At 44.3% G+C, this 60,948-nt stretch overlaps 4 protein-coding genes across 4 annotated transcripts; 3 read left to right on the top strand and 1 right to left on the bottom strand.

The window, feature by feature from the left end:
• Positions 1-2,683: 2,683 nt before the first annotated feature.
• KIAA2013 (KIAA2013 ortholog) lies at positions 2,684-7,920 on the bottom strand. Its single transcript, XM_005143725.3, has 2 exons — positions 6,897-7,920; positions 2,684-5,886 (listed from the first exon to the last, which is right to left on the bottom strand). The coding sequence occupies exons 1-2, from the start codon at positions 7,873-7,875 to the stop codon at positions 5,027-5,029; spliced, it is 1,839 nt and encodes a 612-aa protein (XP_005143782.3). The 5' UTR covers positions 7,876-7,920; the 3' UTR covers positions 2,684-5,026.
• A 1,249-nt stretch (positions 7,921-9,169) lies between these two features.
• On the top strand, positions 9,170-28,519 carry PLOD1 (procollagen-lysine,2-oxoglutarate 5-dioxygenase 1). Its single transcript, XM_005143678.3, has 20 exons — positions 9,170-9,371; positions 10,262-10,700; positions 15,090-15,181; positions 15,629-15,765; positions 16,976-17,139; positions 17,630-17,742; positions 19,417-19,480; positions 20,566-20,663; positions 20,998-21,099; positions 21,205-21,336; positions 22,096-22,217; positions 22,404-22,508; positions 22,943-23,068; positions 23,897-24,038; positions 24,548-24,661; positions 24,946-25,011; positions 25,387-25,491; positions 25,817-25,963; positions 26,255-26,380; positions 26,650-28,519. Exons 2-20 carry the CDS (start codon positions 10,619-10,621, stop codon positions 26,803-26,805), a joined length of 2,193 nt encoding a protein of 730 aa, XP_005143735.2. The 5' UTR covers positions 9,170-9,371; positions 10,262-10,618; the 3' UTR covers positions 26,806-28,519.
• A 189-nt stretch (positions 28,520-28,708) lies between these two features.
• Positions 28,709-41,920, top strand: MFN2 (mitofusin 2). Its single transcript, XM_005143679.4, has 19 exons — positions 28,709-28,773; positions 29,086-29,238; positions 29,496-29,674; positions 30,320-30,455; positions 30,801-30,963; positions 31,491-31,615; positions 31,936-32,044; positions 32,137-32,244; positions 32,620-32,773; positions 33,348-33,415; positions 33,588-33,709; positions 34,047-34,173; positions 34,792-34,896; positions 35,612-35,714; positions 36,404-36,624; positions 36,756-36,905; positions 37,827-38,023; positions 38,386-38,520; positions 39,173-41,920. The coding sequence occupies exons 3-19, from the start codon at positions 29,500-29,502 to the stop codon at positions 39,240-39,242; spliced, it is 2,268 nt and encodes a 755-aa protein (XP_005143736.1). The 5' UTR covers positions 28,709-28,773; positions 29,086-29,238; positions 29,496-29,499; the 3' UTR covers positions 39,243-41,920.
• Positions 41,921-42,106: 186 nt separating this feature from the next.
• Positions 42,107-49,831, top strand: MIIP (migration and invasion inhibitory protein). The gene is given in 11 exon segments (XM_034068411.1): positions 42,107-42,235; positions 44,532-44,707; positions 45,266-45,754; positions 46,350-46,452; positions 46,907-47,018; positions 47,221-47,353; positions 47,687-47,892; positions 48,254-48,350; positions 49,182-49,289; positions 49,594-49,604; positions 49,606-49,831. Coding segments are annotated over 11 exon segments (1,626 nt in total). The 5' UTR covers positions 42,107-42,174; the 3' UTR covers positions 49,736-49,831.
• The last annotated feature ends 11,117 nt before the right edge of the window (positions 49,832-60,948 follow it).

Raw genomic sequence — 60,948 nt, 5'->3', positions numbered from 1 at the left:
ATTAAAAGTGTAATTTCCCCGTTGTTTCTGATCATAGGTGTCATGATTATTACCTTCTTGGTATCTATCATCCAGTTCTCTTTGGGTTCTAGAAACATATAGAACAAGTGAAAAATCAGATCGTGAGCCCCGGGAATTTGTTAATGTTGCATCCAAGATGCAGGATTTAAATAGCTTAAATAATTCTTTAAATTTTAAATGTTAAAATTTCAAATAATAAAAAATAATAAATTTAAATAATAAATTTTAATTTTAATTCTTTAAATAAGAATGTTGAATCTCAGTGATTTTTTTAAAATTTATATTGAAAAATAATTGACTGACCTGAGCAGGATGTGCTGCCTTCTAGGGTGCAATTGCAGGATCCAGCAGAGACTTGAGTGAAGACAGAATGCTTGAGATAACAATTGCAGCCAAGAATAGAGCAATGCTGATGCCACCATGCCCTTCACCTGCACCAGCACCTTGGCTGTAAAAAGGGCCACCGGAGACCCCTGGGAGGAAGGTGAAACACAGGTAATGGCAGTCAGTGTGAATAGCTCCTCCTTGGGTGATTTTTAGGTTTTCAGTGCCATCAGGCCTGTGTGTGTCTGAAACCAAGCCCTAGGAGTGATGTTCTCTGCACTCACCGTACACATGGAGGTGACTCCATCCCTGCCAGTGCAAACCATGATGGGTTTCACTGTGCTTCCCCAGTAGCTAGGCTTGGAGCAAACCAGGCAGGAGCAGACATTTAGATCTTTACAGAGCTGCTGCCACAAAATGAAGCGTCCCAATTCATTAGTGGACATTTGAGATCAATTACTTGATAGCAACACTTCCTATTGTGTCTCTTTCTTCCTTTTTTATTTCTACTATGGATATTTTCTATTCTCCATCATGGTTCCATCCACCTGCCCTTCACCTGAAAAACTGTGCCTATTTATAAACTAAACATCTCTATAGCATAAACCAAGCCACACATTAGAATGGAAGCAAATCTCACAATGCCTGTTTTGTAACTGGAGTTGCATTGTACATACAGACCAAACTAGAGACTTTGAAGAAGCTGAAATTAATCTACTGTCTAATGTCAGTATTAATAAGCAGCAAACCCCCTGGTTTTCATAGCTGCCATTCCACAGTAGGTACTGATTTGGATGGAAGACGCCTGCAGCACACATGTGGAAGACAGAAATATATAATGCGTTGCTGCTTTGTCTGCTTCTCAAGAACATATTATCCTACCCAAACAATAGCACTTGAGAAAGCTGCATTCTGAATTTCAAATGGAATCAGCCAAAGTCTGTTCTGGCATCTTGTATTTATTATCTGACAAAAGCATAAATCAGGATGAGCTGAGTGCAGAATTGAGATTCTGAGTTCTTTTTCTTCATGAATTAGTTGGCTTTCTTCTTCATGTTTGAATTTACAAGCTAACCATAGTACACTTTTAACTTCCATGCCACGATCACCTTCACTGAATATCATCTAAAAATGAAGTATAAATTTTGGATGTTCAGTTACTATTTCAGCCTTTCCCGTTTTATGGATGTGCTTGTAAACATGGAATTTTGTTTAGATTTTAAACATTTCTGCAATTTCACAAATATAACCTTCTGCTCTCTTGCACACTGTACATACAGAAACCCTATTCTTTGGTTTTCCCCTTTTTCTTTGCCAAGGAAATCTGACACAGTTATTATCTGGGGAACACTCATAAGAATCATAAAGTATTTAATGTAAAACACTGAAAGCTTTTGGCCTTTTTCATTCCACTCCTGCTTTATGTAACAGTTGCTTATCCATCTTTTCCAGGCCTCGTCTAAACAGGCTAAAGGATCTTTCTTGGACTCAGTGGGCATCGTACTGTTGGCAGTTCTGAGTGAACATCAAAAGCCTCAGCCTCCAGCTGATACTGTGGTGGCTTGGAAACTGCACCCTGAAGCTCTTATCATTTTCATGCCAGATGTTTCACAGAGACTAAGCAGCTCATGAAACTTCAGTAAGAAAGAGCAGGAACTTCTGGTATGTTCTGTTAAAACTTAATAGTTAAGAACTCTCTCAATACACAGTGTACTTAGTGTACAATTTATAATGTAATCCATTGCCTCGTATCTTCAGTCTGTTCTTTTGTATGGAAGTAACTATGCTAAACCAATTTAAGTGGAATGGTGTGCAGGTAAGTAACAGACACTGAAATCTACTTTCCTGAGGGAGGCTTTTCAGCTGAAACTACACAGCAACCTATTTACAAGTTCAAAGTTAAATCCTGCTGTAGCTTTTCACTGGGAGCACCAGATGTGCCAAATTCATTCCTTGCTGGATGGACATTAAATCTGCTGCTTGATTGTTCCCTGGGTTCATTTCTGTGTTCCTAAAACTACAGCCTGGCCTTCATGCCTCAGGATAGAACAAGGCTATATAGAGCCAGAGAAATAGAGATTAGCACCCTCCTGTGTCTTTCTGTCTTATTGTGCTTTCCATATTGTCAGTCCCCACCCTAAATTCATTTAAGTATTATTTTCCACACTGTATTTGCTTTTGATCCAAGCACTTTTGTCACCAGTACTGGCCCCAGATGTAACATAAGGCTCTGTTTGTTTTAACTGGGTGGAAGGAAAGGGAGAAGCGAACAGAGACTGGAAAAATACCCCAACAACAACAAACCAACCAAAAAGAAAACCCAACCACAGTTCAGTGATCAGATTAGACTGACAGATCTTTATTTAGAAACAACAGCTTTGGTATTTTAAAACCAAAAGACCTTTAAATCAGTAGAAAGTGGGATGTGGTGTCCCCCCTCCCCGCAACCAAAACAAACCAATGCACAAAGAGCCTCAGTATGCTTAGAACAGGAAACCTGCAGATCAAGATTTCCAAGTGTAAAGCCAGAAAACAATTTCATTCAATTGGTTTTGCACTCTACAGTCAAAAAGGCTGAAAAACCTGTTACCAGTACTTGGATATCAATGGTTCAGTTGACTGACTCGTTACTGAAGTGGATTTTATTAACATCCTCCCACCTCCCCAGCAATAAGTTAAGAAATGTATATCAGAAAGGAAGCTGCACTGAAGTTTTCTAGTTGTTAACTCTGTGAATGGAATCATCATTCTTTATTTTCCTGTAAAATTAAGAAACAAATCAAGAGTTCAAAGGACTCAATGTATCTTCAAGTATTTTCACCAGCTGGGTTTCTCTTGGGGAAGGGAACAAGCTTACAAGGAAAAAGAAACATCTGTTACACAAGCTTCTGGGATGAACTCTTGAATAACCACACCTTCCAAGTCTCAGGCTCCTCTCTTAACAAGGCACAAAGGGATTGTTGCTTTCAAAAGGTCCTTGTTCTCAGCTGCAAAATTGTCGGGTGTCTGTGCAAATGGAGGCGGAAAGCAGGACTAAGTTCATTTGGACACTGGGATGTTCCCATTCAATTACTAACAGGGTGTTATTTGAACACCCCATTCATCTTGCTTACTGCTGCAGAGAGCTGAGCTTCAGCTGAAGCCTTCCCCTTCACCCCTGCTTCTGGAATCAAGATGGACATCATCTTCATTTTAAGAAGGTCCACTTAAGATGAGGCAACAGCTGTGTCTGCTGTACACTGCAAAGCAGTGTCAAGAAGGAAGAGGTGTTACATCAGCCCTGGTGTGTAGCTGAGAAGCTTCCCGGCATTTCAGAGAATAGTGTCAGGGACAGTTACCTGCAGTAATGGTTAACAAGTCACTTTGTAAAGGCAGAAGGCAAGTCTGTGTATGACAAAGGCAACCAGATAGACAGCAGTGACAAAAAGACATAAATTCAAGGACACATTTTGGGATGCGTGGCAGGGCACAGCTGAATACACAATAATTGGAATTACTTCCTGACCACTTCCTTCCTCTTGCATTAAGGTTTTGATCACAATCACAGGCTTGTACATGCAGTTGTACTTGATACACATATCTACCCTACCTCTTCCTAGGTTTGTCTAGCCACAAGCCTCTTCTCAATCTTTCTATGCGTGATACGTATTCAGACATGCCTGGAGTCTGGCCTGATCTCTAGTGCTCAATGTGACAAAGCCAGTTAGCTGAGAGGAAAACAGACAGCTCACTTTAAAACACCCTTTTATGTACCGACAGTCAAGTTTAGTTCAGTACCTTCTGTCCAACTTCAGCTATCAAAACTGGATCTGCTTTTAGAATTTGGAAAAAACAGGGCAATTTAAAGCAAGACCTTTTCTCTGACAGCTCTAGTTAATTTTTTGGAGCAGAATTCACCATCTATTGTCTATTTTGTACTAAGTTTTTACTAGCAACTATGTTTTCTAAGGCAACTCAAACCAAGAATTTCCAATTCTTTACACCAAAAGGAGATGCAGTAGAGCTTGAAGTCAGAACCTCAAACTCACAGTAAAAAGCACTCAGTACTCTTCTTAACACAGCTACGTATTTCATCTGAATGGGAGAAACACTAACTCAGCACCTTCCCAAAATGATGGTGGTAAATGCAGTTTGATGGCGGACTTCACAGTGTCTATGAATCTGTGAACATTTACCACGAGTCCCAACAGGTCAGCACTTTCACCCAAGAACACCAGCTTGTGTCTTCTATGTTCTTGTATGACACTTCACACGTTCAAACTAGGCAGAAAAGCCTGCACATCTCCCACACAGTAGTAAAGACAAGTATAGCAGCTCTCTCACAAGCACTCCTGTACTGCATAATAAAAAACATCACCTCATGACACAGCTGCAACTGTTGGCTTAAAAACAAGCAATGTCCTACACTGATGTATGGAAAAAGGACAAAAAAAGCTGTGTCTGTCTTGATCTGCAGCCTTACCAATGTTTAAGAAGGACAAGCAGGATATCTTTCCTAATGTTTGTGAGCTCTACTGCTCTAATCCCTGCCCTAATCTTACTTCTTGCAAGAAGAGGTCACAGATCACTTGTTGCAATAGAGACTGAAAATCCTCACAGTCCAAGACAGAACCTCCCTAGGCACAGCTGACAGAAAATCAGGTGGACAACACTCAGTGGACAGCAGCCAAAAGCAGCAGCCTTATACCTTACTCCTGAAGAGTGGCTTGGCTCCTGGCCCGCAATATTCATTGTAGATGAGTTTGAACAGAAACAAGTGAAACAGTGTGATTAAGGAGGCCACACTGAACCAGAAAAGGAAGGGTAAGCCTGGGTATTGCTTGGCCATGTGTTCCTCGTGAGCCAGAATAGCTTTTAGATGGAGTGTGTGTCTCAGGTCCTGCAAGTGGATCAGATCTGTTGATATATAAAGCAGTGGTGTGATGGGTTGAGTCACCATGACGGGGAATGTGTGGCCTCGTGCCTCTGAGGTCAGCTCCACAGGCTCATTCATACAGCCTGCCTCACACGCATACAGTTTCACTGGCTTGTCCTGGAATTTCACAGACACGTGCAAGAAGGGCTTTCCTTCAGCATCCAACAGAACAGCTAGATTAATCAAGTCCTTATTGTAATGGATCCCACGTAAGGAATAGCTGTTATGGAGTACATCGGGGTCAGCCTGAAACTGAAGATGGTTTTCTGTGAACTGCAGACCCCCAAAACTAAGCACCATTCCCTGCATAAGTCCATGGACACCAGCTGCTACAAGACCCTTGCATCCTCGTTTCTGGAGAGTGAGTTTCCACAGGTCTGAGAGCTGCAAGACCTGGGTGACGCTGGTCAGCTTTGCTGGCCACAGGTTCTCTGCGTGCATGGTCGCATGGCCACTGAAGCAGTGGTCAGCATAGTTCAAGCTGGCTTCCATTTTCTCTCTGTCCTCACCACTGATGAGTGGATCCAGCAGAGGAGCTGGCATGCTTGACAGCATGTAGTAGAGGGTCATGTTAACAGTCTCACTGGATGGTGTATGTGCATCTGTGATCTTTCTCATTTCAACCCCTGTAATAAAAGAAAACAGCCACAAATCAGAGGATCACACATGAGTATGACATTAACTAGGAGAAAAATCAAACATACACCTTGTTCAACACACACGGGTTCTTTATAATCATAGAATAGTTTGGGTTGGAAAAGCCCTTAAGATCACCCAGTTCCAACCCCCCTGCCATGGGCAGGAACACCTCACACTAAACCATGGCACCCAAGGCTCTGTCCAGCCTGGCCTTGAACACTGCCAAGGATGGAGCATTCACAACCTCCCTGGGCAACCCATTCCAGTGCCTCAGCACCTGCACAGTAAAGAACTTCTTTCTTATATCCAATCTAAACTTCCCCTGTTTAAGTTTTAACCCGTTACCTCTTGTCCTATCACTACAGTCCCTCACATCTAAGAAATAATGTCTAAGAAACCTTTGTCTATGGAACACTGAAGTGAAATGTTTCCTTTTATTTTCCTAAGATGCTTTCTCTGCTGCTTGGAGTTTGAAGGCCAAGCTCCCACTAAAGGCAAAGCCAGTTTGATAAACAAATGCCTTATGGAGGTGTCACCATAACTCCGCAAGAATGACCTGTCAAAGGAACATCTATCTTTATACCAACTATAAACCAGCAAGTCCTATGTTAGTTGGGCAGCTATTCTATTATGCAAGGCCACTACAATCTTACTAAAAAGCATCATTGTAGAACACTCAATTTGAATGAAGAAATCTGTCTTTTATACTGTCACTATTTCCAACCAACATGCTGTGCACATCAATAAAGTTCCTGAAGATGTGAAAGCCAAGTTAGGATTAGAAATGTTCTTCTCTAACTTCCTTTATGATGTAAGGAATGCTTTTTGTAAAGTATGGGTTCCAAATTAACAGTGCTATTTTATTATCCCACAACATGCACCAAGAGAAACCTGTCAGGAAGAGCAGAGCCTCTGGCGATCATACAGTAACCAGTCTCTGAGCTTTCAGCTGCCGTCTGAAGCAACCTCTAAAGAAGTCAAACATCGCTTTCCTTACCTGAAATGAACAGGTCAGACCAAGTCTGTTGGTGCTCCTGGAAAAGATCTTCCACCCCCATCTGCATCACCTCCAGCATCTCTTTCTTGGCTGACTCCTTCAGCTTGCTGAAGGTCTCCTCCAGCCTGGAGACCTCGATGGGCTCTGAGGTGTACACCACCGAGAGCACCGTTTCATCAAAGTGGGATTTGGGCGCAACCTGCACCCGGCTCACCAGCTTCTTGGCAGCCACCACCATAAGCACCACCTTGGGGCTCCCGGGCAGCAGCAGGCGACCGGAGGAGAGCAGGAACTGCCGCTCCTCCGCCTTCTCCAGGCTGGTGGCGAAGCGGCTGCCCAGCGAGGGGGCAGAAGCCGGGGCCGAGGCCTCGAAGGCAGCCACCCTCTCGGTGGGGTTGGCAATGCGGATGCGCTGCAGGTAGAGGTGCGGCCGGCTCCGGTGGGCCACCACCTCCTCCCACACCGTCACGCAGTCCCCGGCTCCAGCCCCGGGCCCCGTCTGCACGCAGCGCACCCTCCGCACGGCACCGTCCCGCAGCGCCGCCAGCGCCGCCCTCGCTTCGCCGCGCCCGCCCAGCGCCCTCAGCCGCACCAGCGCCGGGTACTCGGTGGCGAGCGCGGGGCCGGAGCCGGACCCCGCCGCCGACACCCAGAGGCGGCCGGCGGCCACGTCCAGCAGCAGGAAGCCGTTACCCGCCAGCGCCAGGCCCGGCCCCGGCCCGTCGTCCCCCAGCGCTTCCTCCGGCAGCGGGAGGGCATCTCCGCGCTCGGCCTGCGCCCGCCAGGAGCCCGTGGCCGCCTGCAGGCACAGAGCGGCGGCACCGTGGGGCTCGGCCCCCCGCCCGGCTCCCCGCCGCGCCCGCGCCGCGCCCAGGTACCAGTAGGCGACGAGCAGCAGGGCCAGGAGCAGCAGCAGCCGCCGCGCCCAGCTGCTGGACAGCAGCCCCGGCAGCCCCTTCAGCCGCTGCTGCAGCCACATGGGCGGCGGCGGAGCGGAGCGGGGGCCCCGGCCCGAGGCCTCGGTGCTGCCCCCGCCGCCACTCCCGGACCCGGCCCCGATCGCGGCGCAGCGACCCTCACGCCGCCATCGCCGCCGCCCGGAAGCACCGCGCCGTGCGGCGGTTCCGCCGCGGTTTGCGGCGCTTTGCGACAGAAGCCGTCGCACCGCCCCCTCAGAAGGCGCTTGGCAGAGGGCCCCGGCGCGGAGCTGAGCCCCATCCTATAGGTCTGGGGCCCATGCCATAGCTCCGCACCCCTTCCCATGGCTCCCGGGCCCCTTCCATGGCTCCGAGCCCCCTCCCATGGTTCTGGGCCCACTGCCCGGCGCTGTCTGTAATTCCAGTGGCGATTTACTCCCGTGATCACAGCAGGGCCCAGTGTGGGAAAACGAGTTGTATTCTGTCCAACCCCTTCTTTGGCTGTGCAGTAAATAGAAGTTGATGATGTGACTTGGATGTGCACAGCACGCAGCCAGAAGCTTGGTACCCCCGTGCAGCTCTCAACAGACAGGAGCAAGCTATAGGGACGCACAGCGAGTTCCAAGGAAGTGTGACATTCCTGAGCAGAGCCAGTGAACCAGCTGAGTGCAGGGGCTCAGAGGAGACACCCCCTGAAGTAATTCCTGCAAATGAGCTGTTTGATGTGTGAGGGGGCACTGGAACCTGTGAGAACACTGGGTCAGACCCCATCCCTTGCATGGTTCGGGAGGGCTGGAGTCTCTTCAGAAGATCTCATGTGCTCCGAGGCTGCGTTCAAACCCGAGCTCTGATCCTTTCCGGTTTTGAGGAAGTTGCTGCTTTGCTTGCAGCACGTGTTGCACGTACTCATTGGAACATCTGCACTGGCAGCTGCCTCTGCTTAAAAAGACAGGCAGCCAATTCCAGCTGGAGAGCACAAAGCAGTACAAACATAGAAACAGCGGAAGAAAATGGGCTTGCTGGCTTGGCATGGCTGCAGAATGCAAACAGAGCTGTCAGACTCGGACAGGCGGAGTGCAGCGGTATAAACAATGATGCATTCATGATTTCTGGTGTGCAAACCACCCTTTCATTTTAGAATGGAGACATTTAACGTCATTAAAATGAGAAACCTGTCATTTTTACAATTCTAGATTGATGCCAGCCTGAGATTTGAGGGGCTGAATGCTTTTGATGGGGCTCCTGGCTTAAAGTGTTGAGCAGGGGCTTTGTCTGGGCCTGCAGAGTACTGGAAGAATGTTAATTAAATCTCTTTTTTCTTTAGGGAGAATGGCAACTTTGCAAAAGGAAGTTTCCTGTATCATTGTCTTAGGGAGAACTGATATTTCCTTGGATTATTGCCTGTAGTACATCGTTAGATCATGAGGACTATTCTGTTTGCCTGGTAATTATGAGGGAATTCCTGCTTTGGACAAGGGAATGGAAACAAAAGTGGTTTGAATACACTCAAGGATTTTCTCAGTGAACAGAACAACAGTAATGGTATTACTGGTACCAGGTAAGAGTTAGCTCAGTGTGTGTGCCACACCATCGCCCAACACAAGTCCTTTTTCCATGCCCAGTGCTCTCTTTTCATACCTTCCTGTTGTGTGCTGCATGGCCTGAGCTCAGGCATGGCTGAGGACACAGTGATGGTTTCAGTAGCACACCACAACATTGCTTTCCATCTACGTGATGTCTCACAGAACACTGTATGACATTTATACAACCTCTGTTATTCTGGAGGTCTTTGCAGACAAGCAAATATTATTGTTCACACCTTACAAGAGACAACATAAATAATATTGCTTTCAATAATGGAAGCAAAGTTTGGTTTAATTACACACAGTGCCTAGCAAAATGGCACTGTTGCTTTCAGGTGTTTGCTCCAGTAGAAATAACACATTGCTCAAGGCCTCAGGTGAGGTATGTGCCAGTGGTAGCTCCTCATCTGGTGTTCTGCAGACTCACTGATCCTAAAGCCAGTTTTCTGTGTTTAATTTTATGGTAAGTTTATTTTGCCTATTCTCAAAGTTAGGTAGAATAAACTAGAAAAAGATGCACGGCTAAGTCAGCAGGGCTAGAACAAGAAAACCCAGCACAGGGAGTGATAGCCTTAAAGACGTCTGTATGGCCACTTAGTATGGGAAAGCCCAGAGCAGGTTTTGCATTTGCCAGGGAAGTACATGAGGAGAGATAACAGCTGGCAAGAAAGTATTTAATCAGAGCTCCCAGATTCCACAGCTGCACATAATCCATTTAGCTGGTTTGCCTTTTTTCACAGTTGATCGTGTCAACCAGCTGCAGCACTCACTGGAGCTGGCTGAAAAGTGCCCCCTTTCCTCCTACACAGGCTTCGTTTGCTTCATCACAGAATCATGCTAACAATGCTGCTTTCCTCCTCCGCAGACCCACGGCCGGTGCCCCCCGGCAACAAGGCTGGACCCTGACCCAAGGTGAAGCTGCTGCAGCTCCAGCATCAACCCCCACGAACTTCGCGTCTCTGCAGGAGGAACCGTTCGCTCCGCACAAGCCCCGGGGCTCCCCTCTCCCAACCCGGCCCCTGCCGCTTCCCCGCCTTTCCCGGGAGGAGGAGCCCCCGCCTCCCTCTTCCTCCGCCCGTCCCCGCCGGGCGGGTCTGGTGCGTGGCACAGGCTCAGCAGCCCCGGAGCTTTCTAGAGCTGCCTTCCGCCGGGTCTGTCCCGCAGGCAGCGCCTCCGATCGGTACCGGCTCCCGGGCTGCAATCCGGCCGGGAATTCGGCTCCATGGAACCTCCGGCAGTGCTGCTGCTGTGGATGGTGCTGGCGTTGCTCGGGGCGGGGCACGGCGGTGCCTCCCCGCAGGAAGGTAAGGGGGGATTCGCTCCGGGACCGAGGGTGGGGACCTTCAGCTCGGGTGCCGGCACCGGCTTCTGCTTCCCGGTCCAGCTCGGAGGCATTGTCCGGCCTGAAGCGAACTCCTGCCGTGGGGTTTTAGCTCCTTGAGTGGCAACTGAAGCTGCTGCCGAGTTCTGAGGCAGGGCACGGCGTGGGTGCCTTCTGCACATGCTTCCTTAGCGCCTCAGTTACGCACAGCTCTGACTTATGTGAGAGCAGCCTTGGACACCATCTCATCCCAGTAAAGTACTTGCAGTCCCCTGGGCTGCATCCCACTTGGGTCAGCCCTTCTGCTCTTGAACTTCCACAGTTCAAGAATTGGGTAACAGAGAGCATTTGATCCTGGTCTGGCCACACTGTCACCTGGGATCCAGGATGCTTCTGAAGTAACACAGAAGTCTATTTCCATGTAAACAGTGGGTAGATGCTCTGAAGGGTAGCTAGGAGAGCAGTGGAGGATTAGGGCAGCTGCAGGATGTCAGCCAGGCTGACAAAGGTACATGTGCTGTTGCTCTGCCAAAAAGTTTGGATCATTATCTGTCTTCATTAGAGTGACAATTAAAAGGAGATTTCATCTTGTTACCTAGAATATTTGCCTTCACAATATGTGATTCAGGTATAGTTACGTTTATTATGTATGTTATAATAATATAGTTGATGTGTATCTGTGGAGTGTTGGGAGTTCTTTAACTATAGTGGCTTAAGCAAAACCGTATCAGTATTTAGGATCACAAACAAATACAAGTAAGAAATTAATCTCTGTGCTATCCTGCCTTCTTTACACACCCCAAGTCTTCCATGTTTTTAGTAAGGCTTTAGAGCAAACTAGAAATAAAAACTGGGTGCTGGGAAAGGAGCATGAGGCCTGTTGGTTAGGAAGAGGGATTTGGAATTAACTGCTTTCTGGCATGGCTTAAAGAAGAAATGCCTTACCTTTTCTGTGCCTCAGCTTCCCCAGAGTAATGTGACAATGATGGTATTCTCTCTCTTACGTTCTTTTAGATCTCTGCAAAAGCTCTGAGCATAGTTATTTGTAGTTCACTGACTCTTAAAAAAAACCAACCTTCAGTAAATGCAAATTTAATACAGAGATTATATTGTCCACTGCTAAATTATGCAGCATTTTTTCTATTTGATCCCTGTATTAATGGTATTTTCTTGGACTCTGTCTGAACAGGAAGTGGCACAGTTTCCCAAAGCACAGCCTAGGGATAAATTCATTCCTTGTCCTAAAATGCAGCTGTGATTTCCCTGTGGAGTCAGAGCAGGATTAAATAACTCTAAAATCTTTTGTTACTGAGCTCATTTTGTCACAGATTTTCACTTACTATAAAAGCTCTGATACTGATATTGGAGTCCCTGTTCCAGTGCTTTGTCCCTACAGGATCCCTTTCATCTATAGTACTCAAAACCCCTCACAAAAGTGATAAATACCCTCTATTATCATTCTACAGATGGAAAAGATTATCATTCTACAGAGGGATAGCAAGATTGGCTTCTTTTTGCATAGCAGAGCTAGCAGTACAGCCCAGCTCCCCTGCTTCCTAGTCCAATGTTTGCTTTGTTAACCACACTGTGTTCCTATTCTGCAGCCTTGCCAGTTATACGATTTCTAATTGTCAGCCCAAGGAGTCTCTGAGCTCAGCTTAACAAAACCATTTCAACATCTGGAAAGTAACAGGGAGGCATAAAAGTGCTTTTGGAAGTTTTAAAATGCCTGCATGTGATACTGTAACTAAAAGGTGTTACTGCTCTGGCTCTGAAATACCTGTCAGCTGTACCAGCATTCAGCAGCATCTTTGAGAAAGAGAAAAAAGGGTTAAAGGAGAAGGAGTGGAGGCAGCATAGCTCAGCAGGAGCTTCTAGTACTGGACTGAAGGAATGTCTCTTGGGATGGAAAGCTCTCGCTACTGCAGAGGTTTCTCAAAACAGAAACCGAGCTTAAGATCTCTTGGAGTCTTACCCCCGTAGACCAGTAATGAAAAGGGAATCTGTAACTTGGAATTCTGCTGAGGGGGATCGTTGTCTCTGTGCTGGCTTTTCAGGCTCCAGTGAGTTTACGTGCTGCACAGTAAAACTGTCTTAGAAACAAGACACCGCTTCCTGTTCATCCATGTGAGTCTTTAGCTCTCACCTCTCCTCCCACAAACCTCTGGCAGTCATATCATAAACAGTTGTTTGCTTACTTGGGGTGATGGCATGAAAATGAATTAGGGACCTATTTAATTTGAGGTGTCTAAGAATTCGGGCTGAAATAATTGTATAGCCAGGCTCTTTTTCTTTCTTGCCTTCTTTTATCATTATCATATGCTTTCTCTTCTCTTTTCAGGTACTAGAATTTGATATCTAGACAGACACATTCCTTTCCAGCAAGTCCACATTTGCCCCCCTCTTCATTGGCAGTAATGAGCTTCAGCTTCTCAGAAACCATGAGCTCTGAGCTGTGTAATAGAGCTGTCATGGTTTTGTGCATGCTGCTCTATGGCTAGAAACTTTAATGGCTTTAACATATTGCCTGAGGATATATATGTTTTACTTATTTGTTTACACCCTCTGACTGGACAGGATGCAAGGAACTGGAGTGTGCTGGAGGAGCTGCACTGTGAATGCGCTTCATACCTCTGAGAATCTGCCTTTAAAAACTGCAGGATTCATATTCTTTCACTTATCTTTTCTCTGTGTAAGTGTCTGACAAAATACACCTGTAGCTAACCTGTTGACTGTTCCCAATCTCCTCTCTTTTTCTGATGCAGGTGATGGATTTTAGGAATTTCCTTGGGAATATCCTCTTTCTTCCTAACTTGGAGTCTTACACTTATTTTTCACTTTTGCTGCCTTTGCCAGGTCTGCCTAGATCCTTCCTTTCTGAGATCAGGCAGAATATCAGTTTGGGTACACTAGGAAGATGCATCTGGTACATCCATTGAAAAAAAATCATTGTTCCAAAAGAAGTCTGCTCAAGCCAAGAAAATGTACTCTCAGTTTTCCAGGTATTTTCTGATGTTAAAATCAGATGGCCAGGATTTGCATTTTGGCTCTGTTGCCAGAGCCTATACAAATTTCTACTTAAGCAAAACTGTTAAGATGACGTTTAGCATTTAATCATTACAATGATTACAATCAATGATTACAATTATACAGTCAGAGCTTCCACATAAAAAACATATTCCAGTGGTACTATAGAGAAACTTTTGAAAGAGAACTTCGGGACTTAGCACTGTCATTTTTAAGGAACGGGAAATGAAAAGCAAGTTCATATAAATGGAAGTTATGGCGGAATTAAATTCACATTTGTGTATGTATGGAAATGCCCCAGTATGTATGGAAAACATCTCAGAAATGCAGTAGAAAATTGGAGCAGCCATGGAGAGGGAGTAGTACCATTCAGCCTAATTTTGGTCTTCCCCGCACGCAGTCAATGCGGAGTGACAAGAGAGCATCTCTGGGGGGAACAGGGAGCCAATTGCACTAAATGGGAGACTTCTAAATGGGCATTTTGTAGTATGTGTATATTTTATCTTCAGGTTTAATTCTTCATGCTCTTTATGTGACAGAAGAGAATTGTAGCTTTCAATAGGAGGAAAAAACCGCACTTAGTACATTGTATTTTCTAGCTCATAACTCAGGCAATGAAATTGTATCTCTACATAATCTCTCATTTTAGCCCCAGGACCAAGTTCTAGCCTCTACTGCAAAGGAGCAGTCTTGCTTGTGCTGCAGTTAGTTTTGGGTTCTTCAATCAAACACTGCAATTTAAAAGCACCTTTGCCACATTCTGTCTCCTGTGGCAGTTCCTCCAGTAAAACATTGGCTACATCCATTCTTTCTTTTGTCCTTCAAATCTTTGAATTGGTTGCAAGAAAGGCCAGGCAGCAGATAAGTAGGATTTGAAGCTGGTTTTCTTCCTGAGGTGGAGGCTTTGGGCAGTGAGAACACCTATAGGGCTTAATATTGTACAGTATAGAGATAATCAGGTGAGGTGTAAGCAGCATGTTTGCTTCTCAGCAGGATATGGGAGCTCTACAGCTTGACTACTTCCCTTGCCTGATTTCAAATGAACGTCTGTCAATGTCATATAGAACAGATGCTGCCTCTGTCCTACAGCAGTGACTCTTTGTGCAAAGGTGAAGACTCCTGGATTCTATTGCTGGATTCATGATCACCATAAAGAATGTACTGGGAAAGTCACTTTGCTTCTCAGTGGTTGGATTTTGACTTCCCTTTGTCACATCTGTCAAGTACCTCTAAGATTGATCCCTACTTTGGTTCACTATTGACAGTAAAGCCTCTTCATCAGGTACAGAACAGCTGGCTGTGAAAACAAGTTGAATGTGTCTCTTATGCTTTCTCCTATATGCAGAAAACCTGCTGGTTCTTACTGTTGCCACCAAGCAGACCGAGGGATTCCAGCGTTTCAGAAGATCAGCCCAATTCTTCAACTACAAAGTCCAGGTGATGGCATCAGCCTTGGTGGTTGGTCAGAGGGAATTTTGAAGTATGGAATGAATAAGACTCGACCACGAAGTGATTAAATAGGAGCTACAAAGTACTGTGACTGGGGCATTTCTGCCCAGTCTTTTATTCTGTCCTGAGTGAGATCCATAACTCCTGCTCAGGGGAGCCCCGTGACACTTTTCCATTGCAATGCCAAAACACACAGTACAGTTTGTTCTTCTGTCCCTGTCGCTGAGAGCACTTTCTTATTGTGCTACATGTTGCTCTGTACATCCCAGAGAATGGTTCAAAGGCTAGTGAATATACCTGGTTCATGTGTTCTGATCTTGGAAGGCTTTTTCTTGGGATCTCCACTGGAAGTTGTCAGGATTAGTCACTTTGTGGGTTCCAGTCCTTTCCTGTGAGTCTTGCTGTTTGTTAGACCATATGCTTGTCATTCTTTAGGTGCTGGGGCTGGATGAGGAGTGGAAGGGTGGAGATGACAAGAAGCCAGCAGGAGGTGGGCAGAAGGTCCGTCTCTTGAAGTCAGCTTTGAAGCAGTATGTGGATAAGGAAGATTTGATCATCCTTTTCATAGAGAGGTAATGGGTTGGAAAGTATTTGCCATGAACTGAATCCTAAGGCTGTTTGGACAGGTTCTTACTAAGGAGAAATTTACTGTGAAGTAAATTGCTTTTGGAAGGTGTGCCCAGACCTCTGGGTTTTTCCCCCCCCTGAATTCTCTGCAGTTGCCTGAGAGCTGCATCCGTGGCAGCTGGGAAGGTTTGATCAGAATAGGCTGATTCCAACTCTGGCATAGAGTTGATAGCATTATACCTGTTTCTGCCATGGTGGAATTTGGCTGCCTTCATCTGCAAAGAAAGAACAGACAATTTCTGTGAATCCAGGCAGGCCTTTCTTACCAGAACTATTTGTTTTATAAGGTAAGGCAGGCAGCAACACAATCCTGGGAGCCAGGAGTTAGTCTGCCAGAGAAATGTGAAGAGGGAAAAGGACAGTTTGGAGTCTCAGTGTTTTTTCATATGCCCAGCAACAGGGAGGGCTGGGATCTGTGTATCTCTTTCTAGCTCCCATTGCAGTGAGATATCTTTTGCAGGTCTGAATACCTATGTGTACTTAGAGAGGTTGGGATTATTAATCTCTGGAATGAGTAACTTTTTCACTCACCGAAGTGAGTTTCAAGTATGCAGCTCCTCTTGCAGAAAACACAAGTCTCATTCTGGGAGCATTGCCTGGGAATTAGTCAATTCTAACCAGTACTGAAGAGATGGCAACTGGAGTGCAGCATCCAGTGATTGATGTCCAGCATAGGTTCCTCCTGAAGACTTGCAGGAAGCTCAGTGGGGAGTGGCAGGATGCCTGGAGGTGTAAAAACACCTGTGGGTTTCTTTAATCTAGAAAGAAATGGCACAGCAATTCTTCTTCCGATAGGTTGTTACAAACAGTGAAGGCACCAGGGCTTTGTGGTTCTAAAAGGGGGAAAAACAAGAAGAGATCAGCACATTTTTCAGCTTGGAAGGTTTGTTTTTATCATCAGTGAAAACTGTGAAAATAAGAATGGGCATAAGTTGCCCCAGGCCAGTTTGGAGTCTTCTGCAGTGGAAAGTATCATCTTCCACTCTATGAATAAAATTGCACTGCAATTAGCTATAATTGTCACAAAAAAATGTAATACTGCGAGGCAGAACTGAAGTAAAGGGATTCCTAAAGAATTAGCTGTTTCTAGAAACTTATCACACTGGCATGTTTTTCTGACTCCATTCCTTTCTGTCCTTTCTTGTCTGTCTTTAGCTATGATGTACTCTTTGCTTCGGGCCCCACAGAACTGCTGAAGAAGTTCAAACAAGCCAAGAGCAAGGTGGTCTTCTCAGCAGAAAACTACATCTACCCTGACAGAAAGCTGGAAGCCAAGTACCCTCAGGTGCGAGATGGAAAGCGCTTCCTGGGTTCTGGAGGTAAGACACAGAGCATGCCTTCAGCTGAGAACCGCTCTCAGCTTCTTATTCCTTTAGAAGGGCTTTGGGAGAAGTAGCAAGTGACCAGGTTTGGAAAACATCTGTCTAGAAGATGATGCAGACTGAAGCCCTGTGCATATCTGGCCGTAATAATGGACAATGACAATGCTCCTGTCTTTTACCTACGTAGTTATGAATTGCCTGTAGAGGATAGGAGCCTGCTCCCTATAGATGTGTGTCATTCAGGGTGGGGGTATCTGAGCTTTGCTGATGCTGAAGATGACAGGTTTGATTCTGGTGTCAGTCCATATTGGAAAGTGCAATCTATACATGCCTTTGCTGAAAGTTCACGTGTCTCTGCAACAACACAGAGTGGAATGAGACTTTGTGTGAAAGAAGTTAGAAGAGTGTGTGAAAGAGTGTGTATACAGGAGTACTTCCCTTTTATGGTTTTATAGGTTGAAACACCTCTTCCTGCTTATTCCCACAGGCTTCATAGGTTATGCTCCGAACCTGATGAAGCTTGTGGAGGGGTGGAAAGGACAGGACGATGACAGTGACCAGCTCTTCTATACAAATGTCTTCTTGGATCCAGAAAAACGAGTAGGTGTAACTAGATTATGGGATGAGGAGGAGTAATTTGAGGAGCCTTGATGTTAATCCTCTGTACAGTATCCCTGTTAACAGTAAAATAAGTAAAACACATACATATTGACTCTTTGTTACTGCTCTGGCATCCTTACATGGAAAAGGCCAGTAGTGTGTCTAGTTCCTTGTTTCTCTTCTGAAAATTTGCATTCTAGATACTACTCCCTTGTTGTGTTAGTAGAGGTTTTATCTTTAAACTTAAAATGTGACCGGGATGGTAGATGTCTTAAAACAAGTTTTACTGGAAACTCATGCCAGTATCTGTATGTGCTGATGTTTAAAGCTGTAGAGTGTGACAGAACTAACCAGCCTCCTCCCAGGGGATGTGAAACCCAGGCTAGTTCTTGCAGAGCATAGTGCTGACTTAGATACATCCAACCTAGCACTGAAGCAGCTTTTAGGTAAAGAGTCAGATGAAGCCTGAGTAGATTTGAGGTGATGAAGGGATAAAGGTTCACAGCCTTTTAGCCACTGTTGATCCACAGGATGGGGACCGTAGGTGTCACAGTGGGTAGCTCTGCTGGAGCAGAGAGGCTGCACTGCCTTCAGTGAACACCTCCATCCTGGCCATCAAAATCTACATCAGCCTTTGTAGCATGCCACGTAACATCATCCAGAAGCCTGGGATGGATCCTGAAAGCAGCATTGCCATTCAGCACTGGCCAAATCATCCAGCCCACAGGGTGATTCTGCTGCAGTTGTCCCTGCCCAGTTCTGCATGACGCAGCACAGTCTGTCCCTGAGGGATGCCACAAATGCTGAGAGCTGAGAAGTCAGACTGTAACAGTAAAGTCAAGAGGAAACATTAGAAATAGGAAATTGCTTTCAGACTGATCAGAGGAGGAGTTGCAGAGCTGGTAGAAAATTCAGAACAGCTGCACTTTGCTACTTCCACTAATCTGAATATGGCTCCATGATATTTTGACATGGACAGTTCCTTTGATGTTCTCATCTGCAGTTCTGGCCCTGTGCCACATAAAGGCTGAGTAATTCCACTGACTTGGCATTCAGACAGCGGATGTTAGCACCCTGCTGTCCTTTCAAGTAATCAGTCTTAGCAGATGCCTGGGGGGGCACTGAACTCTGCTAAGTCAGAGCTGAGTTTTAATCTGACAGAAATCCAGTCACAGTGTCTTGTAGCAGGGGGTAAAAACAAAGTTTGCACATGCTGGCCTTTGTGTCCTTACTGCGTTCCGGTTTGACATCAGGACCTAGGGCAACGCTTGGGGTAACGCTTGCCCTGTGGATAGACTGTGAGAAACTGTCTTCACAGCAGATGGTTTTGCTGTCTTGGCATTCCTGCATGTTATATGTGGGGCTTATATGACTGTCCTGGAAGGATACTTCATTAATATGCTGCATATTATTATTGGCACACCCACAACAGCTTTAAAATGTTTATTTGCATGGGTTTGCCTGATATGTTTTAATTGGTTTAGAAAATGGCAAGTTTTCCCAGATTGAAGTGAAAATGAGGATTAGCCAGGAGTGTTTTAGGCTTCAGAGCTTGGAGTATGGAAATAATCATAGGACTGCAATGTATCTTTGCTCAGCATAGGATCATTTGCAAGTAAAGAATGGATACCCACATGTGTTCTAATTCAGGTTATTTATCTCATTCTTTTAAAGGAAAGTATCAACATCAGTCTAGACCAAAGAAGTCGGATCTTCCAAAACTTAAATGGAGCATTAGGTGAGATGGCAGAAGGAATCTCATTTCTCCTTGGAATGCAACTGCATGTTGACACCAGAAATAAAGTTGTGGCTGAAGGGATTAAATTTCAGGAATTCCTGTCTCTGCAGAATAAGTTTCAGTAAAAAGCTTCTGCCAGAATTCTGGGATTTATTTCCAATTCCACTGTGACCAGCAATTCCCTCTTCACTTGGGGGAATGCAGGTCAGGTTTTCCATCTTACACCTCCATACCATTTTGATCTTCAAGCATGTCAGATTGCATTAGCCTTGGGGATTAAAACTGAGAGGAATTTTCAGTGCAAGTGATAACGCACAACCCTGCCTGGGGCTTGCCTGTCTTTCCACTTCAGAACTCTGTCTGGAATGGCATAGAAAGTGAGACACAGCCAGATACTGCCTGTGAGCACTTGCTGACCTGACCTGCTGATTAATTCCTTTTTCTAGTCCTGGTAAAAGTGATTCACTTACTCTCCTGCCACTGCTGCCTGTTTTCAGTTCATAGTCATGCACCATTCCACCATTATTCCAGTCAGGTAGCAAATTGTAACAGCACAGTAGTTTTTAGCTCCTGTATTCAGGCTAGAACTTGGCTCTGTACTAGTCTGTTTTCCAATGGATTTTGTGTGGTTGTGTTGGGGAGATGTCTTGGATGATCTCTGCCAGGAGGATGGACTTCTCTCAGGGGTGAGAAAGAGACAACACATGCATAGAATGCTCAGGTGGGAAGGGCCTGAGTCCTCCCTGGCCATCAGTAGCTGTTCCTCACTGCAGAGTTTGTAAATGCCCATTCTGAAAGACTGTATCTGTGTGGTTTTTGCTGGTTCCCAGTATAAGGCATATGTGTCAGCTCAGCAAGTTGGATTTTTGTCCAACTTCCCTGCCATCCTCCTGTTACTTCACAGGATCACTCTGAACATTTTTTCTTCTTTCTGGATGTGGTCTGTAGCCCTTAAACCACTTGTGCATGGTTATAAACATCCATGCTTTCATCTTCTAGCAGTCATTCTGTAGAAACAAGGCACTCTGCTGCCAATTATCACTAAAAGCCTCCCTCTGATAACATGATGGCAATGTCCTTTCTAGATGAGGTGGTTATGAAGTTTGAAGACTCACGAGTGAGAGCAAGAAACTTGTTATATGACACTCTGCCTGTAGTGATTCATGGAAATGGACCCACCAAGGTAAGTGGATGTCCTGGGGGAAAGATTTGGTATATGTCTGTTGCAAAGCGACCCTTTAGGCTCAAGTGTATCAGGTCACAGTTTTTCCATATATTGGCTTTCCTTCTATGCATTTATGTGTGAAAAACAATAAGTGGTCCAGGTCTGTAGCACAAGCTGGGTCTGGTTCAAAGGTTAGTGTGAAATTAGACCCTCAGGCTGTTATGCTTTTCAGCTTCTTTAGTCCAAGAAGAGGGTAAATGAAGTTCTGCTCAGACATGACCTTACACAGGGGGTGAATGCAAAGAAACTCCCCTGCCCTGTAATGTGTAACATGGTAAGTTGCCTTTTGCAGCTGCAGCTCAACTATCTGGGAAACTACATTCCTCAAATATGGACATTTGAGACTGGCTGCACGGTATGTGATGAAGGTCTGCGAAGCCTCACGGGGTTTAAGGTAAGGCTAATATCTATTCAAAGCTCTCAAGTCTTACAATGACAATGGGATCTTGTCTGTCTGATGTGGTTCATGAGCCAGCACTTCTCTTTCCACTCAATGTAGGATGAGGCATTACCAATGATTCTGATAGGCATTTTCATCGAGCAGCCCACTCCCTTCCTTTCCCAGTTTTTCCTGAGGCTTCGTAACCTTCATTACCCAAAGCGACGAATCCAGCTCTTCATTCACAACCATGTAAGTAAAGTTGGCTTGTGAGAGTCTTAGCAAATGTGGGAAAACGTACTCCTGTATTCTAGGTACCTCTGCAACCTTTGGCTAAACTTCCAGGCTCTGTAATCATAGAATCATAGAATAGTTAGTGTTGGACCTTAAGATCATCTAGTACCAACCCCCCTGCCATGGCCAGGGACACCTCACACTAAACCATGTCACCCAAGGCTCTGTCCAACCTGACCTTGAACACCGATACAGATGGAGCATTCACAGTTTCCTTCAGCAATCCATTCCAGTGCCTCACCACCCGTATAGTAAAGAACTTCCTCCTTATATCCAATTTAAACTTCCCCTGTTTAAGTTTGAACCCGTTACCCCTTGTCCTATCACTACAGTCCCTAATGAATAGTCCCTCCCCAGCATCCCTATAGGCCCCCTTCAGATACTGGAAGGCTGCTATTAGGTCTCCACACAGCCTTCTCTTCTCCAGGCTGAACAGCCCCAACTTTCTCAGCCTGTCTTCATACGGGAGGTGCTCCAGTCCCAGATCATCCTCGTGGCCTCCTCTGGACTTGTTCCAGCAGTTCCATGTCCTTTTTATGTTGAGGACACCAGAATCCCAGTACTTATCTGCAGTGGCATCTATAAGATAGCTCCATCCAGCTGTAAAGATGTGGAAGTGGGAAGAGCTGTTACTTGTCTGCTTTGGCATTTTTGAGAACAGGAGCCTGAGCACCCTAGGATGAGCCCACCTTTTTCCTTATTTTTCTTTTGGAACAGGAACAACATCACTTGACGCAGGTGGACTCTTTTGTTAAAGAGCATGGCAAAGAATATCTTGCTGTCAAAGTGATTGGGCCAGATGATGAGATGGAGAACGCTGAGGCACGTAACTTGGGCATGTAAGTGAAGAAGTCATATGTGATGGCTGGCAGGGTCAGCCTGTGTCCACACTAAGGCAGTGTGTTTCATCTGAGGATCATCACTGTCAAGTGGATGCTTCTCTTCTTTTAGTTACCCTTTCCTTTCAATTTTCTTGGCATTAATCCCCCATGTCCATTATGACTCTTGTTGGTCTTTGTCTATAGGGATTTGTGCAGAAAGGATCCTGGCTGTGACTATTACTTTAGCCTGGATGCTGAGATAGTTCTGAAGAACACAGAGACTCTAAGGATCCTGATCGAGCAGAACAAGTAGGTTCTTTGGTCTGAGCAATCCTTCCTGGTCATCTTTCACACGGGGAATACAGTGAGCTCTTCTATCACTGCAATATGTAAAGCACTCGGAGAACTGTGTCAGAATATTAGACAAAACCTCTTCTTTAGTCTTTTTTTACGGTACTTGTAATCCTTGCGTTTTAGGCAGTGGGTGTAAATCATCTCTAGTTTTGTCTTCATATAGGTGCTAGAACAAATCAGATTCTAAAAGACCTACATCAGGGTGCAGTTAGATAAGAGATTGTGACCATATTTGCCCTTTCTTATGTGGGATTCTATTCCAACAGAGTTAACAGAAGCAGCAACTCTGTAAGTGTGGGAGACTGACTCTTGCAGTCCTGTGGATTGTAAATCTTTTCCTTTTCTTCCTGTGGTGACATCTTGTCCTTCAATTCCTTTTGTGCTCACAGGCTGGTGATTGCCCCACTGGTAAGCCGTCATGAGAAGCTGTGGTCCAATTTCTGGGGAGCACTGAGCCCTGATGGGTACTATGCCCGCTCAGAAGATTATGTGGATATTGTTCAAAGGCGGAGAGTGTGAGTATGCAAAGAGAGCTTCTTACTGGTGCAGTTCCTCAGATGTAAAACATTGCTGCATTTGAGGAATTTACATTGCTGCAGCATATTCTCATCAAACTAGGTAATGTCAAAGAACCAGAGAGCACAACTATCTTTGTGTATAGGAAAGGAAGTCTCTACTCCCATTTGGAAGCTCCTCTCTGTTCTCTTCTGAGTAGAGATGATAAGGTACTTCAGGCAGATTTCCTTGTGATCAGAGTTAGGGTTTGAGAGTTCTGACTTGGCTAAAATCACTTCATCTTACTCCTGTCAGTTGTAGTTAGTGTGATCCTTAATATCCTGTAAAATGCTGTTTAATCTTTGTCAGATAGTCTTTGTAAAATACCATGTGATCCTTGATGTGTATATTCATAAAACACAATTGTTGACTCATTCATATTCTTGAGGACCCCTCTCTTTATTTTTTGGGCTATTATACATGTGATAAATGCTGGAAATCAGTTTATGCACTTTTGGCTGCTTCACTGTTTTAAATCACTGGAAAAAAAATATGTTGATCTCTCTGGGAAGAGTTTCAAGCCATTAATTATGCCCCAGCAAACCACACAATGTCAATTAATTGCTTTCACAGTGGACTAACATTTGTGCATCTTAAAAGCTCTGGGCAATAGAAGTGATTTTTCCTGGAATGATAATCCCTGTTGGTATGGTTTCTCCCTACTGTTCTGAGTTGGCTCATTTAGGCAAGCCTGGCTGACACTGCAGTGCTGCTTGCCATCTTGTCCAGTCCAGCAGCTTCTGTCTTAGTGGTAGTTCAAGTCTTGCTCTTCTATCCATGTGTTTCAGTGGGCTTTGGAACGTTCCCTACATCAGCAGCATGTACCTGATTAAAGCCAAGGTTCTAAGATCAGAACTTGACCAGGGAGATCTCTTCCACAGTGGCAAGCTGGATACTGACATGGCTTTCTGCCACAACGTTCGGAATCAGGTCAGTTGAGGACAGAGAGGCTGCCAGGAGAGAACTGCATGCCAGAGTGGAGGTGACAGGATTAAGTAGTTTCAAGGAATTCAGCTCTGTGGGGCATGGGACGGGGTGAACTGGCATTATTCACTATTCTTCAGGCTTGGAACAGTGGGTGATTTCTGTCTTGCTGTGAAACTACAGAGAGCCAGGGACCACTAAATGTGGGTAACAGGTTTGTTCTTGGGCCTGTTGAGGACTGTTCTAAATGGGTTTGACAGGGTAAGAAGAAAGAACCTAATCTCACAGCAGCTGCTCTGCTCTGCTTCCAAGCCTGGCTGACAAGAGGTGCAGAATTACTGCCTTTCAAAGTTCCTCATATTGAGGGTGGAAATTAAACTGAAGGCCCATAGGAGGAAGAATGGGTAAATGAACAGCTTGGGCAGAGCCATCAGCACTGGAGAACTGTCTAGTGCTTATATTTCACAGTGGCTCACAGAAATGGGAGGTCTTGATTCTTTCCCTCTATCCTGCAGGGAGTCTTCATGTACCTGACAAATCGGCATCAGTTTGGACACATACTGTCCTTGGAGAATTATAAGACAACTCACCTCCACAATGACCTCTGGCAAATCTTCAGCAATCCTGAGGTGAGAGAACCTTGCCTGCTCAGCTTAGCATGGCTTAGCAATGTGGCATGTGAAGATGTCATGACCAGCTTCACCAATAAGGAAGGTCAAGGCTTTGTAATAACAATGTCTCTCAGGTGGGATGAGAAGAACAGTCACAGAAGTTAAAGAGAGAGTGTTTGTGTGATTCATAATGTCTGGATTTTCAAAGCCTGTGAAATAACTGCTGCATTAGTGCCTGGCCTTTCATTGCCTCTTAACCAGGCCGCACAGAAATGACTGGTTTGCTTATCTTTTAACTGCAGGACTGGAGGGAAAAGTACATCCATGAAAACTACACAGCAGCTCTGAAAGGGAAATTGGTAGAAATGGTAAGAAAACATCACTCTTATCCATCAGAAGGGGAGATTAGCATCAGGACAATGCTGAAGACATTCCTGAGAATGACAGTCGTCACTACTGTCATACTTAGGAATAAGTAATTCAGCACAACCTCATAGTCTTTCAAATCCAGAGGAAATGTGACCTTGGAATTATTTTTAGAGCCAAATCATTCTTCTAGAAATACACCTCCAGCTCTCTTTAAGTGGAAGTGGGGCACATACATCAGAAGACAAATTTCTATTCTCAATATTTTAGTTACTTTCCACTTAAACTAACTCAATCTGCAGTCAATTTAGTTTTACTCCTTTTGCCTCAAGCACTTGTCCTTGTTTCTGCTATTCTCACCTGTCTACTTTCTGCAGCCCTGCCCAGATGTTTACTGGTTCCCCATATTCACTGACACTGCCTGCGATGAGCTGGTGGAAGAAATGGAACATTATGGCCAGTGGTCCACAGGTGACAACACGGTAAGAAGAAGCAGGAGCTTTTTGATTTCCGGGTCACACCATCACTGCAGGCAAACCAATTTTGTTCCTGATTTTTTTTGCCACTGTTCTTAAATGTGAATTATTTTTCCGGAGTCCTCTTTAGCATCCTCTGAAGTTTACAGTGTTCAGGCCTTTTGATGGTATTTTTTTTACTTTGGGTTGTATTTATTTCTTGAAACTTGTCAATTGTGAAATTTCTGATCAATAAAAATCTTTCTTACTTGTAGTTCCCAGAAACAAGTGCTTTTCACTCCTGAAGTCCAAGGTTCCCATCCTTATGGGTATTTTCATGATTCTCTTTCAGGACAGCAGAATACAAGGAGGATATGAGAATGTCCCAACTATTGATATACACATGAACCAGATTGGCTTTGAAAGAGAATGGTATAAGTTTCTTCTGGACTACATTGCACCCATCACAGAGAAACTGTATCCAGGATATTATACCAAGGTATGTGTGCCTTAGCATCAAAATCTGTGCTCAGATTTGTCCTCTAGTTGCAACTTTGAAAAGACTGCTAAAATCCTCTGGCAGTATGCATACTATTTCCCAGTTGACCCTGAGTATGATGTAAGTAGATGCATCAGGAAATACATGATTTCCTGATGACATTCTCCTGCCTTATTGTTACCTTTCTCTCCTAGCAGCAAGATGCAGTTTATCACACCCTACTATGCAACTCAGTAGCCATGGACTATTACAGCCCTGATCTGATGTGCACTTTGTTCTTCCCTCCCACAGACTCAGTTTGAGCTGGCCTTTGTCGTTCGCTACAAACCTGACGAGCAGCCCTCTTTAGTGCCCCACCATGATGCTTCCACCTTTACCATTAACATTGCTTTGAACAAAGTTGGGATAGACTACGAGGTAAGTGTGTGCCAGTGTGTCAGGAATGCATTACAGCTTCTGGAGCAGTCCAGGCAGCTGGAAATCCTTTGTTACCCACATCTGCTTTCTTCACACTAAGGATGCCAAGTCATAACTGTCTAGGGTAAAAAAATTCTTGAATGCATCAGAACACAAAAGATTCTCCAAGTACCTTCTCAGATTTTCTGAATGTTTCCAAGAAGGAGGCAGAGACTCTTTCCCTGAGGTGCTGATGTACCAAGCTGCTGTGTCTCTTGTGTTTCCATCAGGGAGGAGGCTGCCGGTTCCTGCGCTACAATTGCTCCATTCGAGCTCCACGAAAAGGGTGGACCCTTATGCATCCAGGACGCCTGACCCACTACCATGAAGGTCTTCCGACCACCAAAGGAACCCGTTATATTGCAGTGTCCTTTCTTGACCCCTAGACCCATGCTTCACAGGAAGGACCTTTCCCTGGCCCTGCTCACTGCTGACTTTGAGTGGAATCAGGGAATGCTGCTGAGAGTTTCTAAGGCATTGATCAAAGCTATTTGGATATTGATTTTTAATGATATTTTAAGACTCCACTACTGGAAGATCTCCCTCTCTGATCCTGCAGGTGATATCTAGGAATATTGCTGTAGAATTTGGAAGGAGATATTGTGCCTTCATTTTTGATTGTGTTCCTCATATGCTCGCTCTTGGAAGTGCGATTTACTTGAACCTTCAATGATAGGTTGGCTTTACAAAAAGGCTTTCTTGGACTCGTAATCCAGCTTCTTGGAAGCAAGTCACGAGCTCTTTCTCCAGACAGCTGGAAGCTCATTTTCATCCACGTATCCACATACGCGGGACTTGGACATTAGACAGTAATTTCTGGATACTATTCCAAATATAAGCCAATCAGGGAGCAGACTCCAGGAGTCATAGCAGTTAAATGTCATACCAGATGAAACTCAGTAGTAGGAGCCTGATGATCATCTGATTCCTTACCTCTGCAGTCCTTGGAAGCGTATCAAAGTTCAAAGCAGTAGCAGTGGCAATACAGGTGCTTCTGGTTAGCTAAAGGAAGGTCCACTAATGATGCTTTACCTCTGGGATTAGACTGAAGAGATAACAGGTTGCCTCCCTATCTTGTGTTACAGCAGCTGAAAGGAGCATGCATGCCCAGGCAGAATCAGTCCATGTTGGTATGTGTAGATCAAATCTGAGGAAGGGAAGGCTGAGAATGAGTGGATCAGGGAGGAGGGCTTCACTGCTGAATGGTATCTGTTTTATCCCATGTTAAGGTTGTCAAAAGCTCTCCTCAGTGTCTGGATAACAACACAGTGCTTTTTGGTGGCTGCACTGAGTTCTCAGAGATCATTTTGATAATTTTCTTTGCATTTAATTTGAATGTGCCATCAAAGAGCAGTGTTCTGGTACTGGGAGGGGGTCATCAATTATTTCAGGTTGCAAACCAAAACACTCCACCCCAGCCTCTTATCCAGTGGGGTTGAATGTGATAGACATGACTGGTTGGAAGGTGCTGGGAGACTGTGGTGAACTGGTAGGTGTAAAAATCTGTCTGGACTAGACCCATGGTTAGAGAGGGAAGGGGAAAAACCTTTTCTGCTGTTGCCTGTAAGATAACTTTGCTCACCATGCACTGTTACTGCTCTGGGGCTGCCAGACCAGTCAGGATGTTTCACAAGCAGTAAATTCACACCACAACCTTAGGAAAAGAACCCCAATTTTCTCTTAGTTGTCTGTGGCTCCAGCTTCTGTCTGATTGTAGATAAAGGAGCCCTTTTAGCTAGGATGGGTCATATTAAAGTAGGCAGAGCAGCTTTAGACATGCACGTTGTGGCAGGGAACCTTATAGAATTTGAGTGGCCTTGAGGAATGAACCAGGCTGGGAAAGGCCTTTTAGGATCATCAAGTCCAACCTTTAAGGAAGGCAACATTGACCTTTTCCTGCTGCTTTCCATGTGCTTTTCGGGTCTGCCTCAAGGCTCCACCCCCACGGGAGGAGAACCCAGGCAGGGGCGGTGGGTTTGAAAAGTAAACCAATAATAAATGGTGTTAGGCGACCTCCGGCGCTCTGTTACCGAGTGAAGGGCCGCGGTACGGTGTCGGAAAGGTGTATATGTATTTATTCAGCAGGATTGTGTTTTTTCACGTGCCTTGTTGTGTCTTTCCTCCGGGGGGGGGGGTACAGAGCTGGGTGCCCCTCGGCTGCGGGCCCGGGTAACACGCGTTAACTCCGCCCCAGCGCGGATGAGGCCCTCAGAACTACCGCTCCCATGGTGCCCCGCGCGAGAGGCCCCGCCCGTCGCGTGCCGATGACGTACACCCCTCCCCGCCTTCCTTAAGCGCCGGGTTGGTGACGGTGCCGCGGGTGACATGGCGGCGGTGCGGGAGCGGTGCTGAAGGTGAGGGCTGGGGCGGTGCCTGGCAGCGGAGGGGCGGTGGGAGCCGGACACGGGGCTCCCCGGCGGCGGGGACAGGGTACGGGAGGGAAGGGGAGGGGGGGACGCGCCGGGGCATGGCCCTGTTGCTCCTCCGTGGTGGGAGTGGGGCCGGTTCCCGCCAGCCCCCTGAGGCGTGAGGAGACGGCGATGGCGGCCGGCCGGAGCATCAGCCCAGCGCATCCCCTGCTCGCTGGGGTAGCGGGAGAGCAGAGCCTGGCCCACCGCGGAGCTCGGCAGCCTGCGTCCCTCATCCCCCGTGTCCCTTTGCCGCAGGGAGGGGGACAGGCTGGACTCGGCATCGCTGGAAGAGCTGCGGGACGGAGTTCGGCCAGGGCGAGGGAGAAGGGCAGGTAAACGGCCTGCAGGCGTTCATGTGCAAGAGGGACTCGAGCTGACCATGCCTGTCTGGTGAAAACGAAACTCAAAGTAAGCAGAGGAAGGGGAGCGCTGATCACCAGGGGCCTGTGGGAGGGAGGAGGAAAATAGCCTTTTTCTTTTAAATTTCTTATCCATGAGTAATATGTAGTTGTAGAAAACAGAGCAATTTCGTTGTGTAAGAAAGAAGGCTGGTTTTAAAGCCTGTATTTAGCTAATTCTTGATAGGATGCTTAGTTGGATAGCTAAGTTGCAATAGGATAGCTCACTTGGTGAGCCACCTTTATTTACGGCATTTTCCCCTGTAGCGCGATGTCCCTGCTCTTTACTCGTTCCAAGTCAATAGTTGCAGTGAAGAAGGATAAAAGACACATGGCTGAAGTAAATGCTTCTCCACTTAAACATTTTGTCACTGCAAAGAAGAAAATCAATGGTATCTTTGAACAGTTGGCTGCATACATCAGTGAGAGCTCCTCGTTCCTGGAAGGTAAGCTGGGTTCTTGAACTGCAAATGTGTAACAGTGCTTCACTCATGCAGCAAAACCCCCTCATTCAGTTAAATGTTACTGCTAGACCTGTGTGCTTATTTGTACACTCATGCTGTTTATATATCAGTATTTAGATTATTTTACTGAGTTTGGGTCAAGGTCAGGGCTCATATTTTCAAGCTGACAAGTTCATGCGTGTGAGGAAATAGCTAGTTAGTGAGCTATGCTTGTTCTTTATGTTGTTTGGGAGTTTAAGCTATATGAGACCCTTCAGTTTTTTTGCCTATGTTTCTTTCAGTTCTTACCTAGACATGTTGTAAGTGACATGTGGCATATGCCGGTAATTGGCTTTAGCAGCTAAAGTTACAGACAGAAGATTCATTTTTAAGGGTGTTGGTGTATTTGAAGTGTCGCCTGTGTACTGTTCAAGGCAGTCCTAAGGTTGAAAATGGTTACTATCTACACAAAAGAGACCAGCTGATAAAAGCTGATGCAAAATTGACCCAGGGTGTAATTGTATGTGTCAGGATTGCCCACACAGTCTTGGGGCCACAGATAAGTATTTAGTTACGTGTGTTACATCATGAGGAGCAGTGAGACCAATGACTTCTGCAATTCGGAGATGTGATGTATTTTGGTTTTAGACACACACAAGAATGTAGAGCTTGATCCTGTCACCACAGAAGAGCAGGTACTGGAAGTCAAAGGCTACCTGTCGAAAGTGAATGGCATTAGTGAAGTGTTGGCGAGGCGACACATGAAAGTTGCTTTTTTTGGCAGGTGAGTCACGTGCTTGTTGCCTACACTCCCCGCTCAGTAAAGCAACTGCCATCTTTAGGACTGTAACCAGGAAAAAGTATTTATAGAAACACTGGTGCTCCAGCTTTTGCTTGTAGTGGGCATGTCCCTGGTGCTAGTCCTCTTGTAAATTGGAAACAAGTATCGTAGCATGTTCCAACTTGCAAGTATGCTTAAAATAAGAAAATAAGAAAAATTTTTGTAAGCTGCCTTTAGCACCAAAATTATGTGCTACTGCTTGGGTTTAGGGAACTTGCTTTCTGTAATATCAATGAGTATAACTGAGTCTCCGAAACCTAGCTATACTGTTCTTTAATATGACTTCAGGACAAGCAATGGGAAAAGCACTGTGATAAATGCCATGCTGTGGGACAAAGTCCTTCCTTCCGGAATTGGACACACCACTAATTGTTTCCTGCGTGTAGAGGGGACAGATGGACATGAAGCTTTCCTGCTTACTGAAGGCTCAGAGGAAAAGAAAAGTGTTAAGGTATGATTTCCTTAAGCATAACAGAAAGGAGGAAAGCTCTTCAGAAGTACCAGAAAAAGGAAGGAGCAAAAAAAATTAAAGCATTATGAATAAGCTTCAAAGTTAAGCTATTTAATCATTAAAGGAGTAGAGATGAAGAGCAGGGTTCTGTTAGGAAATAGAGGAATGGAGCAAGTTACAGGGTGAAATGCTTTCATTTTATGACAAATATAATCGGTTGTATTTGTAAGTGATAGCAGGGAACTAGAATGGTGACTTGGGAAGTTCTGAGCTCTGTATGACTGGCAGAGATCACAAGACTTCCTGGTAATTCCTCAGTAGCCATTCTTGACTGTAAATTCTCACTAGGCAGATGCCTTTTGACTAGGAAATTCAAGTGAGTTTTATGTGGAAAGCCTCCCAGGGAGAAAGTGATTTGGAGCCGGGTTTTATCTTAAATTGTCTGTGAAGAGGCCTGAAGGGGAGGTAACTGTGTTAATGGGTCTTAGCATGCAGGAAATGTTATAAATGATCCATCTTTTTAATAGACAGTAAACCAGCTGGCTCATGCCCTTCATCAAGATGAACTTCTGAATGCTGGCAGCCTAGTCAGTGTAATGTGGCCCAATTCCAAATGTCCTCTCTTAAAGGATGACTTGGTGCTGATGGACAGGTGAGAAATATCTTTCTTTCCTTTCCTGCTTATCACATATTAATTACAAGAATGTCTTCAAATACTAATTTAACAAACATCAAGGAAATCAACCCTGCTCTAGTCTGTGACGGGGACTAAAGTTACTTGCCTGTAGTTAGCAGTCAGAGTTTCTCTTGATTGATACTGCCTTTTAGCCTGTACTCTTTGTGACCTCGGCACAGTGTAGCTCAGACATGGGAAATTAATGCCCTGAAAAGCTAAACCACATCTCTTAACCTTTAAATTCTATTTTTGCTGTTTCCACAGCATAGTAATGTCTCTTCTCTTTCTATTGCTAGCCCTGGCATTGATGTAACCACAGAGCTGGACAGCTGGATTGACAAATTCTGTCTAGATGCTGACGTATTTGTCCTGGTGGCAAATTCTGAATCAACGTTGATGCAAACTGTATGTTCAAGTCCACTTGTTCAGTGAATTTGGATAAAAGTAAAAAAAAAATGAGATATTAATCTGAAAAGGTTTTGTTCCATTTTGCTTAGGAGAAGCAGTTCTTTCACAAGGTGAATGAACGTCTGTCTCGACCCAATATATTTATTTTAAATAACCGCTGGGATGCATCTGCCTCTGAACCAGAATACATGGAAGAGGTTTGTGATGTGTTTAAATTCTTTCTGTTTGCATGGAGTCCATTTTTGACTTTGGTCCTTGCCAGTAGAATCACAGTGTTGTATGTATTTTAGTTTGTATTTTTATTAACTTTGTGTGGCAATCAGAGGGAGTATAGACTAGTGATCAGGACTCTTAAATTCAGAGCTGGAAATCAAGAGTTTCACAGGGGCCTTTTGAAGTGAGATTGCTCTGATAACCTTGAAAGATTCCGTCAAGCAGCAAAGATACTCCTTATTCTTTTGTATTGGTGGCTTAGGCCAGCAGAGGGCATCAGGATGCCTGATCTAACCTTGAAGAGCTGGAGTGTAAAGTGGATTTAACTGCATGTGGCGTTTATCCTGTTTGTCCCTCAGGTGCGTCGTCAGCATATGGAGAGGTGCACCAGTTTCTTGGTAGATGAGCTGGGTGTAGTGGACCGAGCCCAGGCAGGGGATCGCATTTTCTTTGTGTCAGCAAAAGAAGTGCTCAATGCCAGGATTCAGAAGGCTCAAGGGATGCCAGAAGGAGGTAAGGAAAACTAAGGGAAACTTTCCATTTTCTTACAGGGAAGAAAATGGAGAATAGCAGCCTTCCAATATCTGAAGGGGGCCTGCAAGAGTGCTGGAGAGGGGCTCTTCTTCAAGGACTGTAGTAATAGGACAAGGGGTGATGGATTCAAACTTAAACAGGGGAAGTTCAGGTTAGGTATAAGGAGGAAGTTCTTTACTGTGAGGATGGTGAGACACCCTTAGGTTGCCCAGAGAAGTGATGAATACTCCATTCCTAGCAGTGTTCAAGGCCAGGTTGGACAGGGCCTTGGGTGACATGGTCTAGTGTGAGGCATCCCTGCCCATGGCAGGGGTGTTGGAACTGGTTTAACTTAAGGTCCTTTCCAACCCAAATAATTCTGTGATTCTGTATCTTGTTCAAAAAAAAGGATAAAATTAAGGTGAGTTAGGTTATTAATAGAGCAGTCAGAAACAAAGAGGTGGCTTAGCAGCACTTTTTGCATTGGCTTCAGGGTAGAGCAGGAGCATTTCCTGATGTCCAACCTCTGGTAGCTTTCTCAGAACTTAAGTGGTTGTTTTGTACTTTCTCTCAGGTGGAGCATTGGCAGATGGATTTCAAGTAAGAATGTTTGAGTTTCAGAACTTCGAGAGAAGATTTGAGGTGAGCATTATGTGTACCAACCTTCTGTTTAGGTTTTACTCCTGAAGGGCGGGGGACAAGAGTTTCTAAACATGGAATAGGACCATGTCTTGGAAATAGATTGTATGGGAAGGAGAAGTTGTGTTATTGTGTTTCTGCCTGTGGCTAATCTTGGGCTGCTCTTTGTGTGCAGGAATGTATCTCACAGTCAGCAGTAAAAACTAAGTTTGAGCAGCACACGGTGAGAGCGAAGCAGATTGCGGAAGATGTTCGTCTCATCATGGATTCTGTGCATATTGCTGCCCAGGAACAGCGGTGAGGAGAGCTGGGACTTGGTGCATGCATAACAGAAGTTTGTATTATAGGAATAACTGAAAGGAATATGAGGATTTAATACATAAAGCAGAATATTGTGTGTTTGGGAGTGGGAAGGACGTGTATCAGTCTTGTTTCTGGTGAACTAGAAAGTATTGGGAAAAGAACCTCTTCTTTTTTTGTTCTGTGCCATGTGTATGTAATGTATTGTAAATACTGACACATTTTGCTCTTGCACAGGAGAATTTCTCTTGTTTCTGGGACTCAAATGATATTTGTAGACCAAAAACGCATTTATCTGACTTCTGATGGGGCAGTTTTCCTTTTTTCCCCCCAGAGTTTACTGTCTGGAAATGCGAGAGGAGCGACAGGAGCGTTTAGGTTTCATTGACAAACAGCTGGAGCTCCTTACTCAAGACTACAAACGGAAAATAAGACAGATCACAGAAGAAGTGGAGAGGCAGGTAAGGAGGAGTGGCTGCAGAAAACTGTCTGAAACAGCTACAGTGTGGTGGGAAAAATACAAAGTGCTGACAATGCTTTGAGGTACTAGAAATGTGAGAGAGATCAGAAGGGAAGGAGTGCTTTCAGAAGACGGGTTTGGTTTGTTTTTCTTTCCTTGAGGTACTAAATTGAAAAGAGACTTGTATAAGATGCTTTAAATAAACAATGAGACTTTGTTTAATGTTGGGATTATTTCTGCTATGATATTTCAGTCTTGAATGCTTCCTAAGGTACTAAGATATTTCAGGTAAGTTTCATTGTTTCAGTCTAGAATGTCAGTCTTACTGTTGATACTAACATGTTATTTTCACTATTACGAGTATTCAGGAAAGGCCTGTTAAGTTTTCAGTCTTGCACTGCCTCAGTCTTTGCGTTGTTACAGAAGACATAAGTCTGCATACTTCTCAGCCATCTTCTTTGTTTGCAAGTCGCCAATATTGCAGTTGGCACACAGTGTGTGGCACAGTTGTACCTAGTGTTCAGCAGTGCTTTACTGAGAGATGAGTGTCTTCCTTGTTGGTTTTGTATCTCTCCTAGGACAGGATACGTAGAAACTGGTTTTTTTGCTGTTTCCCTAGGTGTCAAATGCAATGGCAGAAGAAATCCGACGGCTCTCAGTGCTAGTAGATGAATACCAAGCAGACTTCCATCCATCTCAAGTAGTTCTTAAAGTTTACAAAAGTGTAAGTAAGTGTAACAGGCTGCCAAAAGATATTGGTAAATCTCCACCTCTGGCCAGGGATGGAGGCAGGTTCAAGGCCAGGCTGGACAGAGCCTTGGGTGACATGATCTAGGGTGAGGTGTCCCTTGTCATGCAGAGGGGTTGGAACTGGATGATCTTAAGGTCCTTTCCAACCCAAACCATTCTGTGGTTGTTCAAAGGATGTTTGCTTCCCACAGGTTCCTTAAGCAATTTAAAGAGGTTTGGTTTTTTTTGGCTCTGAGTAATTAATTGTGCCAGATCATTGAGATGTTTAACATTCTTCCAAACAGGATACGAGTTAAGCTCTTCATTTTGTGCACAGTCTTTTGTTAGAATGTCCCTTGTGTTTGGACAGCTTCTATAAAAACTGAACATCTTTAAAAAAGAACAAAACAAGCCATTAAAAATTTTAATTTTTTTTTATAACCACAGTGATAAATTGTTGCATGTGATGTATCACATTGCGTAGATCAAACAGAACTTTCCCTAGACTAGAGTACATGGGACATTTTTCATTTGCTTTTTCCTCTCACTGAAGAACAGGGATAAAGATGAAATTAGCATTAGAATAGTGGGCAGACAGAGTGTGTGCTCCTGTTCTGGGAGGGTTTTTTCAGCTGGGAAGTTCTAGCAGTTGCAGCCTGCATCTTACCTATGGTTATTTTAAACTTAACAACTCTTCCTTTCTTTGTCAGGAGCTACATAAACACATTGAGGAAGGCCTGGGCCGTAACATGTCAGATCGTTGCTCCAATGCAATCACTGCTTCCCTGCAGACAATGCAGCAAGAAATGATAGGTCAGTGCAGCAGGCAACATTGCCCTTGCTTTTTCCTTTAACTGTAGTGCAAAATAAGTAGGTAGATGGTCTGGGTTTCTCTTTAATCTGGTGGCTGATGTCTTAGTTGATGATAGCATTATCTTAGTTTCCATCTTGATTAGTAGTGCTGTTATGGGAGGGCTAATTACTCTTGCTTTTTCCACTCTGTCTGAACTTGTGCAGTGATTTGCTAATGAATATATACAACAAGCTTAATCCTCATAGCAGAGAGGAACTGTGACCTTGGAAGCTTGAGAGATTCTCCAAACAAAATCCTAATGAAATGTGAATGACTTTTAACTAAGTGCTTGTCTGAATATAAGCTTTAATAGTAATATGATGCTTACTCATTTTTAGAACTGGCCATTAGGTTCTGTTTTCCAAGCTAATGCTAAACTGTAAACTTCACCAGCTGCCTGTAAGGATTTAAGAGATCTGTGGGAAGATCTCCTTTTGAGTTGATCTGAAGAAATAAGAATCTAAGAGTAATTAATGATGTATCTTGTGCTTTGCAACATGCTTGCCTTTAGGAAGTGTGACGTACTAAGAAAAAGAGCTGTGGAGGATGGAACCAACCCATAACCACCCTGATTACAGAATACAAGTCCAGTTAATTCCTGAGAACTCAGTAGCTGGTTTTTGAATGTGTTTATTTTTTGTCTGTGCAGATGGTTTAAAACCCCTTCTGCCAGTCTCTTTGAGGGGCCAGATAGACATGTTAATTCCACGGCAGTGCTTCATGCTCAGCTATGATCTGAACTGTGACAAGCTTTGTGCCGACTTCCAAGAGGACATAGAATTCCATTTCTCTCTTGGATGGACGATGCTGGTGAACAGGTTTTTGGGACCAAAGAATGGTCGTCGGGCCTTGATGGGCTATAATGACCAGGTAAGATACCTCATTGTGTGGCTGGGATAGATATGATATCATTTCAGTGGCCACTGAAGGCTTTAGGGGGAAGGGCAGTGGCTTTTCTTCTCTTATTCTGTACTTTGTTTTGTCACTGCTTTTCTAATCAGGTTCAACGCCCTTTAACACCAGCAAATCCCAGTCTGCCTCCTTTGCCTCAGGGCTCTATGACCCAGGAAGAGCTCATGGTGTCGATGGTGACTGGACTGGCCTCATTGACTTCCAGAACTTCCATGGGGATCATCGTGGTTGGTGGTGTGGTGCGTTGATAATCTGAGCCATATTTATATAAATACAGTGGGACCACTGACTAGAGAAGTTCTTGCACTGCTGTATCCTGTAGATATTTGCATATCACAGATAGTAAAATACATTCTCCTTTGATATCTTCCATTTGAGTATAAATATGGAGCTTATTCTGCATAATAATAATTCTGCTTGGAGCCAGGCTTGTTGTGAAGATAACCCTTTGTAGTACATTAAAAGCATTAGTCTCTGATTCTTTCGTAAGAATAGAAGAAAAATCAATATTTTTCTTTTCCCATTTACAGAGGAATTAGGACAGAAATATCTAACAAGAGCCTCTGATCATGTTTATCTTCCCAGAAGGGGAGGAGAGCACTTAATTTTAAATCCTATGCCTAACCTATTTCAGAGCGAATCAGCACTTCCTGCTTTTCTGTCCTTTGAAAATAATGGATGTTTTGAACCTTGAATGTCCCCAAACTATGGAGACAGAAGAGGTATAATTTCGATGGTAACTAAGTCCTCTTGCAGGAAGAATCTTAAGTTTCTTTAGTGCCAGAGTCACAGTGTATAGGGACAGATGATTTCTCAGAGGGGAGATGGTCACTTAAAAATGTCTTTTTACTTCCAAAAGAGGGATTCTGTGAACCAGACAAAGTTCGTTTGCACTTGCAGATGTAATTTAAATGTGCTGGCAGAAATAACCCATACAGAGCCCTAGTAGTTTACGTCAGGTAGGTTTATTTTGTAGACTGCACACCTGACCAAGGTGCAGACTGCTGTCGGACCAATAAAAGGCTTTGCAAGTCAGGGTTATGTATCTGCCTTGTTTCATGTGCCTAGAATATAAATGCAAGACTCTGAGCACCACTGTTAGAAGTTAGCATCATTCCTGGGTGATCATGTCATTTGGTTTTCCTTGTGCTTTTTTTTAGGTCTGGAAGGCTGTGGGTTGGAGATTGATTGCTCTCTCTTTAGGCCTTTATGGGCTCCTTTATGTATATGAGCGCCTCACCTGGACCACAAAAGCGAAGGAGAGAGCTTTCAAGAGACAGTTTGTAGAGTATGCTGGTGAAAAATTGCAGCTCATTGTCAGTTACACAGGTTCTAATTGCAGCCACCAAGTCCAACAGTGAGTTTCCTATATTCAGCTAAAACCTTAACTAGTTCTGTTGTTTGGCTGTTGGGTTGTTTTTCTTTTTTCAGTGATATTCCTTGTTAAAGTGAGATAAATCTGCATTTTAAATTCCAGATTTAAAAACAAGTGTTTTAAAAGAAAATTTGAATCACTGATGTAGTATTTGGGTGCTATTGATCATTAATTTTAATGTGCTTCTGCCTCTCAAGTTGCTCTGATGCTCTGACATATTCTTGTGCAGAAATGGAGGGATGAACATCTGAGTTTGTATCATCGATCACTATATGTCAAAGGGATTTACTCCTTGAATTTGCTTCTTGGTTTACTTCTCATTTTATCCAACTTTTGTTTCCTAGAGAGCTGGCTGGGACGTTTGCTCATTTGTGTCAGCAAGTGGATGTCACACGAGAGAATCTTGAGCAGGAAATTTCTGCCATGAATAAAAAAATTGAAATCCTGGATTCACTGCAGAGCAAAGCAAAACTGCTCAGGTGAGATTTTATTATCCTCTATACACAGCTGTTCGCATACGGTTGTTTTTCACAGGATTACCCAAGATGTTCAGATTAGGATGTGTCTGACTGCAGTCCTTCCATCATAGCATTTGATGTGCAGGCATCAGCATCTTTTGCTGCTGCATAGTGTTCCCTTTGCCTCTGTACTTTGCCATGTACTGTTGACAGCCATTTAAATCTTCTGTCTCACAAACCCTCTTTTCCATCTTGTTTTTGATTTGGAGTTGCAGTTACTTTTTGTTTATCAAAATGCAGTCCTTTGCTCCTGCAAACTCCTTCAGGCTATTACAGGATTATGAAAAAGCATCACCCTTGCCTTTGTACACAGTTGTTTGATGTTTTTCTTCACCCTGCAGAGGTTCTTGTAAAGAATTTTCTAAACAATCCTTATCTATGTGGTAAGATTAATGGGAAGTTGTGACTGTGATCTCTGTTTGAATCTCAAGGCCCAGGGATTGTTAGTGGGCAATCGGTCCTGACCTGAGGAAGGGAGGGGATGGTAGTGGTGGTTTGGAATGGACCTCAGGCACTCTTCTCCATGCCTGGCTGTTGACTCATTTGAGTCATGCTTCTTTCAGATGGACTTGAGCTGTTCTGCTCATCTCATGGAGACTTTTTGTCCTTGCAGGAATAAAGCTGGTTGGCTTGACAGCGAGCTCAACATGTTCACACATCAGTACCTGCAGCAAAGCAGATAGTGTGGGAAGAACAGAAAACCAATGCTGTTTCCCTTCAGTGCTCTCTTAATTACTCCAGAGAACATGGTGGGTGATGGAATTCCCTGAAGGGAATAGGCAAAAGCCTATTGCTGTTTCCAGTTGCTGTGTGAATGATAGGAGTCTGCTTCCCTGTTCTGTGTCCCACCTCTAAGCACTAGCTGTTGATAACTCTTCCTTCCTGTGAGACCAGGCTACTTCAGAAGGAATGTGTGCTTCATACATTCACAGGGGCTTTTTAAAGCAAAATCAAATACAGTAATAAGTTGATTTATCAGGCTAAAAGTTACTCTGACACATCTTTAAAGACTCCTTCATTTTACTATATGAAGGTAGATCTTTTGACTTCCAAGCCCCGAGTTTATGTATGAGTGACAAATAGCAGTTTGTCTAAACCCAGATCCCTTGCACAGAGGTGTAACGATGGTTTCACAATGAATTTATAGCCCATGCAGGCCTCTCTCTTAGGTTAATGTTCCATTATTATAGACTATGACAGAGAATCACCATGTCCCTTCGTAGAAAGGTTTATTACTGTCAAGATGTTTAAACCAATGAACAAAACCCAGTTCTCTTCCAGAGCAAGAGGGACTAAGATTTTGCTTTAGTAAGCTTATTGTCTTTGGAGTTAGTTTGTTCTCGTTAAGAACAACTTAGTATGCAGTCTGACCCGTTTCATATCATGGACAAATAGTTTGCAAGGTCATAACTAGGTCCTGTTAAGGGGGTAGTACTGAGAATCTGGCAGCTTTTTGAGGAAGAGAAATGGGAAAAACCCCTCAGTTGACAGAATGTATGAACAACCTGATGAGTTGATGACTGTGGGGTCCTTTTTTGGAAACACACAGCTGTGTGTCTGGAAGCAGGCCTTTGGAATTCCATTACCACAATTTGGCCATAAAACCAGCATGAGGATTACAAGCTGTAAGAGATTTTGCTTCATGTAGAGTTCCCATAGGATGTGACAGTCCATGCAGTAATATGATTTGATTTTGTTTCTCTTCTGTTAAAAGTATGAGAATGAGCTGGAAGTGGAGCTCCTCTGGAGAGGGGGAAGACCTGTCCCTTTTATGTTGTGCCAGGGCAAGAATGGGTCACAGCAACTCTTTTTTTTTTTTAGACATTATTTATTTTCAAATAGATTAAATTAATCATTGAGGATTGCCCTGAAGCAGTTTTGAATTTGGAGTGACAGATTTGGGAATTACAAGGACTTGAGTCTTTTCCTGTTGGAGTTGATAAAGGAGACATTTCCACTAATTTTACTTGTACCAGGATAAGGTTCCTATGTTACAAAGTTTCTTTTCCACTTGGTGGGTCAGTATTTCGCCATGTGTTGGCTATAACCTTTTGGTTCCCCACAAAATGTCTGAGGAATCCAGAATTGGATCCTGTAGTTCTGAGGTTAGTGAGAACCTGAATCTGGTCAAGTGTCAAACTTCAGAGCATATATGGGCTCTCCTTGAGGAGGCCCCAGGTGAGGTCAGAGCTACTGACAGTGAGGGTTTTTTTCTTACTGTGACAGACTTTTCACTTGCAGATGGTATCAGCTGGCCTTAGGATTTCTCATTCATGCTCAGGTGTGCATGTATGTTCCTGTGACAAGTCCCTTGTTTCATATGTCACAGAAATTCCAGAAAGAAGCAGTTGCCTGATACTTGAGGGAGTAAAAATAGTGAAATGTCAGTAAGTACTTTAGGCTGTTTTGAGCTTTGCAGTAAGACCTGAAGTATCTCGATTGTGTAGGAGCTGACAGTGAGACTCTTGTTCTGTCTCTGGAATGCAGGAAGCAAACATTCCACTTCCAGCAGACAACTTTGACTCCAAACCAAACTGAAAAGCTGTTTTCATCAGAGGGCTGCCTTGGCCTTGGTTGGTTTCTTCAGGCAACCACCAGGACATAAATACATCTTGGATCAGATCCAAAAGGGAGTAAGGAAGAAATTTGAGTCCTTGCCTCTGGAAATGTGTTCTGTAGGCTTGTGGTGAAGTATGCCAGAGTAAGTGGAGTTACTGTACCGTGGGTATTATGTGAATAAATCCAGATTTCTAGTCTCTCAAGCTATCATGTACACAGCTCTAACAGGCTGTGTGCTGTGCTGTTGAGCTAAAACATTCAGCACATCCCTAATACACCAGGAAATTGTCAGTGCCAGGTAGGGGAAGATGAAGATATATCACTGCTCAGCAGTTCTAGGCTGACTGAAATGCTAAGCTTGCTTTAAAGGCATGTGGTAGCATCTCTTCATCAGACCTTTAGGGGAAATCTGATAAATGAGCTGATCTTCAAGCCAATATCTGATCTGTGAAGGGAAGAGAGAGTGAGGTGCTCTTAGAATCTGGGGTCTTGGCAGCGTGTGTGTTCCCACAACTGTTCAGGTTGTGATGGTGTAGGCATTGCCATTGCTGTGCTGAAATGTAACCTGTAGAACAGGGAAAGAAGCACTTGAAAGTTTTAAGAAGCAAAGCTGCTAACATGGGAGGCAGGAATGTTTTCAGTGTGTGTGTAACCTGTGTCTTTAGAAGCCTGAGTATCAACAATCAGACTTTTAACAGAAAGGTCTATGAGCTGGAATCCTGTACAACAGAATGCAACTGTACTTCTTTAACTCAGAGTGGTGGAGGAACAAACACTTATGAGCAAGGAGCCTGTTCTCTTCTGATGTTCATAAACAAGGATAAGCTATTCCTTAGGACAGGAATGCCAAAGCAAATCTTCCCCTAACTCTTAAAAAGAAGGTCAACTAAATGCACTTTATCTTACTGCTGCTACTCATTTTTCTGATTGTGTTACATTGATGGAGCTCTTTGAAATACTCTTACCAGTGAGTTTTCTCTCTGCTGTATTTAAGGTGATAAATTTGCATGAATTATTCCTGTATCAATGCTGTAAACAGTGGAAACCAAAATAAAAATGAATTGGAAAAACACTTATCCTGATGTGTGCTGTGTGTGGGGATACAAAGTCTTCAATGGTAAGTATAATAGTTACTGAGATGATGATATAAATTGGAATAAATTGCATGTTAGACAATAGTGACCTTTAATCTATGTGCTTACTGTGAAAATTAACAAGGAGACCAATAATAATTATCCAATGGAAAGTTTGAGAGATTCCTTCTTGAGTTACACTAAAAATGGTGGTATATTGCAGGAAGTCATGGTCAGCAAATACTGTGTTGAGAGACTGAAACCATGGTCAGTGGCTGTTCTCAGTTGGTTACTCGCCACTCCATCCCTGGCAGTGTTCAAGGCCAGGTTGGACACAGGGGCTTGGAGCAGCTGCTCCAGTGAAAGGGTCCCTGCCTGTGGCAGGGGTTGGAGCTGGGTGAGCTTTAAGGAACCATGGTGCTGGGGTTGTGCTGTGCGGGTCGTTTCCAACCGTGGATTTCAGAACCGCTCCCGTTTGGCTGCGGGGGGCGCTGGGCTCCGTGGTCCCCTCCTCACCCGCGGCTCGGTTCCGGCTTCCCCCGGCCCGGCCTTTCCGCGCATGCCGGGAGCCAAGGGGCGGGCCCAGCCGCGGAGGCGGCCGCTGGGCGAGTGGAGGGGCCAAGCCGTGGCCGTGGCCGCTTCGGGGGGTCCCGGCTGGAGCAGGACGGGGATCCCCGGCGGTGTGCGGAGGTGGGGCCGGGAACACGGAATCGGGGGAGCGCGGGGAGTCGGAACGCCCGGAGCGCTGGGGCCGCTTGGCCTGGCTCCGCACAGCGCTGTACGGGGGGGGAGATCACCGGCTCTGTGCGGCTGCCGGGCCTCTTGGAGAGGGAAGGGGAGGCTGGCAGTGCCCGGGGCCGTCTGCCGTAGGCACGGAGGTCAGAACCGGCGCGTGTGCGCAGGAGCAGCTCTGGGAAGCTCTGCATAGCTGTGAGACAGCTTTCGTCTGTAGGCCGGTCGCATAGAGATGGGAGTTCGTAGCCCCGGGGACAACCATCAGTTGCTACTGCAAGAAGTTAAGCTCCTTTTCACAAAGGATTCAGACTAAAGCAGTTTGAGTTCCTGGGTCTGAGCACGGAGAACTAACAGCTTCTGATAGATTATACTAAGAGTGGGTCTCATCTGGTAAAACACTTCCAGAAAGTCCCTTGGCTAATGTTATTTTCACAGTATTTGCTTTCTGATGAGCAATGATGAGAAGATACTCTTGGCATTGTCCTGTGAGAACTTGTTTTGTTCAAATAATCTCAGTTTTAGTGTCTCAAGACTGGCATTTCTATTTTATGCCCAGTAGTGCACCTCTCGCTATATATATATATGTATACATAGTTATCACAAAAAGATATAGTGTAGTTTTATTGTTAGCACTGCTCTTTGTTCCAACCAGTGCTGTTGTACAGGACTTGCATTTAATTCCTCATGTCCAGTTGCCAAGGCAGCAGACACAAAAACAAATGGGATGAGTTTTGGAGAAGGGTTTAGGGATCCTTTGAGACATAAGGTCCTAGAGAAGCACAGAGTTGTCTTGAGGGTATAATTGATTACTCAAGCCAAAAGCAAAGATGGGGGAGGAAGGGGTTTAGTTTTCTTAATTAAAACAGCACTTTCTGCTAGTTTAGAGGAGATGGTGGTGGTGTCACCATGTTGAACAGCATGACAGCTTCCTACTCAAACTAAGTATCTGTCTATCTATCTATCTATCTATCTATCTATCTATCTATCTATCTATCTATCTATTTTTTCTCCCCTCTCTCCCAATAAAAGGGTAGTGCTTAATGCATGTTACTAGAATTGCTTGAGCCCTAGTCCTGAGTCATAATTGAGCCTTTTGGAGTCTTCCTTCCAGAAGCAGAGGACAGTTCGGACTCAATATTTCTTTTGGATGTAGTAAATGCATTCGTATTCCTTAGTCATATCTGGAACTTCTGAGCATCCTGCTGGTATCCCAGTATGAATTTGGATGCTTGAAAAGGAGATTCAAGCAGAATAAGGTTGTTCTAAGTGTCAGCCTCTGAATCAAACATCTTATATTTGGCTTTGTGATGTGAGTTTTTTCATGTTTAGTGTCTGTGAGAGTCTCTTATCTCTGCTCAGTCAGCTGCAAGGTTTTGGGTGCAAACCATTTGACACTCCATCTGAGGGAAGCATGCAGTGGTGCTAGTCCTTAGCATAAAGGGGTTTGAGACTGGCTGGTTTCTGAGGAGCAATGATTGACACTCCCAGTGGTCCAGCAGCTGTTTCTGGTTTTCATGAGAAGTCCCCTGCAAGTGTTTTCTCCTGGGACTGCTCCTTCCCTTCATGGTTCCATTGATGATGTTCACCCTTCCTCTGGCTTTACAGTGAAATGTCTTCACAGGATGGAGATAGAGCACCTGCAGAGGCTGCGTGAGGCCAACCAGGACCTTCTGCAAAGGCTCAGAATGAAGCAGGAAGAGATCAGAAAAAGGCTTCCCAGCAAAGCATCTCTTGATAACAGAACAGCTCCTGAAAGCTCTGTCCCCTTGCCCACAAGAAGGGTATGTGTTGTGTCTGTGCTAGAAGTGCTGGGAAGCAAATGGACCTTGTCTGAAAGACAGCAGCTCTGCCTATGGAGTGATGCACTAAAGGAGGCAGATGGACACAGAGGAGCTGGTAGAAAGTAGAATGTGGAATATGGAGACAGAAAAGTAGCTGTTTGTTGCCTGTCCTGTGGTCTCCACCATGTTCTTGCAAAGGGGTCAGAGATCAGGTCCTGCCCAAGGAATGTAGGTTTCTTAATCTAAGATAGGAAGGAATGAACTTTGTGGAACATAATCTTTTTATTTCTTCTAAGCATGAAGGTTGAAAGTTTAATGTTCCTCAAATTGGGAAGAGCTGCATTTCTCTGGAAGTGGACCCCTTCCTTATCTTCTCCAGACACTTAAATAATATATCATGAATAATATATGGGTTTGCTTTTTTTTCCCAGCAGGAATATAAAAGGGTGAGCAGATTAGAACGAGACGTTCATTTTCTGTTACTGAATGAAGTGTCCTAGCAAAAGGTGTTTGTAATCTGAATGATGCCGTGTGGTATGAGAGTCTCTCTCCTTACAGAAGACAAATCCAGCTGGTGCTGTGGAGCCTGCAGCTGACCCTGCAGTGTTGGTGTCTGTGGAACCTGGAGCTTATGCAGCCAGAGCAGCCCTCTGTTCATCTCTTAAACACAGCAGCAGTGACAGAGGGGCACAGCAGCAACAAGTGAAGATGCAGGAAGCAGTAGGTTTGGATTCCAGCTTTCCTGAGAAAGAGAATGTTGTGCCAGTGACTGCAGTCATTACCTGTGATAGAGAAACCTCTGAAGTGGAGATGGGTGACCATGCTCAAGGAAGTCCTGAGAAAGAATCCTTCCCTCTGGGACATGGAGAGAACAGAAAACAGTCCACTCTGCTAGGTGGCTTCCATGAGAAGAAGCAGCCTGAGGGTGGTCTGGCCTCATCACTGAGCAGCAGCCAAGGTGAAGAAACCAGCAAGCAGCATGTGGTTGTTAGAGAGCCTTCAGTTCGTAAATCATTCTTGCTGACACCTCAGTCCCAAGAGCCAAAGGTAAATGGGTTTTTTGCTTATTTTCATCAGTCAATAGAAGGATGGGAGAGAAAGGCCCAGGAGAACATTGCTTGCTCTTTTCTCACCGTGGAATCTGGAAGTTGGGGTCAGAGCTGTTCTCAGCCTTAGCAGCTGGGGGCTTGTGGTAGTTTGTTCAGGCCCTACTTTCGTTAGCCCTTGAACTGAAGACTGCAGCGCTTCACTGTGAGATGCCTTGTCCTCTGTGTATGTGATTCACATCTCGGGGAGAACAGCCTGGTGTGGTGCTGCTGCCACATAGTTTGTTTCCATAGGTGTGGAGGGCAGGTTATTGCTGTGATCTTCCTCCAGGCAAGCAGAGGTGGCCTCATGTTTGCGGATGTGTGATGCAGGGAGCATTTTGTTTAAAGCCCTGACAAATTCTGCCTTTTCCTGGGCAAGTCCCCTGCCTCCTCTTTCTGTTTTGTGACTTGAGAAAACAAAGGGCAAGTTACTGGTAGAGCCACAGACAGAATCCAGCCACAAACTAAGCTACTGCGATCCCATTTGAACAGTTGTGTCCTAAGCTGTATCTTTGAATGTCTGCTAATTGTCTTATGGATTGTTCTCTTCCCAGAAGGAAGCTGGTCATGTCACTTCTGAGTCTGACCCTGAAGAATACACCATACCTGTGAGCACCTGGTCCGTGCGTCCTTTCCTGGGCTACGACTGGATTGCAGGTGAGTCCTAAACATGAAGCAAAGCTCTCAGTATGTTGTAGTAATGTGACAACTTCAAACACAGTTTACAGCCCCTTTAAGTTTAGGTGTGACAGAACTGCAGCCCTAGAGCCCATGTAAAAGGTCTCAGCAGAGGAGCTGCAGTTGTTTTGTCAGATGCCATTCCTTGTCTAGTGCATCCCTGGAATGCTGATGTGACAGTGGAATGGGAAACCAGGCAGAAAATGTCAAAGCTCAGTGAAGTCAGAGGGGATACCAAGTAACTGAAATGAATGAATGCAATAATGGACCCAAATCATGCAGTAAAACTCTGGCTTGACACGATGGCTTGTTTTTCTTAGTATTCATTTTGGTGCTTCAGACCTTTGCTTTGACTGCTTTGTGTGAGGTTTGCTTCAGTGCTTTTCTATGTGTGGTAAGTCCTTGACCTTTTCTGTTTCCTTGGCACTCTCAGGACTCCTAGATACAAGTCCTTCAGTAGCAGAAAAATCTGACCAGTACTTTGCTGAGCTGCAAGAGTTCCGACAGCTCAACAGAGAAGAATGTATTCATGAGCAGCACCCAGAGTAAGTGGGTATGGGGGAAGGGCTGATGCAGCAGTGTGTCTCTTTAGAGTAATGAGGAGTAGAGCCTGATTGGAGTGGGACATTGTAAGGGTGGCTTTATAGGCCTTTATTTCCCTCCCAGTAAGAAATGTATGTTTTGAAAAGGTGGGGCGGTTCAGAGAGCCTTCCCCCCTGACACTGATTTGTTTGCCTGTTTCTCTAGGCCGAGGGCTGTGGACCACATAGATTCTGAACAAGAACCAGATGAGATAACCGGTTCCCATAAGTGTAAGATCATGCTGCCTCCTAATCTAGTTTCTGTGAACAAACAACTGAGCAGACTTTGGCTGTCATTCTGAGGAAGCCCTGCATCGTTCAAGGCAGGGATGAATGTGTGATTTTTAGGTGCAGCTTATAAACCAGATACAATTTCCTACTCTAAAGATACTTGAGTCTTCTAAGGATCCCCTCTCTATCAGTGTCATTGTGCTTTGTCAAGGTTTCTTGTAAGTGGTTGGTGTTCTCTTTTTAACTTGAGGAGGTTGAAGTTCTGGTTTTGCTTTTTAGGAACTTATTCGGGGACAAGAAATGTAAAAGGTATTTGAGGACAAGCATCTCTGTCTATAGAATGTGTGTGTGACACTGATGGAACACAGCTTTGTTGAGTGGATTGAGAAGCCTTCTGACAAACAATAGCAATAGCTATTGTTCAGCTATTATTAATGGTAGCAATAACTACCATGATGGTGCATTACTCTGTGGCAGGTGTTTACTGTTACCGGTTAAACCAGCGCCTCTTCCCTGTCCCTGTGGATTCAGAGTCTGCCTGCCCTGTGTGTAAGATCCCACGTACTCACTGGCCCCCAGAGAAATTGGGAGAGCCAGCCTATGTCAGGTAACTTAGTTACTGCTTTGTGATGTGCAGAATTCAAGGAAACAATAAGGAAGAAAAAGCTGATGAGAAAGCAGTGCCAAATTCTCTGTTCATGGTTGCTGTTCTCTCTCTTGTTTTAAAACTTCTCACTGAGCTTTTCTGTAAGCAGAAACAGTTTTGAAGTCAGTGAGAAATTAATGTTTTGTCTGAATTTGCTCCAGAATCTGAATTCTGTACATGTTAAGTGTCTAATGCTCTAATCCAAAACTGTTTCGCTTGATTCACTTTGGGTTTAGACCCTTGGATTCTGAATGGGGCAGGTATGCAAATTTCCTTTGCCTTGTAGAAAGTGTAGGCAATGACTTCCATTCTGTGGTTGCAGGGTCAGCATTCCCAGGTCTACCCTCATGCCTGCCTACAAACACAAAGCCCATCGCAGGAAGAGCTTTGAACCAGAAGATAGTCTAGCGTTACCTTCGGTAAGTCGCTGTCTTCTTATTGTTACTAATGGCACAGCCCAGGTTGTACATTGTTGTACAGCACAAGAAGGAAGGAGAATCTGGGACTCATCCCCCTGGGAGGGCTTCCACTAAAAGTTCTGATCTGTGTCACTGAGATAGCAAGAAAAACCGTTGGTGTGTGCTTCTGAGTTCATATATTTGTGCAACTGACATAAACTATATGACATATCTCCAAATGCTTTACCCTGAGAAAAAGAAAGTGCCATACTGAGCTCTATACTTCTGAAGCATGATTCAGCTGATTTATTTCAGGCATTGACTCTTCAACACGATGAACCAGACCTTCAGAGTGCCTGTGTTTCTTTCCACAGATGTTAGGGAGTCTCAAAGACAAGTTTCCATGAAGTATTCACAGTGTATTGCACATGGGCCAGGCAATATCAGTAGTGGCAAGGGTGGGTTTAAAACTGTATTAAGTAGAGTTGGTCTTGTGTTCCAGCCACAAGGCAATGCTGCAGGCAGTATTACTAATCAGACCTAGCCTTGGCCTAGACATATCCAGGGAAGATGCAGGAAGAAGCCCGATTTTGAGGCTTAGGGAACTGGGCAAGTGGAGATGGGTTCAGAGAGGCTGGTTGACTGAATTCACACAGCAGGAGATGGGCTTAGAAATAATTGAGGGGATGCCTGTGCAGTTCTGCTTCATTAGAGATTTCTTCTCTTTCCTGCTAGTCCGAATTAATTACTTGCTTAAACCTCCCTGTGTAGAAGTTATTATGTAGAACTAACAGGCCACAATGGATTAAAAAGGGTAAAGCACTGCAATGCAGCACTCCTGTCTCTTCACAGCACTGCCTGGCTGGCTGGAAAAATACCATCTCTTGCAGCAACCCCATGCTCAGCAGTCTGGATCTGCGAGCTTCCCTGGAAGAGAAGCCTCCTCACCATCCTCGCCTGGTAAGAGTAGCCTGTTAAGTACCCCTGGAGATACTGTGAATTGCACAGACAGGAGTTGCAGTCCTGTCTCTCTAAAGGGCACCATAATCATCAGTGGCTGAGCAAGTGAAAATGCCTGGAAGATTTTCTCCTGATCTCCTTAGGGAAACATTTTCCTTTGCTGCTGTGTAAACTACACAGTACAGCACAGACACAAAACAGCAAATGGAGCTGGAGAGCTGGCAGAAGCCTCTTCAGCTCCCCAGTCTTCATCAAATGGGAAAAGTCTGGTATTCCATTAATACCCTCTTCATTTGGATTCCAGAACTTGGTGTCCAGTGTCAGGAGGAACCAGAACTGACCAGCTTCTGAACCTGACCCGCTTGGCACACTTCAGATTGAGCAGTGCTTCTCAGCAGAGGGGGAGCAAACCAAACCTGGCCACTAGAGAGCAGCTCCAGATTTGAACCTGACTGCCTCAGCTCTGTGAACCACTGACTTGATTGTCCTGGCGACGGGAAACCTGTATTTGGATAGAAATAAATCTTTGAATGGATTTTTAACTAGTTTTCATAGTCATGTGTGTACAGGAGCAACCAATGCACGTATATGAGAGTTTGTGCATTCAACTATGGTTTTTTACTTTCTTTCTTTGCTTTTTGCAGCTACTTCTAAGCAGATGCATGAGCTCCCTTGCCTAGGGCTGGATAAAGGGATGTGTACAGGATGACTAACTAGTACTGTTACCACTAGGACAGCTGTAGCAACAGTTCATCTGCCACCTCAACTAAATAAACCAGAAGTGTAATGTTAACTCGATGCCAGGGTGAGGAATGGGCCTGTGGAATTGGATTTCACATTGGGCATGTGGAATTGGAATCCAGGAATTGGTTCAGTGGAACACATACAAGTATGTCCATTTCCAGAAGCTGGAAACATGACACATAACTTGGTAATGCCTTAAAGTTACTCAGTAATTTAGTTTACAGAAGTGCAGTTTCTTTTCAGTGCCATGTCTGAGGATGCATTACATCCAAGTGATTATGAATGTGGAAAAAGTAAAGTGAGACTTTATTTACCAAAAAGCCAGGTAATGCCTTAAGATACTTGCAAATTCTGCTTGCCTCAGAAAGTTTTTTCCAAGGTTTTTGGAGATGAACCAAGAAACGTTTTGGAGCTTTGTGACAAAAGAAAATATAATATAGAATGTGATTTGTTTAAACTTCATAGGCTGGTCTTACTTTCCTTGTCTGAAAACAATAAACCTGATGTTTCATTTTGCTTTAAATAAGCCTGAAACAGGAATTCTTGCCACAAATGTATTTCTGGGAGTTAATGTGATGGAAAGAATTAGGATTATAGCAATGATATTTTCAGCTTCTTGGCATTTACTGGTATTTATATATCCAGTATTACTTATTAAATCACGTGTATGGATAGACTTTTAAGATTGAAAATATTACTATAAAAGGAATGAATCCAGTGACTATAAAACAGTGGGTGCCAAATATTATAGCAAATTAAAATGCAAGATTTTTACTCCCTTGCTTTCAAACCCCAAACTTTAGAAGTCATAAAAATCAGGGACTTCAAAACCAGAGAATGTCATGAGTAGTTTTGCTTGAGCATGTTTGTAATAAAGCTACTTCTACAGTATTACTACTACATTACAGTATTACTACTGTAATATACTGTATTACAGTATACTACATTACAGTATTACTGCTTTCTTTCCTAGGCTGTCACTGTTTGCAGCTCAACAAATAGAGAATGGGCATGTGTTAAAGAGACTTTCCCTCATGGCTTAGCTGGGTCTCTGCATTCTTCTCTCCTGGTATCAAGCAACATTTGACTAGCTGCAGACTTACATGACCTTCACTGATCCCATCTCAGCTTCGTGCTACACACACATCATCAGCAGAGATCAGATGTAAAACTTACCTAAGCACTAAGCTTGGCATTAACTAAATTAGCTAAAATACAAAATACCAAGCAATCTTGGTTTGGGGCATTGCTACCTTTCGCACCTAAAACGAAAGGAGATTTGAATGTTAGAGACAGATGTATGCATGTAATCAAATAAAACAGCATGAATAACAATAGAATGCCTATAGGGGTTTTCCCCTTGTTCTGATAGACATTGTCCTCGGAGGGAAGAGCAGAGAAATCAGGGAGGGTTGTTTGCTTTATTTGTTCTGCTTATTTTTGGTTTAATGTTACCTTAACACAGAGGATTATCCTCTAGGAAATACAGGCAAAATGTAGAGAACAGTAGAGTGGGTTTGTTATAAAACAGAGGTGCTTCCTCCAGTTACTGATAGGGCTTCTTTTGGAAAGCCTCTTTCATCATATCTGAAAGGAAACCACACAAAGTCTGAAATGAATGCATTCACTTAAAAATGGATGCAGGCTGTAACGTTCCTATGAAACCCAACCTCTTCACCCTTTTCATTGCTGTTACTTTTATTACAGACTTACAATGGCATTGTGTGATGTAACAGCCTTTCCAAAAAGCCAGCAGCAACAATAAGCACTTTCCACTTCCCATTCTTTTAAATAGTCAAGTGAGAATGAATTTAAGAAGTTCTAAGAAGGACAGCGGTGGGAAGCCTGGTTTCGCTTTGGCTGTGTGAGATGGATTCTTTCTTCTGAGGAGCAATGGTATCCTCCTGCTGCAGCTTTTCCCTCTGTGAGACTGTTGCTATTCACTTCACTGTTGAATTTAACTTCATTTGGAAGAAATTCTTCCAGGGGGAAGAGGGTGCTGAGGCACTGGCACAGGGTGCCCAGAGCTGTGGCTGCCCCATCCCTGGCAGTGTTCAAGGCCAGGTTGGACACAGGGGCTTGGAGCAGCTGCTCCAGTGGAAGGGGTCCCTGCCCGTGGCAGGGGTTGGAACTTAAAGATACTTTAAGGCCCTTTCCAACCCAAACTATTGTATGCTTTTATAATTTCATTCCTGCACTTTAATTAATTATATTTCATTTAATTAGTATTATTCTTTCCCTTCCCTTTCCTTCTTTCCTTTCCTTCCTTTTTCTTTGTTTCATTCATTCCTTTCTATTTCTTCCTTTCTTCCTTCCATTCTTCCTTTCCTGTGTGCCTGCTTCCCTCCCTCCTCCCCTCATTTTCATTGTGCTATTTATTTTCATTATTTCACCATCTTATTTCATTATTTCCTTTCCTTCACTTTTCCATTGTTTCATTTCAGTGTTTCAGTCTATTTCATTCAAACAAGTCAGTATTTACAGAAAGAAGCAAACTGGAACAAAGAAGAAGAAAGCAGAACAACAACAAAAAAACCCCTCCTGTGGTTTAAAGAGTTGTGTCATGAACATGTGTCATGAGTCATGTGTCGTCGTGGATTGTCCACAGCTCCTTCAGGGTTGTGAGCTAAACTTCCAGGGTGGTGGAAATGCTGTTGAGCTTGATCTTGAGGCCCAGGTTGAGCAGACATGAAAGAAACCTGCAGAAATAAGCATTTAAGTATTGTTTGGGTAAGGATGCAATTAGAAACTTGCTTTTTCTTTTATCTTTAACTTTTACACTTTTCTCAGTGATTTTATACATGGCAGTCTCCTTCCCAGAGTGAGCCATGTCAGTTTGTTATTGAAAGGTCCGCAAGCCTTCTTCAACATGAGGCTGCTTAGGGCTGCCTGACATACCTTCTTTAGTTTAGGAGGTGATGAAGTGGGAGATAAGCTCCCACATCTCTTGCGTGAGCTCCTCTCCTGCAAACGTGAGGACTGTTTTGCACTTGGACTTAGACGCTGTGTTTCTGAGTTCTCTGTTGTTACCACTTTTCTTTCAGATTCAGATGTGCTTTCGTGTTCCTGCAAAATCAGTAATACAAGGTCAGTACTGCAAAATACATCACCCAGGCACATGTTCTCATTACAGCATCAGTTTTTCTACATACTCAAGGCAACTAAGCTGCCAAGCATCTGATATTATTTTCCTGTTTCTACACTTTAGAGGTGCTTTGTTTTGGTATAATTCGCTCTCAAATATAGGGAGGCTTTCACTTATGACTGTAAGACAACACAGCTTAACCACCATCTTCTGATGGTGGCATCAAACCAGCCAGAGCTAATGAGGAAACTGATTTTACTTCTGACAATTAGGCCACCCTCTTCTGTAAGAGCAAATATATTTGAAGTAGCCTGGCTTGCTGTGAGCGACAAGATGGAAGACCAGGATCATCGGCAGGCACTGTTTTGGAGAGTAGTGAAAAACAAAACCCCAAGAACTTTGTAATTGTTCCACAATCTGGAAGAGAGTTTTGAAATCTAAAACCCCAACCTCTCCAATAGTCTCAGCTCAGAAAATCCTCTTGCCCATGTACAAAGGTCAGATACTTCTTTATTAACATGCTAAATTGGCAGACAGCAGCAGACAGGCAATGACAACTACACGTATCACCACCTGCTCACACAGCAGGCACATAAACTTACTGATTTCTTTCGGAGCTTGTATTTTGCAAGGATGCTGGAAAAATTGAAGTTTGCAGGCAGGGGTTTAATTGGCCAAGCTGGATCTAGCACGTTGACTCTGATGTCGAGTACAAGTAGCTTCTTCACAGAAAAAAGACCATTCCATGTAGAGCGTAATCGAAATAAACGTTTCCTAGTATTGGCAGCCACCTAAAACAATCAGACAATTGTAGGGCTTGTTAAGGGAATAGAAAACAATTTCTTGATCTTTTCTGTCAAACTAAAGATTTCATCTGTTTCCTATCTCTAGGAACAGTTTGCCATTTTAACACCTTGCTCTATAGAGCTTGTAAGCAGTGCAGGTCATCCATCTATACCCATGGACTGAGTAAGAGAGCTCGAATGTGGAATTGTTTCAAGGCTATTTGAAGGTTTTATTGTACAGATTCCATTCTCTGAAAATGTTCTTTCAATTATTTCCCTAGCAAAAGTCTCATTTTCCTCACCCAATTTTCGTGGGGAAAAAAGAAATACAGTAACAAAACTATTGGAAGGCAACAGGGAAGGAGGCTTCACAACTGCTCTGGGCACTCCATCCCAGTGCTCAGTCACCCTCTCAGTGAGTGCTTCCCCAGGTTCAGGTGGACCTTCCTGCCTTTGAGTTTATGCTTGTCACCTCTCGTTAAGAGCAAAACATTAAAGGTAGGGCAGCAGAACAAGAAAACCCCAAATGGAAAGCATGGATGTTCTACCAGGAACAAATGCTGCTGAGATTACAGAGCTTTTTTGAAAGTGTGCATACCTGTTCAAACACACAAGGGAATATTAAAGGTAGGTTCTTAGCAAATTCAGGAAGATAGTCTCCTCCCACGTTCTTGATAATGGAATCCATGAGGTACATGAGTGGCAGTTTCTGTGATGGAGGAGCCTGGAATAATGAGAACATGGGCCTTCAATCGTGAGACATGCTGTTCTCCCAGAGCTTTTGGTGAGGTGAGTCCCAAGCCCTCTTCTACTACAAACAGGGAGGGAGGGCTCTTGCCCTCCTGGGCATCCCCTGCCCACTTTGCTGTCTCTCCTTGTCCCTTCTACATTCCTCCTCCTGCGAACCTTGTGCCTTGTGCTGCCTGTCTCCTCTTCTGCTTCTTAGTGCTCCATCTCCCCTATGCCCATCCCCCCTAGTCCCTGAGGCTGCCCATGCCTGCTGCCCCAGCTGGTCCCTCCAGCAGTACAGGTACGAGTAGTAGTCAGGGGCATATAAAAACCTTATAGATCTGTGCCTCAATGAGAGACACTATGTCCTTAGAGAATTGCATGTTCTCCTCGGCGAGGATGGTCAGGACATTGATGCGATCCTTGCTGTTGTACATTAGCTGCTTGAGCAATGACTGGTATGTGTGTTTCACATCTTCCCAATCCTCACTGCTAACAGAGTTGCTCTCCAGGACCAACATGCTGCTCTGACTGCAGCCTGCACCAGGACTCAAGCCACAGACCGAGAGCCTTTGATCTGCTAACACCACAGCCTCCCCTCGCACCAGGTGAGTTTGTTGTGAGGATGGGGCCCGTCGCCTTGGAAACCTCATCCAGTTCCCTCACTGCGCCCTGATTGGCTGGCTCAGCCCCCCATTGGCTCATCCATCAGAGCAACTGCTTCTGACTGCATAGGACCAACATCCTCTGCTTGGTTTCTGGGCTAAAGCCCCCTTCTTGCACCGCATCCTAACTCTGCTTGCGTTTCCCTCCTCCCCTGCTCCTCAGCTGCTCTGCCTCTTCCTATCTCATCCCTGAGCTTCACTGACTCCCTTGTGCAATCCAGCCTTTCAGCTGGGACTCTGTGGCCTCACCAGCGTTTGGGTTGGCTGCCGATGTGGTGATGTTGCCATGCCTGGCTCTGCTCTGCCATCTCCACAGGGTCAGCTGTGGGGGTGGATGTCAGTTAATATGGATGTCAGGGGCCACACAGACTGCACTGGCTTTACTAGGATTCGTTTGTTTTATTTCTAGCTGAGCAAGCTTGATTTGCTAACTTTCAACCAAGAATCCAAAAAGATCTTTCAGTGATCTGTGACTCAGCTGAGCATGCTGGGGGAACTAAGTACAATTACTGAGTTCCAACCACAGTACTGTGTTTCACCACCCTATACAAACCTTTCCAATGCCACTCTACAATGACATGAGTATGGAGAGTACTAAGAATGATACTAGTGCAACTCTTTGGATCCTGCCTGTGAAGGAAGGTTCTATTCCACCCAGCCCTTCTTTTCATGGGGACCCTTATTGGTAAACTGGATAATACTGTCCCCTTTGCAGCATGTTCTCTTACATAGTCCAGAACTTTCAGTTCTTGTGGCATAGCTCAGCTTTATTCACACAATAAAATATTATTAAACAGTTATCATCATCTCACTGTTTTTACTTCTGTGACATCATTTTCATTCCCAGTAGACTCTTCTATAAAGAGTCTCAATGAGCTGAGTTGCATAACATGGCAATGGTGTCCTTAAGAATCTATTACAGTGGCTGGGGGGAGATGCCATTCCATATTGTCAGGTTACACTTACATGGAGCAGATGTTCTGCACACAGATGTGTTCATTTGCTGAGAGTGTAACAACTTGCTAAATAAAAATGAAACATAATTTCATTATGTTTCATATATCATTAATAATTATTAATTATTTTATTACTAGTAATTATAATTATGTTAGTTATAATAATAATTATTGCTATTTCTTATTTTTGTGCTTTATAGAAAAACCTCATCAGCTGTATTTCAGTGGTCCTTAAAGCTGCTTTGGGATTGTCTGACATATTCTGCATTTCTTTGGCTTAGTCCACATCCTTTCTAATATATAAATATTAAGATTTCTAATATTTTCTTCTTCTGCTTAATGAGGTGAAGCCTTTCTTGAGAGTTCATGGTACAGTGGTGCAAAGCTTTGCAACTGATTGTAATATTGAATAACCTGTTTTTGCTGGCTGGTGAGGCTAATGGGCACCTCTGTGGATTTCTGTTGACACAAACCCCAAAGGTAAGCTTTCAGTGTATGCAATGTAAATGTAACCTGATGTTCGGATTTACTAGACTAAGACGCAGGAGCCATAAACAACTGTAACAGTATCAGTGTATATGCTTGTCATATACAGCTGCTTTGCAAGAGTCTGAAACACAGACTTTCCTTGCACACATACAGACAAATTAAACATGAAGATGCAAACCAGACTTCATTAGATTTGAAGTAAACCTTGCATGAACAAACCAGTATCATAATCTCTGTGTAACTGCAGATGTTGACCTTTTTGTGTGTATTTTCACCAATTCTATCATTTTGAAGATGAGTGGGTTTAAAATGAAAACCACACAAGAAAAAAACGTCCAGAGATTTAAATATAAAACCCACCCCACTTTGCCCAAAGAAATCACTGAACTGCCCATTGCAGAAAGCTTGCAGGCTCAGCTGGAAACGTAGTTCCTTCTGCTCTGGGATGAAAGGTGTCTTCCACATGTGCTGCTGGATCTGTAGCTGCCTCCGGACCCTGGCTGGTCTGGGATTACAGGGAAAGACCTCTGAGGATGGTCCCTGTGCCCTCCCTGGGCATGGTGAAGGGCCTAGCAACAAGGCAGGGGAGTCCCTACCTCAGCTTGGCAGTGTTTCCTTATCAGGACTGCCTTTGTGAATAGGGAGATATTAGTCTTCTATTGTTTTTACCCTAACACCAACCATGTCAAAACACACAAAGGTGTGTTTGTTCATTAATAAACAATTAAAAACACCGCTTATCTGGGCCCAGGTTAAAGATTTTCTGTCACAATAAAGAAGAATGACTAATGACCCCTGAAATGCCATTCTAGCCCATTTTTAACAACGCTACCACAGACAGTCTTGCAGACAAGCCACAATGGTGTGCTGTGACCTCATTCAAAGCATTCCCTCCAGCTGCAGACAGTGCTTGGAGCTTTGGATGAACTATTTCCCGTTTTCCCCCTAATTAGACTAGATTTTCTGGTTCCATTCAGTGCTGCTGTAGCACAAATGATTGCTCACACCTGACCCCCCCAATGTCTGTTCAGCTCCCCTCCCACCCCCTCTTCCATCTCAGCTGGCCCAGAAATCATTCTGAGAGTCTCTGGTATTTGATAATATTTAGCAATAGATCATCTAGAAGGTGTTTGATGATTAATGGTATTTGGAAAAACACCATATACCCTGAGAAGTTTTACACCCTCTCTATTCACACGCCAGCAAATGAAGGCTTGCAAAGTGAGGTAATGTCTCCTATTAAACCAACTGATACAAATGCAGACAGAACAATAGCGAAATGCTTTGGACCATTCAATGCCTTCTTCAAGTCTTAATCAGAAACTGCATATTTCCACCTGAGTGCTGGTTGCAAACAGTTGGGCTGAGTTGCATTTCATTTAATTAATCAGTTTGCAGTAAAATGATGGTTGATGAAAGTGTGAGGTGTGATGATTCTCGTGGGGTAATAGCTATTGCTAGAGGAGGGAGAAAAGAGTCAGTGGAAATCCAGAGCTGTTTCATTCAATTAGCTCCATGGTCTTCTTGTGGATCCTTTGCCCATCAGCAGCTCTAGCTCAAATTTCACTTACATAGCAAGGGAATTTTCTGTGCTCTGAAATCACAATGCAAGCCAGTCTCACAAGGGAAGGCAGTCAGGAAACGTGCTTTAAAAAAATCAGTGTTCTTGATTTGGACTAAAAGGAGATGCTTTTGATGGAGGCAGCTTTTCTTCCAAAATCCCTTTAGTGTGCGAAGAGATGGATCACTGATATTTCAGTGCCGTGTGTATGTCATAGGCATGTGTGCACAGCTCCCAAATGCTTCACATATTGAATAATGTCTCATTCTACAGGACAGAGTATCCCTGACAGGCCTTGACAAATTAGCCAGGGAGAATTCCTTCTTGAGGATCCTGGAGTAACCAATGTGATAATGGATGCTGGGCCAACAAAGAGAGATCACTTTGGAGGCATCAATGCTCCTGCAGCCCTGCTGCTCACATCCTGGGCTCCAGAAGACTTTCAGGAGCTCCGGGCTTGCTAAGAGGTGCTTTATTGCTTGTGAATTAATGAATTAACTCCCTTTCCACACATCAGGTGTTTTATTGCACAAAATCAAAGGGAAGACGGAGGAAGATGGGAATCATCTCTTCCAATGTTTAATGGGAAGGGGGTTAAGTGTTAGATTCCATAACTCTTCAAAAAAGATATTGTAAGTACTATTGGGGTGGTCACAAGTAGCCTCTGCTTGAAAGGGCTCTAAAATCTCAAGGCAATGACCTCAAACTGGTAACCTGCAGATGACTGAAACCACCTCTGTGGATTGATACTTCCATCTATGTGATACAATCCATGCTCACATGGATCACAGTAACTCCAGACTGATATGGAAGTACAGATAGATGGACAATGTATCAACCAGTCAAATTAGTAAAGCAAATACAACTGTTAAAAACTAACAGTGATGTCCTGTGCTTCAAATGTCCTGTTCATTTGGTCTCTGTCAGTGTCCCTGCTATCTCAGGGATGTTTGCATCTCTGTTTGCCTATGAGACTGGCTAAAGTTTGTGGACCAGATGGGATGGAATTTTCTTTTGGGAGGTTTCTTTGCTGTAGTAGTCCCTGAATTCACAGACCCACAGCCTGGGCTATCTTTGATCCTTTATGTTTACAAGCCTTTATGTTTATAATCCATTGCATAAACCAATTCCTTTACATACAAAACATAGATGGCTACACCATGATTTACAAGTGTAAATGTCCATCTCAGCAATAAATTATCTAATTGGCTGTTAGTATTGCCTGAGCAAGAACTAGAGGAAGAGGCACTCAACTTAGGGTCTTTTAGTATTTGTTTAAGCCTTTCTTTTCATGAGAGCAGACTAGGTCCAGAACTAGCAGGTGAAAACCCAAAGAACTGGTGATATTTCAGTCCAGGTTGATTTAAATGATTTGGAAGAAATTCATGAATTTTCTTGAAAATACCATAATAGTCATTATGTGCAATAATGGGCATGCTGACATCACAGGGTTGCGGTTGAAGGGGAAAATACGCCACTTGCAGTATTTCCAATATGTTTTACTTACTTGTCTTGTTGGTTTGGTGCCGTATTTGGACTGGTCCTGCCCCTTTGCTCTGCTCTCATGAAACCTCACCTGGAGTATTGTCCACAGTTCTGGTGTCCTCAACATAAAATGGACATGGAGCTGTTGGAACAAGTCCAGAGGAGGCCACGAGAATGATCAGGGACTGGAGCAGCTCTGTATGGAAACAAGCTGAGCACATTGGGGCTGTTCAGCCTGGAGAAGAGAAGGCTGCGTGGGAACCTCAGAGCAGCTTCCAGTGGCTGAAGGGGACTACAAGGATGCTGGAGAGGGGCGATTCGTTAGGGACTGTAGTGATAGGACAAGGGATAACTGGATAAAATTTAAACAGGGGAAGTTTAGATTGGATATAAGGAAGAAATTCTTTACTGTGAGGGTGCTGAGGCACTGGAATGGGTTGTCCAGGGAGGTTGTGAATGCTCCATCCCTGGCAGTGTTCAAGGCCAGGTTGGACAAAGCCTTGGGTGCCATGGTTTAGTGTGAGGTGTCCCTGGCCATGGCAGGGGGGTTGGAACTGGATGATTTTAAGGTCCTTTCCAACCCAAACTATGCTATGATTCTATGATTCATGGATGGATGTAAAGTCTGACTTCAACCATAGCTTAACCATTAATAGCCTAAGAATGTTTTTGAGTGCAAGAAGCACAAAGAAATCATTGCAGTGTTAGAACCCCTGTGAGTAAAGGCTGAGGAGCACTTTGCCTGTTTCACTGGTGGTGGTGGCTGGTTTTGAAGAAAAGGGCAGAGAAGTGAACGTTCTGAGCCCCTTCTGTAACTTTGGGTTTATCAATGCATTCTCTCGAGGGTGTTTGCACCTCTCTCCCAGGAGATGGCAGAAGAGTCCCAACGATGGCAAATGACAGTCCTTGCAAGCTGTCATTGTGCTGTCATGTTTAAGCAGAGAGAAAAATCAGGGAGTTGTTTAGGGGACAATACAAAAGATCAAAACCTTACGGATTTACATCCGAGGCTTTTCATGCTGTCTCTGAATTCATGCCCTCACGCCATGCATCTAGTGATGTGTTATGGCTTGATTTCCTATCACACGTCCCTCCAGCTGAAGCAAAGTGAAAAGTCAGTTAGAATGTGTCAGCTGGGAGCAAAGAAGGTTGTAAAGGGC

This window comes from Melopsittacus undulatus, chromosome 12 (genome assembly GCF_012275295.1).
Source record: "Melopsittacus undulatus isolate bMelUnd1 chromosome 12, bMelUnd1.mat.Z, whole genome shotgun sequence".
Lineage (NCBI taxonomy): Eukaryota > Metazoa > Chordata > Aves > Psittaciformes > Psittaculidae > Melopsittacus > Melopsittacus undulatus.
The sequence above is the reverse complement of the archived record's forward strand: the minus strand, read 5'-3'. Positions and strand labels throughout refer to the sequence as shown.

Coding starts and splice junctions, on each gene's coding strand:
- KIAA2013 (XM_005143725.3), bottom strand. CDS start 7,875: ATGTGGCTGCAGCAGCGGCTGAAGGGGCTGCCGGGGCTGCTGTCCAGC. Junction 5,887..6,896: donor GTCTGACCTGTTCATTTCAG/GTAAGGAAAGCG, acceptor CTTTTATTACAG/GGGTTGAAATGAGAAAGATC.
- PLOD1 (XM_005143678.3), top strand. CDS start 10,619: ATGGAACCTCCGGCAGTGCTGCTGCTGTGGATGGTGCTGGCGTTGCTC. Junction 20,664..20,997: donor ATGGAAATGGACCCACCAAG/GTAAGTGGATGT, acceptor TGCCTTTTGCAG/CTGCAGCTCAACTATCTGGG. Junction 21,337..22,095: donor AGCTCTTCATTCACAACCAT/GTAAGTAAAGTT, acceptor CTTTTGGAACAG/GAACAACATCACTTGACGCA.
- MFN2 (XM_005143679.4), top strand. CDS start 29,500: ATGTCCCTGCTCTTTACTCGTTCCAAGTCAATAGTTGCAGTGAAGAAG. Junction 32,245..32,619: donor AACCAGAATACATGGAAGAG/GTTTGTGATGTG, acceptor TTTGTCCCTCAG/GTGCGTCGTCAGCATATGGA. Junction 33,710..34,046: donor ATTGCTGCCCAGGAACAGCG/GTGAGGAGAGCT, acceptor TTTTCCCCCCAG/AGTTTACTGTCTGGAAATGC.